The sequence below is a fragment of the Callospermophilus lateralis genome, chromosome 2 (genome assembly GCF_048772815.1).
Source record: "Callospermophilus lateralis isolate mCalLat2 chromosome 2, mCalLat2.hap1, whole genome shotgun sequence".
Classification (NCBI taxonomy): domain Eukaryota; kingdom Metazoa; phylum Chordata; class Mammalia; order Rodentia; family Sciuridae; genus Callospermophilus; species Callospermophilus lateralis.
This window is the reverse complement of record NC_135306.1, coordinates 92308800-92380888: the sequence shown is the minus strand read 5'-3', so window position 1 is coordinate 92380888 and position 72089 is coordinate 92308800.

Sequence of the window (72089 nt, the reverse complement as noted above, 5' to 3'; positions counted from 1 at the left end):
TGGGTGTCCCTGACTCAGTCAGGCTAGGTGAGGACCCATAGAAACCCCCTAGCAACCACCAAACAGCATGAGACAGGGAAAATACCTGGGAAGCAGTTGACCCTCCCGGTAGTTTATGGTGGTTGATAACATGTTGGGAAACCATGTAGTTCAGCACATACTCCCCTTGTGGCTTAAACCAATCAGTTCAAATGAATCTCCCTCTTGTACTAACCAATCACCCTTACCCAACTTGTTAACACCAGTGAATTTGCTAAACATGTTTTAGAGTTGTTTTAAGATTTTCCCGCAGTGTGTGTTGATTTGGTAAGAGATGCTATGATGTATGTAAAGTCCCTGCCTTCCTCAAAGAGTGTATAAAACTGCTGTTTTCTTGGGGCCTCTCAGCATCACCAGTTGCTATGTGCGTGGAGGACCAAGCTAGTTCACAATAAACGCCTCTTTGCTGCTTACATCCATCTTGGTCTCTGGTGGTCTCTTGGGGGTCCCAAACTTGAGCATAACACTAACAATCTACTCCTTTCCATTTCACCTCATTGCCTTCCCATTTCATTATACATTGATTTATTAAAACACTAGTTTAGTATCAAATATCATGGTAAACTCTGTGGACACCAAGAAAACAATTATAAAATTATTATATATCACTATATGACACATATGTAAGTACATATTATTTTCAAATAAGCTATCTAAATTTTTAATTTCTTTAACATTTAATTAATTAAAATCCCTACCCCAATAGTACTTACCCATTGGGACAGTGATTTCTTTGTACTTCATTTCCCTTCATTCAGTTTTTTCAATATTTCACAGATCTATATTGGGGTGGTACCACATGCTGGATTCAGACACTATACAACAGTGAACATTTCAGGCCCAGTCATGACCTCATTCACCAAGTTCACAGTCTAGTGAGAAAAATGAATATTTTATGAAAGAACCACAAACAAATAATGTTTATTTATTATTTATTTTTAATAAATATATTTTGAGGTAATCATAGATTCATATATTATTAAAAGAAATAAATACAGAGAGATGCATTGTGGTTTACCCAGTGTAACCCAGTACTGACATTGTATAGACGTGCAGGACATTGATAACTGATAAAGTAAAATGCAGCACATTTCATTGCCATAAAAATTCTTTTATAGTGATACCTTTCTTTTTCATCTAAATCTCTTCTTAACCTCCAGTTACTGCTAATCCATTCTCTTCTTCTTTAATATCATTTTCAGATTTTTAATAAATACAATCACACTTTATATAATCTGTTGTGATTAGCTTTTTTTTTTTTCCTCCAGTCTGCATGATTCTTTGGTCATTCATGTGGTTGCTGTGTGTTTTAACAAATTGTTCCTTTTATTGCTGAGTAGTATTGTATAGTATATATGAACTACCATCTGTTTAACCATTTGCCTTTTTTGAAGAATGTCTTATTCCTGTTTCTAAATTTTGTTATTGAGATGCAATTTACATAATATAATTTGCCATTTTATTTTATTTTAAATTGAACCATTTTAAAGTAAATAATGTAGTATTATTTAGTACCTTCATAATGTTGTGTAACAACTGCCTCTATATAGTTCCAAAATATTTGCATCATCCTGAAAGAAACTCCATATCTGGCAATCATTTTTTTTCCTATTTTCCTTACCCTACATCCCTAACATCCTCTAATCTGCATTTTTTCTCTACACATTTTCCTATTCTGGACTGTTCATATAAATGGAGTTAAGCAATAATAAATTCTTGTGTCTTGGCTTTTTTATTTATTGTTTTTAAGGTCCTACATATCACAGCATGTATCATTACTTTATCTTTTTATGGCAGAATAATATTCTCCAGCATATGCATACCATTAATTTTTATACTCTCATTTACTGATGGGCATTTAAGCTATTTTTACCTCTAAATGTGTTTGATAAAGTAATAATGGACCTTTATGTAAAATATCAAGAATTTCTACAACTTAATGGTAAGAAGACAGATGACCTAATTGAAAAATTGAAAAGGTCTTAGATATTTCTCTAAATAAATGGTATACAAATGGCTAACAAGTATCTGATAAATGATCAATTTCTAAGAGAGATTCTGAAGAATATGAGAAAACTTTGCCAGCTACTTTTCTTACTAAGGATTAGTATCCAGAATATATAAAGAATTCAAAAAACTTAACACACACACACACACACACACACACACATACACATACACAAACACACATGCCCAATCAATAAATGCTCAAAGTAACTAAAGACATTCTTCAAAAGAAGAAATTCAAATGACCAACAAATATATTTTAAAAATATTCAATGTCTTTAACAATCAGGGAAATTTTAAATCAACATTATACTGAAATCTTATCTCAATTCAGTTAGAATGGCAGTAATCAAGAATAATAGGGGCTGGGATTTTGGCTCAGCAGTGGAGAATTTGCTTAGTTAGCATGTGTGAGGCACTGGTTTCAAAACTTAGCACCTCATAAAAATAAACAAATAAAATAGAGGAATTGTGTCTATTTACAACTTAAAAAATGCAAGTAATAATAAGTGCTGCTGAGGATGTGGAGAAAAAAGCAAAACTTCTACACTGTTGGTGGGGTTATAAATTAATACAATCAGTTTGGAGTTTCCTCAAAAGACTAGAAACAGAACTTCCATATGACTCATTAATTTATCTTAAAGAATTAAAGTGAACATACTATATTGATACATGAAGATCTATGTTTATAGCAGCACAATACACAATAGCCAAATTATGGAGTTAACCTAAGGATATATCAACAGATAACTGTATAAAGAAAATGTGGCATATATACACAATTAAGTTTTATTCAGCCATAAAGAACAAAATTTATGTTGTTTGAGGAAAATGTATACAACTGGAGAAAATTAAGCCAAGTGAGATTAGCCAGACTCAAAAATTCAAGAGACATAAGTTTTCTCTCATATGTGGAAGCTAGAAAGAAAAGGCACCTTATAAAAATAGAAGAGAGACTACCAGACTAGAGAAGGAGGGAAGTGAAAAGGGCTACTAAAGAAATGAAAGAGAACAAACTGAGTTGTACACATATAAATATATTGCAATGAATTCTATTATATAAAACTATAAAGCACCAATAAATGTTATAAAAATTAAAATAATAAAAGAAGAATGTTTAATATCAGTCATTAGGAAAATGACAAATCAAAAGTAGAATGAGGTACTACTTCACAAGATGTGTCGGAAAGTATGTAGAGAAATTGAAACATTGCTTGTGCTACTTCAGATTGGTTCAGATACTGCTGAAAGTAGGTTGGGAGTTCCTCAAAAAGTGAAACACAGAGTTACCGTGTGACCCAGAAATTGTACCCCTATGTATACATTCCACGAAGTTGATAAGAGGTACCAAAAAATAAAATAAAATAAATCATGTACATGCATGGGCTTAGCAGCACCATTCACTTGACAGCTTTATAACACTGGATATAATTTTCTCAAACTGTACATATCTCATTCTACTTCTCTTACCCACTTCTTCAAGAGTGGTCGGCTTTCCCCGCTTTATTTTGGAAATTGAGGCTATGACTCTGGACTTATATGATGCTGATTTTGCCCAGTCCTCCTATTTCCCAAGCACTCACTCCTTTTGCTGGCCTTACCTCACCTCCCACCAATCTAGCATTATCCCCCTCTTGGTCTTTTCAATCATTCTTAAGATTGGAGTAACTTCCCTAGTGTCTCCATATTGAAACTGAAAAATAAAATCACAACACCCCAAATGATTTATTTGATTCCAAATTCATTTACATCTACAGGCCCTCCCTTAGTCCATTTGGGCTTCTGTAACAAAATATCACAAAGTAGGTTACAAACAATGGGAATTTATCTATCACATTCCCAGAAACTAGAAGTCTAAGATCAAGGCACCAGCTTATTCAATATCTGGCAAGAACTTACTTTCTGGTTCACAAATGTTCTCTTCTCACTGTCCTCACATGGCATGGCAGAAGGATGAGGTTCTCCCTTAGATCCTTTTGTTCAGATTCCATTAGAGAAGATTTTGTCCCCTGGCCTAATCACCTCTTTAATCACATTCCCATCTCTTAACTCTATGGCTTTGGGTGTTAGGATGATAACTTATTTATTTTAATTTATAGCAGGCACATTTCTCTTATCTTTTTTATAATAAATTGCTTCCCAAACTAACAACAAATGTTACCTTGACTTCTTTGCCTTCCATTAAACTCCTTGATCTGTCCTCTTCTTTATAAAGTGACTAATAACTCTTTCTTACTAAAGTAACTTTTTGATTTCTGTCAAAGTTCAGAGACCACACACAGCAACACCACATGGGCTGCCCAAAGAGACATTTCATGCCTGGGGAAGGTCAGAGTGAATCCCATACCTCTTATGTTACGTGTCTGGGATCTTTCAGGAAATTGAGGCAATACAAAGACCTCCCCAACAACCCTGATTCTTGAAATCAACTCAGAAAGATTTCAGACATGTCACTCAGAGTAATAGGCATGAGTTTATTGAAAAGATGGAAAAAGGAAAGGGGACATTCTCAAGGTAGAGAGTGGGTCCTTTCAGAAAGAAGAGGGCAACATGACATTCCTGCACTCCAGTTTTATTGGGATCCCAGAGAATTTTCCAGAGAGTCCTCCTCAGGTCCACCTCTTAACATTTGACCAAGCTTTCTGTATCAATTGCTATAAAAATAAAAGCAGGACTTGAGCTCCCAGCAAGTACACCAATATGTAACCTTCCTCACTGCCCTGCTGTGCTCACTCTATAAAGAGGACACCAGGAACACAACTAAGATTAATCTCCAATTTATTAATATCTTTTTTGACTTTTAAAAATAGTATCCTCGATTTTACCTGTAATTGAAGAATTTAAATCTATACTTAACAAAGGAAAATAAGCACACCTAGGTGGCTGCAGACAACCTTGGGCCAGAGTACTCCATCTGGGTACTCTGCTTCTGTCTCAAGGGTCACCTGTTCCTACTCCACGGGAAATTTTAGTTTTCTCTTCAGTATCTTCTGCTGGTTCCTGGTTTGTGGGCCTGTCTGCAAACACTTTCTGTGGGTCTGAAAAGTAACCACAATTCCATCACTGTGGATGTGGAGCTCCAGGCAGGCTGCCCCAAGTGAGACACGTGAGAATAGAAACACTATGACAACGGCCAGGATGCCAGTAAGCCAGGATTAGATGATCTCCTCAATCATAACTGATTACAGTCTGTTCATATTTGTCCATGATATACAGCCCTCTCCCTCCTGGCAAAAAAGCACTTTCCATTTAGGAATTAAATTATTTTAAAAGCACAAATTCAGTTTGTAGATAAATCTCATGGTTCACTATCCTCCCAGAGCTGAGTGTGATGACACTTCTGGGCAGCTCTCGCTGTTTTTAAAAGGCGTATCCAGACCAAGAATGGAAGAACAGTCAGTGTGAGGTTGAGGCCTCTGTAACCCCATGGCTTGAGACTGAGCATAAGAGTGTAGCTGTCAACATCTAGAGGATTTTTTTTTTTTTTTTTTTAATTAGGACTTTATTCTCACTCCATGATTTCCTGACAAAAATCATCCCCTCTACTCTCCAGCTTCCATCCAAACCCAAATTCACCATCATTTTTCCCACTTTAATTTCCCTCTGAAAATTTTCAGATCAACTCGAGCCTGAAATAACTGATCTTGACTCTCTTCCTACATGTACATGGACAGGGGTTGAGCATCAGAGAATCTTCTTGTCCTTGCTGTGTGCCAGGAACTGGTTAGGAATTTAGAAAATTAGCAATATTCAGTGTTTACAACTGCCCTATTAGTCCATTTTGTAGATGAGAAAATGAGACACATAGTGTGTTACTTAGCTTTCTAACACTGTTATCTGAGATAATCTTCTCAAACAAACAAACAAAAAACAACAACAACAAAAAGGTTTACTTTGTTTTTGTTTTACATTTTCAGAGGATTTGGTGCATGGCCACTTTGGCCCTGTTGCTTTGGGCCTATGGCAGCATAGTACAGCATGGCAGAAGTGTGATGGAGGAGAGATGTTTATGTCATGATGACTAGGAAAAAAAATAGGAAGGGTCTGGTGTCTCAATATTCCCTTTAGAGGCACATGCCTAGTAATCTAACTTCTTCCCACTAGGCCTAGTCTCTTAAAGGTTCGACTACTTCTCAACAGTATTATGGAATGAAGACCAAGCCTTTAACACATTGGCCTGTGAGAGCCAAACTGTAACAAAGGTTGATGCAATTCTCCAATTAGCATCTAGGAAATGGTTTAGCCAGGATGTGGACCAGGTGGCCTGACCTCAACCCACTACTGTGTTTGGTTGCCTCTTCCCATAATTAATTCTCAAACTGAGCCCCTCCCACTTGGGGAACACCAAGAATTCTCACTCTGTGTTTATAGTTTATGTGACTCTGATCCAAAAACAACACTGACCTTGGAGTTGAGAACCATAGGTGCCATCCTGATTCTTCTTCCACTGCATCTGCAGCAATGTCTGTTAAACAAGATTCCATTATTTACCCCAGTTGTCTGAAATTTCCTGGCCTGCCATCCCTCCTCATGTGCTTTCCTAGCACTACTGTCTCTTATCTCCCATGTATGGTGGATCTCATGTCTCTCCACTGCAAGAGATTGAAGCACTGAGGATGGGATTCCTGTGGAATTCCACTTTGCAGAGCCTCGCACAGGCAAAATTGCTTATTCTTAAAAAGGTAGTTAAATTAAATGGTTTATGTAAGTATGCCCCATGAATAAAGAATTTTAATAAGTATAATCTACAATAAATTGAAGATATTATTCATTAGCATTGCTAGCTTTATTGCCAGGGAAAAGAACTCTCTGAATCTCTTGGAATCTTAAGTTTCATCATCTGAAAATTGATTGAATTTTATTGTGTTGCCTTACTGACCACAAATACCATGATTATAATACAGCATTGACAAGATGCTTGAAAAAATTAATTTCAAAGCATTTCAGAAGTTTAATTTTTAAAAATATTTTTTAGTTGTAGATGGATACAATGTATTTTATCTATCTATCTATCTATTTATTTATGTGGTGGTAAGGATCTAGTGCCTCATATGTGAGGCAAGCACTCTAACACTGAGCTACAATCCCAGTCCAATAGGTTTAATTTTTCAGATAAGAAATGCTCAATCACTAAATTCTATCTTAATATTTTAAAAATGATTCATAATCTGAACTACTTCTGGTCAAAAACATTTGAGATAAATATATTGAATCTGTATTTAATCGGTTACTACAATTTGGCAAGTTAAGAGAGATTCAGAGAAATTAAGCTGAGCATCAGATGTTACCTGACCAGTTGATGGTAAAGCTTGGTAATAGATCATGTGCTACATTATGATGTCAAGGCAGCTCATTCAGCAAAGCTTAATTTTTAGTTCATTCTCATTTTCCAAACAGTCTGTATTCAATGTGTTTGTGTACCTTTTTTCTCACAAAGATTTCCAGCCAAGTAAGTCCAATGTGTATTTGTCAGTTTTCGGTTAGTGTAACAAAATTTGTGTAACTTATTAAGAAAAAGTGGTTTACTAAAATCACAATAGTGGAGTCTCAAGGGAATGGTAGTAGTTATTGCTTGACTCTTGTGAAGGTTTCATGGCAGATGACATTTCATTTGCTCCTGCTCAACTCCTTCTAATATTATTATCCACTTTATACTTATAAGAAAACAATACCCTGAAAATAGCCAATTGTTCAAGGTCATGTGATAAGAAATCAACAGAGTTATAGGGTCTGGGACCCATTCTAGACACACCAAAATCTCTGAAATACTATCAGGCTACAGTTTGAATTCAGAAAGTTTGTCTTTTATGCCAGAACATACCTGCCCTACTGGTTTTAGAACTCCCTCTTATATGAAGACTGTCTTATTTATTTATAAGTATGCCCCATGAATAAAGAATTTTAATAATTATAATCTACAATAAATTGAAGATATTATTAATTAGCATTGCTAACTTTATTGCCAGTATTTTTTTGCAAATTATTTTCTTTTTACTACATAGAATCTACATTCAAAATGTGTTTGTGTGTGTTTGTGTTTGTGTGTGTGTGTGTGTGTGTGTGTGTGTGTGTATGTGTGTAAGGGAAAAGGGCAAGGCAAAGTAGTGGCTTCACAGTATTTTTGATCATGTTAACATGTTGCCTGGTCCCACAACAGTAGGCAATGGTAGTTATAACCATACTTCGCTATTATCTTGCCTTCTCCATCACTAATGAGCTAAATTAAATGGTTAATTTACTGAAAATGACATCTGATTGCTTCCTCATTACTGGGTCCTACCCTTCTGCCTTCTTATTATGCTTTTCTCAGACAAATCAAGACCTTCATGAAAATAAAATATCTTGTCTGTCCACAGGGCCAGGGATGTTAAGCTTTTTTAAGCAGCAATCAATCAGCATTATAAAATGCTCTAAAAAGAAAGACAAAAAAAGGTGCCTTGTGTGTGTGTGTGTGTGTGTGTGTGTGTGTGAGAGAGAGAGAGAGAGAGAGAGAGAGAGAGAAAGATTGAAAATGTTCACATATAATCTTTCACTACTCCCACTTGGTAACTCATCAGTTTTTTCAAATATTAACACAAAATGATTTCCACTGAAGCATCCATAAGATAGGTGACACTGAAGAAGGACTTTCCATGGCAATGCTATGACAGGCTTTACAAAAACTGATTAAAGAATAGAAGTAGCAATAACAAGTGCTGGCGAGGTTGTGGGGAAAAAGGTACACTTGTACATTGTTGGTGGGACTGCAAATTGATGCAGCCAACTTGGAAAGCAGTATGGAGATTCCTTGAAAAGCTGGGAATGGAGCCACCATTTGACCCAGCTATTCCTCTTCTCGGACTATACCCGAAAGACCTAAAAAGAGCATACTACAGGAACACAGCTACATCAATGTTCATAGCATCACAATTTACAATAGCTAGACTGTGGAACCAACCCAGATGCCCTTCAACAGATGAATGGATAAAAATATGTGGCATTTATACACAATGGAATATTACTCAGCACTAAAAAATAACAAAATCATGGCATTTGCAGGGAAATTGATGGCACTAGAGTAGATTATGCTAGATTAGCCAATCCCTAAAAAACAAATGCCGAATGTCTTCTTTGATATAAGGAGGGCGACTCAAAACAGAGTAGGAAGGAAGAGCATGAGAAGAAGATTACCATGAAACAAGGAAAAGAGGTGGGAGGGAAAGGGAGGGAGAAGGGGAATTGCACAGAAGACGGAAGGAGACCCTCATGGGTTCACAAAATACATATATGATGGTGTGAGGGGGAAGGGAAAAAAAAGAGAGAGAGAGATAAGTGTCACAGTAGAATGGGTAGAGAAAAGTGATGGGAGGGGAGGGGAGGGGAGGGGGGATAGGGAGGGCAGTAGAATACAACTGACACTAGGATTGCTGTATGTATACACATGGATGTATAACCAATGTGATCCTGTAGTCTGTACACGTGGAAAAAATGACAATTCATACCCTATTTGAATCAAATGTATGATATGTCAAGATCACCGTATTGTCTTGAGCAACTAATAAATTAAAAAAAAAAGAAGAAGGGAAGTAGCCTAGATTATAAAAGATCCACTCCACTCCAGAGTTAGCTTGGAAAATGTTTTGAATTGAGGCAGGAGCTTGGGAAATAGGAGCCCTGCCTCTAGATCACTTCCCCAGATAGAGTCTGAGAAACCCAGGGACCCCATACTTCCTCTTCTGTCACTTATTTCTTCCTTTGTGTTATATAATCCCAGAAAGATGGGAGTTCCCCAAGGTAGATGCATGTCTGAGGACTTTAATGCTTTTTGGCATTTATTTACCTATTTTTCTTTCCACCTCCTTCACCTTCTCTTCCTCCTCCTCTTTAATTTTTCATAGTGAAGATTGAACCCAGGGCTGCTCTATCATTGAGCAACATTCCAAATACTTTTTATTTTAGTATTTTTAAAAAAATTTGAACTAGGATCTTGCTACATTGCTGAGAGTCTCATTAAGTTGTTGAGGTTAACCTTGAACCTATGATCTTCCTATCTCAGTTTCCTAGAGAGCTAACATGCATGCACCACTGGGCCTGGCAGTGTATTCATTTTTAGGTGTAATGATATCTTCTTTTTGACACTCATTAACTCAATTAATCCTTCCAATAAACTTTGGTATGGACATAATCAAATATTTTCAGTTTAAGAAAACAGATATGGTGTGATTTTATGACAAAGCCAAGGTCACTCAATAAGTTAGTTATCCAGCAAGGAGTGAAACTTAGTTCTACAAAGTTTCAAGGAACATACTCTAGAGACTTGGAGTCTTATGCAATACCAGGATCCTTCAATATATATATTCATTCATTGATCCTTCATGTATGTAATATATATGTGTGTGTGTGTGTGGTACAGAGGATTGAACTCAGGAGCACTCAACCACTTGAGCCACATCCTCAGTCTTATTTTGTATTGTATTTAGAGATGGGTTCTCACTGATTTGTTTGAGGTCTCACTAAGTTGCTGAGGTTGGCTTTGAACTCATGAATTGTCCTGCCTCATCCTCCTAAGATGCTGGGATTAAAGCATGTGCACGGCACACAGTTGGGGTATATATTTTGTCCATTGTGAGGAGAGTCTATTTTTCTGCGTCCTGGTGTGATGTCCCGAGCTGCTTTCTTCTGCCACACACTTCCACCATGAATGGAGTAAGCCATCTATGGACTAATACCTCTGAAACTGTGAGTCCCCCAAATAAACTTTTCCTCCTTGAAATTGTTCTTATCAAGTCTTTTGGTCACACACACAAAAAAAAAAGGAAAAAGAAAAAGAAAAAAAACTGACTAAAACACACTTATAGTAGTTGAAGCCTGAGGACAGTTCAGATTCCTGTGAGGAATAGTAACTGTTGAGGGCCATATAATCAAGCATTGTTAGCACAGCTCTTGCTAGTCCTGCTCATGGTTCCACTTGGCCCCAGATCCATCTAAGGGAATAGTATTTTTGAACATGTACAATGGTTGGTTTTAAACTGCCTGGCCCTAGCCACAGGGAAAGGCGAGTTGGCCTTCAAAGCAATTAGACCAGCAAAAGGGAAATGAAAGGAAAAGCTTAGGGAAATGAAGGGAAAAGCGTTTTGTAACTGTCGTCTCTTTCTGAGAAATATAAAGCAAAAACCCACCATGTTAGGCATTTTTACCCTTCTTGACTGTACAGTGGACATGCAAATAAGCAAAAACACTCTAGTTCCTTGTGGAACTAGCAATGACAATGTGAATGGGGATGACAGATTAGGGGCTCAGAAGTTGGAACTTAAAGACAAGTTCCCTTTGCTCCCATGGTGAGTCCTCCCTCTTCTTTCCATTCTTGGCTCATACCACAGCTCACAGTTTTTGCCTAGGGTGTTACAGGGAGGATGATTGCAGCCAATGAGCAGGGGTAGCTTCAGGGCCAGTCCCTTCTTGTGGAAAGGGAAGAATCAAAGTGAAGGGGGCCACAGCTGGGCCCTGGGTTGGTCTGCTCCTTCACCTCCAGGATGCTGCTTATCTCCAGGACCCACGCAGTCTGCAATAGCAGTGAGAAGCCAATTGGAATAGAGACATAATGGTTGATATTTTAAGATACAAATTCAGGAAACATTTTGGACTCCATTATGTGTTTGAGAAATATCATTAAGTTCTTTCCCTATATTTATTACAATAGAGGAAGAACAAAAAGTATATGACTGACATAATTTCATGATGAGATAGGTAACAGGTCATTTTATTTAGTCAGATTTTTTTATCTCTGTGATCTAAGAGCCTGACAAGAACAATGTAAAAGAAGGAAAGTTTATTTGGGACTCAGAGGTCTCAGTCCATAGATGGCTGATACCATGGCTCTGGGCCAAAGATGAGGCAGACATCAAGGCAGAAAGGCATGACAGAAGAAAGAAGTTCTGGACATGGCAATGGGAAGCAGCGAGTTCCACTCACATGGGTCAAAATATAAACTTTAAAGGCACAAGTCACTAATGACCTACCTCCTCCAGCCATACCCTACCTGCTTATAGTTACCACCCACTTCCCTATCAGTGAATTAAAACACTAATTAGATTAAAGCTCTTACAACCCAATCATTTCATCTCTGAAAGTTCTTGCATGATCTCACACATGAATTTTGGGGGACATGTCAGATTTAATCCATAACACAGGCTGATTTGCTTCAAAATATTCTGAGGCCATAGTTTATACTACAAGGAAAAATCATAGTTCTAGACTTCTGTATTTGGACAGTGTCTTTTTGATGAGGTCCTGTTGTGCCCTTCACTATTTCTCTGTGCCTCCATCTGATGTAATTTCCTTTGGCCTCAGGAAGAAGGGTCCTGGAGATAAGGCCATATGCCTGGAGCCTAGATCTCTGGAGTGCAGAAGGACAGGCCAGTCTCTGGATTGGACATATTCTCATGAGTAGTTCCTGTTGAGACAGAAGAAAAATCTCTTCATGTCAAAGAAGACATTAATTAGCTCCTACATTAATTCTATCTCTAGTAATGCTATTTCTGACAGATTAATGATTTTGAGATGAACTAGAAATGTAAATAGATGTATTCTTTACATCTAAATCCCAACAGTAGCAGCAGCACAATACAACCTGAAAAAGTAAGAGTACAAATAGTTTGTCACTGGAGAATTGTAGAATATTTAAGGACCAGTAAGGAAAACAAAACAAAAACAAAAACAAAATACTGAGTCTTCCAGACAACAATGAACAAATTCTGGAGAAAAAAGTAAAAGTAAATGCAGGCTTATATTTTAGTTGTGGTTTTGTTTTCATGAGGTTGATCACTGGAGTCCTTCTCCATGGCCTCACTCACATAAAATGGCCTTTTGTACCTGCTGGGCTCTTCTCATAGGTGCCAGGACATTAAAGTCCTTTTGTTTATACAAAATAAATAAACAAACAAACAAACAAACAAATAAGTGCCTTTAATTCTCACCCCATTTCTTAGAAAATTTTCTGGAAAATTTAGAAAAAGAAGAAAAACTGGCTTGCTTCTTGTAGGAGCACATGGCTCATTATCAAGAGTAAGAAGATGATCATATAATGGATCCAAATTAACATTAATAAATATGAGCTCAGATGGCCCAGGAGCCCCTGAAAAAAATTAGCTTTCCCTTTGTTTGCAAGTATCCTGGCAAGAACCTGTGCAGGAACCACATAGAGCAGCCCTAAGCACATTCACACCTTTGTCTGATCTCTTCCTTGGGAACAGTAGTTAAAAGGGTCCAGAATTATACATTTGTTGCTTACTTGAGTGAAGCAGACCTAGTACTGAGGGATTCTTGTGAATGAAACTGTACTACTTTGACTCTGAAGGAATCTCTCACCTCTTTGTTGTACTCAATTCCTTGGGCAGAACAGTTTAGAAACTCCTTGAGAACTTGAGCTAATTTCTGAAGAAACTGCTGGCCAGATTAACAAATCTGCAGGCAGCAAAAGATGAGGGCCTGAAGAAAGAAGAGTGCAGAGTTAGCACACCAAAGATGAGAGTACAGAAAATTGGTAACCAGGAGCATACTTTGGGGCTCAATTTCAATCAGAACCCTCTTTCTCCTTTTTCTCCTATTTCCTGAAGGTAGACTATCATCTCTCAGACAATGCTTACATGATATTGTCTCATACTGGGTCCCCAAGAGTGGTGGATAAGGGTTCACATAGAACCCATGCTTTAGAAAATAAAACCTTGTCAGTGTCCTTTACTAGTCTGATTTGTATCAAGGGCTTGGAAACAGGCTGTAGAAGAGTACAACTATTCTTGTTCTTGGAACCTTGTCAGCTGGTAGGAGAAGAACCATTTCACAGCAGCAGGCACTTGGATGCAGTGCACTTCTCTGAATAGATAAAACAGCAAACATCCGTAGCATAGCTTAGTGACCTTCAAGCACAAATCCAGCAAGGCTTCTTCTCATGTCAGGACATATTATCTGGTGCTGTTTGCTCTGTTCCTTGCCGTATTCCAATTGCAGAGTCCCAGACCTGGTGTGTCTGCTCAGAGTTGTTCTTTGTAGAGACAAGGGAAGAGAGAAGATAGAAATGGCTGTTTCCCTTTAGGGCTTATTTCCTCTACCTGTCCACTGTATGTTGGTATCCTTCAAACCTGTATCCTAAATCCACTTCTCTGAGAATGTCTGGATCCTACTTTCACCATATATAGATGGCACACAGATATCTTCCTCCAGTCCAGATCTCTCTTCTGATCTTCAGATACCCAGGTTCCATGGTCTCCTTGGCTTCTTTGCTTATATGTCTCAAAAATCCTAAAACAAAAAGCTCCCAAGAAATTTTTTGTCTTCCATTTTTTTCATTCTGAAGTTAGTCATGTTCCTGTACTATTATTCCCCAACAAATAAAAATAAACTTTAATATGGTAATACATTCTAGTTCTCCCCAATGCTTCAACATTCTCCTTCATCAGTAACTTTTGAGTTCTTAAACATCAGATTTATGCATTTTCTCCTCATCTCCACTACAGTTATTGTTCACTTTTCATATTTTGCCAGAATTTCTGAAATAATTATCTATTTGGTCTAATAGTCAACATTTACACAATAGTAAGAGTGATATTTTTAAACTCAAATTAGATCATTTTACATTCAGTATTTTAATGAAAATGTTAATTCTTCATATTGCTTTGATACAGGTGGAGGTGAAGGTGAAGGTGCTAAAAGTGTTCGATGAAGATCCAGAAGTAACCAACATATGAAGGACCCCTGGCATCAGTTTTAGCACCAAGACTAGCAGAAAAAGCTTATGATATGGAACATCTCCATTTTCCCTGTATAGAACAAGGATTCTGTGCTCAAAGGACAACAGAGGTCTTCGGATTTTGAGGAATCTGACTCTCAGATCAATAGAACTTAATACTTAGTAATACTTAATAAATCAGGCTCTATATTTGTTAACAGGGAAAATGTATTTTAGTGTAAGTTAAAAAGGCCCTAATCCTTAAACCAACAAATCTTCCAGAGAAAATTTGTAACTCTGTGATTCAAATATCTGTACCTGTATGTAAAATTTGTTAGGTCAGAGAAGAAGTTTATTAATGTTAATAATCATCACATGAGCTTCCAGACAAACTTGTTTTTGTTTTTACTGGGTTCAATTCCCAGTACCAAAAACAAAACCACTGAACTGAACCACTGAACCACATCCCCAGTCCATTTTTTGTATTTTCTTTAGAGACAGGGTCTCACTGAATTGCTTAGCACCTTGCTAAATTGCTGAGGCTGGCTTTGAACCTGGGATCCTCCTGCCTCTACCTCCCAAGCTGCTGGGATTACAAAAGTGTGCCACAGCACCCAGTCAGACCAACTTGTTTTTGATGCTAAAATGTCAGCCTCACAAATATGTCTTTAACAAGTTATCCCAGCTGGGAGGTTATAAGATTGGCATATACTGCCAGTTTTCCTGGTTCAAATTCTGTTTTTGTCATTTACTGGTACCAGACTTTAGACAACATTACCCCATTTATGCCTTGATTTTTCTTATCTCTAAAGGGGGAATGAAAATAATATCACTTTCCTCATTAAGAACTTTGTGAAAATTAATTCAGCTAACTTATGCAAAAACTCAGAGCAGCACCAAATTCATAGAATGTTTTGTATAGAGAGTTCATTTCTAGTTTTATCTGAAAAAGTGTGTCCCATGGAATTTGGAAATAAACAGCCATGGGCAAAGCTCATACCATCTGGGTGAGCTCAGACAGGCCATTTTCTTCCCCTTGGGCCATTGTTGAAATTTATAAAATGCTGATAAGACGATTTTAGAGTTTAGAGTAGGAAAATATAATATACATATGAAGTATATTATAAGGGATTGACACAGAGTGAACCCCTAACAGATGCTAATTATTCCTCCTGGGTTCCAAAGACTTTTCCCATATAAAGATTGCATTCTGGAAGGTAGAGTTTGAATTATATAGTACAAAGTTGCAATAAAATATCTTGACTAATATATTTGAGCACCCAGAAAAATAATTTTCTGAATTTGCACACTGGGTTCAGGAATCCATCAAATCCCTTCTTATAGACATGCTTCTCTTCTGAACAAGGCACTTTTTGAGTGACTTGTCCCACTCCTCTGCCCTTTGGTGCACAGATGGCCTTGCAGAACAGAGGACTATGAATGACTCTCAGCATGGTACTCCGGCAGCTATTCTTAATTTAATAGCTCACCCTGGGTAACTAACAGACTGGAGGTTGCCAAAACTGGCCTGCTGAATGCTTTTAATTGGTACTTAATCTCACCAGTTCATTAAAAGGCTACAGCTTCCACATGGATGTACAGGAAGTTTGACCTTTCAAAAGAGTCTGCATAATGGCCAAGCAAATGCCCTAATTAAATGGGATCTGCTCTGTCCTGCCTGCCTCACCCTAGACCTGTGACAGGTGGGAAGTCTATGAGCTCAGAAATTTGTACTCAAGAGTTATTTGACAACAAACATCTGGGCAGAAGAAAATAAAATAACCCTTATACACAGATCTAAGCTCTCTGGTCAGTAACTTGCTTTTCATTAATACATCACATAAGCATTCTATTTTAGGCTAAGATTTATGTGTTTTCACATGGGTATTTTTGTGTCAGTTATATACAACTGACATCCTCTGTTTACTTTTACTGACCCAGGATACCTGCCCTCCATATAATTTGAATCCATTACTGGGGTCCATCTTCCCAAATACTAGAATTAAAGAAAGGCTAAGTAAGTTCCAAGTGCTCTCAGACACTCTCAGGTGCTCTCAGGTACTCTCAGGTGCTTGCACTTGACCTCAGGTGCTCAAAGATGTCCTCAAATGTTCTTATCTGCTCCTAGGCACTCTCAGCTGCCATCAGATACTCTCGGGTTCTCTCAAAATTTCTAAGGCACTCTCTGGCACTTTCATGTGCTCTCAGGGACTCTCAGGAATTCTCAGGGACTTTCAGGCACTCTCTGTGGCTTTCAGGTGATCTATAAGCTATGTGGCTTTTTCAGCCACTCCCAGAATCTCCCAGGAACTCTCATATATTCTCAAGGACACGGAGGCTGTCAGTTGTTCTCAGGTACCCTCAGGTGTTCTCAGATGCTGTTGGTGCAGCTTAAAGTAGGGATTAGTAACATATAACTATGCCATCTGACAGGTCTGAAATACAAGTCCTACCCAACTATCACTTCTAGAAATATAATTTGGAATAATAATAAAGAGGAGGAGGATGAGGAGGAGGAGGATGAGGAGGAGGAGGAGGAGGAGGAGGAGGAAGAGGAGGAAGAGGAATAGAAGAAGCTTGGTCTCACCCAGGACCCACACAGACAAGATAAAATGGGTTTAAAAGAGCTGGCTGCAACATTAAACTAAGAAAGAGGTGAAAAATCATGCAACACAGATATAAGTGTTTCAGACTGGGGGCAGTACAGTTCTGAAACATTAAGGGTCAGTTTCCATGTTGGAAAAAGCACTAGAAAAGAAAGCATGAGCCCAGAATCCCTTTATTTTATAGCAGTGGCATCTGAGGGGGATAAAATTTTATGTGTGGAGTATTGCTTTGTGATATCCGGTGATCAGCAGATTGATTGACATTTTGGCAAGTCACACCCATCTCAGGTGCTGTGTGGGATCTTAGGCAGAGTTAGAAGCACATCTGCATCATGTGATCAATCCCTTGACAGGGAGTTTGCAGTGCTAGGCCCATCCATTCAAGAGGCTACTATGTGCAACACAATCTACATGCAGCCCCCAGACAGCTTGTGACAACCTGAAATATATGTAAAATGGTGACAAAATTCACACCTACCTCATCATATTTCAAGGAATATTAAATGATATTAACTGCTTAGAATATTGTCTGACATAATACAAAGTCTGACAAATGTTATTTTGACCTGTAGGTGCCTTCACATAGTGGAGTTGTGCCTTCCACTATGGAGAAAAGAAGTTTTGTGCATGAAAACCTTCACCAAACACTGACTCCAACCTGCTAGTTTATAGACATGGAGCCCAGAAGGAGCTGGTCAAGCTGCCCTGAAACTCAGGCCAGGACTTCTGTGGTCCAACATGACCTTTGACAGTGAGTGTCAGAAGTAGGTGTGTGCCTTCTCATTATTTGACTTAACCTGGGGACAAAAGCTGTCTCTAAGGACAGAGAAGGAACAGCCTTGGATGGGTGGCCAAGTCTCCAAAGAAGCCCAACCAAACTTGATTGTTTATTCCTAGGTAATAGAACTGGTAGCAGTGAGCCCTGGCAATAAGCTGGAAAGCCTTTTCCCAGGACAGAGGGATATTTCATTTATAGAGAATGTATGCACCAGCTACATATCCTCCAACAATCCCTGGAAGCTGTGTATTCAAATACTTGGTATTTAGCAATTCTCATCCAGCATTCATTTCTCCAGAATTCTTCATTCATTCATTCACTCATCCACTCAATTAGGAAGTATCAGAACATCTTCTTTGAGCTGGGCTTTTAGAAGTTGCTAAGGACTTAGGTACTAAAGAACATAGTCCTTGTCCTCAAAGACACTGCAGACTTTATAAAGTGAAATAGATGAGTGGATAGCATTGAGGTTAGAGTAAGGGGTTAGGGAATAGGAATAGACAGGTCCAATGAGACACAAAGTGAAACTTGGGAGTCTTCACAAGAGGATGATCTCCAAGAATAAAAGTATTTTCCAGCACAAGAAAGGAGAGTAAGGATTCTAGGCAAAGTTTTCATATGCAGAAAGGGAAGGAATAAAACAAGGTTGCAGAGAGTTTAAAGCTTGGTGGATGGCAGGATGGCAGTTTGGGAGGATGAAAAGTGTTCAGTGTTTCTGGTAGGGAGAAGTCTGACCTGGTAGAGCACATGGAATAAATGTCCTGCCAATGCCTTTGGAAAAAATGAATGGGGATCATGGTCTCCTTTTTGATTAAGTAGCCATGTCTAGTGCATGCCGACCCAACAACTCTATCTCTAAGATACACATAAGGACTTTGATTGTTTCAGTGCACCTTTGTCTAGTACTGGCCCAGAGGAGGCTGTGTCTGCATGCCCCAGAACAGAGACTGGGCCATCTTCTACTGAGGACTTCATAGATCCCTTCTATACCACCTTTTGGTCTGCTCAGCTGTCCTTAGGCTGAGGTGAGGGGTTGCCGCCCATCTTCTGACACTCACACTGTCAAAAGCAATCTGAGATCCACTTTCTCATTTCACAGGTACAGTGAAGAAGTGCCAAAAGAAATGAGACCTACTCAGTATAATTGCAATGGCTTTATAGGTTAATTTCCTTTTAAGTATAACTGTGCACTAAACAGAACTGAAGTATAAGAATTGGCAAAGGAAGTTAAATGTGCATGTGCAAAGAAGAGGGATGGTGGTGCAAAACATTTTAACTTGACTGAACTTCCCTTAAGTACACAAAGGATGGAAACCATAGATATAATTCAATATGTTCTGGTCTGTTCCACTCTTAGATTAAATATTGGTTAAAAATGATTATGCTAATCACAACCCTCTATGTGTCTTTTCATAACTGATTTAATTAAATAATACTTTAAAATTATGTGCATTACATTCTTTTATAACAAATATAATGAGATTGGCAGAGAGTTACTCATGTAACACAGGAGATAAATTTTTTATCATAGAATTTTGATGCTATTTCAGAAAAAAAAAAACGGGCAAAGATGGACAAAGAAAACATCAGGAAGCAGAGAAGGAAAGACAAGAAACAATCAGGGCATAGGGTGAAGGAGAGGGCCAGAGATTAGTGGGTTCATGAAAGAAAGAGAGAAATGATTCAAAAAGAGGCAAGGAAGTGGACAGGTTGCCAGGGCCGCTTCATGCAAGGCATACTATCTGTTCTCTATGCCACTTTGAATAGTTTCTGGCACATTTTTACTAAAAACACAGTCAATTGCCAGATTCACATTTCATTCAAATGCCAGATCACATATACAAAGGTGATGCATAAAATTATACTGCCTAGTGATGTTGTAGATGCCTTAATTTAAATACACTCTATGGCATTTGCATAATGAAAAAAAATCACCTAATGCTGGATTTCTCAAAACATACCTTCCTTGTTTAGTGATGCATGATTATAAAGCTAGACACAGAAATAGAGACATAAGACATGGGGGAGAAGTGGGAAGCCAAAGTAGAAAATGGCAAACGGATTGAGAGGCTGAGAAAGATTAGACAAAAACATAATATGAAAGTGAGTCAAAAGAAGATGAATTAGGTGAGGGAAAAGGAATGTGAGGAAGGGAAAATGGAGAAAAAATTCAGACAGAGCCCATGTGCTTGGTAAAAGTGTTTTAGTCAGCTTTGCATCAATTGACCAAAATATTCAACAAGAATAATTTAAGGGAGGAAAATTTATTTTGAGTTCATGTTTGAGAGGTTCAGTTCATGGTCTCCCAATTCCATAGCTCTGGCCTGAGGTGAGTCAGAACATCATGTTAGAAGAGTGTGGCAGAGGAAAGCAGCTCTGGATATGGCAACCAGGAAGCAAAAAAAGAGCTCCGCTCACTAGGGATAAAATATAAGAGCCAAAAGCATGCCCCAGTGATTGACTTCCTCTAGCCACACCCTGCCTACATCTACTACCCAGTTAATTCATCCAGTTAATCTAATCATTTCACTTCTGAATGTGAGCTTTTGGGGGACACTTCATATCTAAACCATAACACAAAATCACTAGCAAAATAGAACAGTACCACCAATTATGGTTACTGTTAGGGCTGCAGAAAACTTGTTCAATATTATGTCATATAAGGAGCCAGGGCTTCCACTGAAGTTCAAAATAATCTGAAATAAGGCTTCTACAGCACAGAGGCAGAACTCTAGACCAGACCACAAGAAGAGAATCAATCAAGTACAGACCAAACAGCTGCCTAAAGACCTGGGGTAGCAGGGACTGGTTGTTACCTGGTTAGTAACATAGTTTCCAAAATATGACATCTGGGATCAATCTTTTATAATTATAATTATTACAATTATAATTATAATTATTATTATTATATGTGTGATCTCAGGAAAATTGCTTAAATTATCCAATCTCAATTTTTTTGATTATAATTTTTCTTCCCATTATTCTGAAGATAATGTGATGTATTGTATATAAAGAACAAGAATATGTGTGTGTGGTGGTTAGCCTCTGTAATCCCAGCAGCTCCAGAGGCTGAGGCAGGAGAATTGCGAGTTCAAAAGCCAGCCTCAGCAATGGTGAGGCACTAAGCAACTCAGTGAAACCCTGTCTCTAAATAAAATACAAAAAAGGGACTGGGGATGTGGCTCAGTGGTCAAGAGCCCCTGAGTTCAACCCCTGGTACCCCACTCCCCACCCCCCAAAAAGAAGAACAGTGGCAGGCCCATAACATTTGCATAATAGATAGTTGTTGCTTATTTCTATTACCGTAATTGTAATTATTATTACTTGCAAAAGCCTCTTTTTGGTTTTCCAATTAATAGGAAGATGGGAAGGTCATTGAGGACTTACTCAAGTCAGCAGGTCCTCTACTGCTAGAATTGCTGCTGGTGAATTACTTTTGTCAATAATTCTAATTCAAGTTATTTGTTTCTCTGCAGTAACTAATCCACTGAAATCCTACATAACCACAGCAATTCAAATATGAAAATGGCCATGCAAGAAACCTTTCTGGGAAACAACATGGGTCTTTTTCTTTGTCTAAACACTTTTTGGAATTAGAATGAAAGCTTTAGGAAATTTCTTAGACTGTTGCACTTATATTATTTCACCAAAAAGTTTATAGATGAGATAGAACATTTATTAATGAGGAAATCAAGGCTCACAGGGGCTAATGAACTGTAAGAATTTAATCATATCCATCTGTTAGATGACTTTAAAATCACTTAGTCATGGATACTGTTTTCCCTCTCTGAACATTCAAGGACCCAGGACTGATTTTTTTTTCTCACTGATCCAGTGTAATTACTTGGATAGCATTTTGTGTTTTGCAGAGGGTGACAGGAATTTTCTATACAACAGTCACCTGAAATTCAAAAAAAAAAATATATATATATATATATTGAAATTTTTGTCTCAACTTTGAGACATTACCATTACATTCCTGACAGATGGTATGAGCTTATAGCTGAAGTCCAGCAGTTCAGGGAGCAGAAAATCAGACTCTAGAACACTTGCTGGGCAGACACATTCTCCTCCAGGTACTCCTCTCTGCTTTCTCTCCTCTTTCTCCCCAACTTTCAAAGCCCTATCAAGGCTCTGGCTTGCTTTGCTGCTCACACTGTCTGAAGTTAAAGACTGAAAAGGGCTTAGACTCTATGCAGGGTCAGCCACCTCTCAGGTAGAAGCATCAATGAGGACACCACCAATCCACTTAACAAAGGCTTCCTACACATATGAAGCTTTAATGAAGCTTCCTGCAGAGGTGACTGACACCTGCAATGGGAGAGAGAGAATGGTTAGAGTTTTCTTTCACAGGGACAGAGAGGAATGATGTACATGGCCCAAGAGACAGCCTATTCAACTCAGCAGAATCAAGCCCTTCCTGGGGACAACAGGATAAAGAGCTGAGTGGGGGAGAGGATGTGCAGAGAAGGGAACTCCATGAACTTCTGAGTCAACCGAAGGTCATGTTGTGCATGCAGCAACTATTTCAAGAAGGCTCACTGGTTATGCTGTCAAAAGAGTGGCTTTAGCCTCTTGAGTTTCCAGGGACAGAAAATTCTCCACCTATTGCAGAATCTATTATTCTGCCTCCAACATACATATTCTCTTGGTAACAGTGGATGATGTTGAGTAGATACTCAGTCTCGGTAATGACTCTGGAGAAGAAAATTCTTCCATTTCACCTAAAAATCTATCCAAATGATATTGTTAAAGTTAGAAATCCATACCAGGATTTTTTACACAGGTGAGGAGCTGTCTAAGGAAAATGAAAGGAGACAGAAGCAAAGTGCAGAGGCAAAAGCAAAAGTACTCGTCTGAACTGCTAACTTTATTTGTATCAATAGGTTACTTAAGGTCATTGGCATCATTAGTATATAATGCTCATTGTATTACTAGGCAGGTTACAGATTTAGCAAAATTGTCCAGCTTATTCCTCAGTTACATACTAACTTGCATTATGCAATGTTAGGAGTTTTGTGTAGCTCCCAAGAAAGTCCATTGTATAAAGTCACTGTTATGTTGGCAGGTTTAGGCACAGTGAAACATCGTGGTTATCTAACAAGAGAGTTCCTTTATTCTTAGGAGCTGTGTGCCAGAGATCAACGTCAAGGCTGATAAGATTCTAACACAGAGCCTCCCCATGATGTACATTACTATAGCAGCTAGGCTGTGTCTTTGCACAAAAATTTCCTAGCCGCCAAGCATTCTACAGTCATGAAGCTGTCAGAGATCTCAATTCCAAACACAGAAGAATCCTTGCAGAGTTGTGGGGTCATAGCATATTTCCTTCCCTCAAGCCCCATCTCCATGGCTGAGCAACTTTGGATAACTATTTAGCATGTGTGTGCTTTGATTTCCTCATCTTTAAATCATGGATTTAATATGTTTATATTTTGGAAGGATAAAAGACAAGAGTCAAATGTTGCGTACAATACCTAATACACCCTCAAAAATGTGTAACTATTTACTTAATACAAAAAGAATACTCCCACTATCATTTTTGAGTGGAAAAATGAGATAAATAATTCATAAAAAATTATTCCAAATTGATATGCTAAAATACTTTCTATCTAACTCATAGGGTTCAGAGAGATGCAAATGGTTGGAACATAGGCTTAAGGAAAAAATTCTATGAAGTGGACCCACTGTGCTGACCCCTATATGCTTTCATTTCCATTAAGCAATTTCTCTGCAGCCCTGCCTGGCCTAGTGGACAGGATATATTACATTTCTCAGCAAACTACCTGTTATCTGCAAGAATACTTCAGGCCCAAAATAATGTTGGTAAGAGGAACCCAAGTTACTCTGAAAGGGGAGACTTTTATGACCCTTTTCACAGACCAGATCCTGGAAACTCAGGAGATGAGGATAATTTCTTCTAAGCATAAAACCTATATGAATTTAAGGGGAATGAAGAAAAGGGAGGGGGAATTGTAATAGGAAAGACAGTAAAATGAATCAGTTATAACTTTCCTAAGTTCATTTAAATTCACTAGTGAAACTCTACATCATGTACAATCACAAGAATGGGATCCTAAGTTATACTCCATGTATGTGTAATACGTCAAGATACATTCTACCCAGGGCTGCAGTTATAGCTCAGTGGTAGAGTGCTTGCCTAGCATGTGAGGCACTGGGTTTGATCCTTAGCACCACATTAAAAATAAATAAAATAAAGGTATAAAAATATAGTGATTTAAAAAAAAACATTCTACAGTTATGTACATATAAAAAGAACAAAATTTTTTAAAAAAATAAAGAAAAAAGAAAACAAACACAACAAACAAACAAACAAAAAGAATCCAATTAGAATCAGTCAGCATGGACCAAAGTGAATGATCTAGTGTATTCATGGCAGTAAGGATTTGAAAGTCCGATGTCATCCTACCATCAGTTAAAAATCAAGTCTGAAGTCATCTTACCATCAGTTGAAAATCAGGAGGTGGATCTGAGTGGGACTCTCTGGAAATTTTTTTGGGATCTCTAATAAAAGTGGAATGCAGGAGAGGCATGCTATCATTTTCTAATGAAGTATGACCTCAGTTCTTCTGCTGACACTGTAGATGGGTTGGAGACAAAGTGTTGGAAAAAGAGAAGAATACATGAAATAGATATTTAGGGACATGGTAGGAAAGCTAAACTGTGTTTGGAAGACTATAAATACATGGTGATACCAAAAATGTAGGCAGTAGTTTCTTTCAAGATCAATGTTTAGAAAAATAACTCTAATGGGAATAAGAACTGGGTAATAAAGATAAATAAATACATAAATACAAGAGATTTAAGGTATTTAATTAAAAAATGGCCTCCAGAAGTGATGGATGGATGGATGGATGGATGAATGGATGATCAGACATTTACAAATACATTTTCATGAGCAAGAAATAAATGATTTTAAGAGAGTGAATGGTTATTTCAGGTAGACTACTTAAGTTCATGGCCTGGAAGAAAAGAATGTACTCTGAATGTACTACCTGGGTTCATGATGGAGATGCAAAAGAGCTTGATGATGGTAAAGTCTAGGTCATGTCCATGGATGTGTTTGTATGGTTGAAAAAGTCTCTAGAGATGAGAAAATTAGGATGAGAGACCTAATATATGTGGATCATCTGGACAGTTTGGGATTCAAGAAGATGGCAGAAGTAAGGGAAAAAGGATGACTGTGAATAGATGCTAAAGTCTTCAAATAATAGTCAAGAATGTCCATAAAGCCAGGGTCAACTGCACTCTTGGTCATTAACCCTTTGAAGGATCCATGGTAGAAGCTTTAGAGGGACAAGGGAAACAACTCTCCCATTAAAAGCAGCTATAATGAACCTTTCTCCCACTGCTTTCAGCCACTACCTTCTATTCAGAGTTGCTATTTTGACTTTTTATTTATTGTGCTTTGGATTCTAGTGTTATGGTAGCATCAGGAAACACTTGCAAAACGAGTCGCTTTGCTGCTTAATTTACAAATATAATTTCCCATTAAATCAACTTTGTCTTAATGTTTTTACAAGTATAAAAATAAACCATCATTCAAACATTCATTACTAATTTTTAATTAATTTAATTCTACTAGATTTTAGAAGATTTGGACTTTGTATTTCTTTTAAATTGATTGTCAGGAAGCAAACTTGTGATTGCCAGTGGAAGAGATTTTTTCCAAATCAAAATCCCTCTCAGAGTCTCATGTGAGAAGAAATATCTCCCCAAAAGTGTCCTGAGCAGTTCCCAAAGATTGGGGGATTTTAACTCAGCACCAATGGGGTCCTTGACATATATGACAGAAAATAATTTCAGTATGCATTAACAGATGGGCAGAGATTTATTTAGGAAAGCAAAGAATACATATTCAGGTAAAATATGGGCCATTTCAAGAGAGAGAGAGATGTGGTTTGGTGCTTCCAGTTCCTCTTTTAAAGAAAACATGGTGAGGTGTGAGTATGGAAAGTTAAGTAAGGATATAACTTTAGTTATCAGTCTGATCTAAAAACAGTTTATGGTGTTCTCACCATTCTGAGGCTGATATAGTAGTCTCCATCCTCTGCTCAATAGTGCTGGATAGTGCCGTAAATTATAGGTTTTTTAAAGTCATATGTACCTTTATTTAAACTATTTGTTGGAAGGCTAATTTTAAAAGCACACAAGGTAGATTTGTAGATTTTCCAGGAACTTAGGAATATGACAAGCCTGGGAAAGAGACAAGGTTAGCAGGTGACAGGCCTGGGAAAGTATATGGAAATTATGAATTAAATTTTTATTTCCTTGTTCTTCCTTTATGTTTCTTATTACAAAAGAAAAACAAGTTTTTCAATGTTACTTGAAGAATAGCAGGAGGTTCTTGTGATATTTTAAAAATGCTGGGTTCGTTTTTTTTGAACTTCAATGTGAGACTTGAAAGATTAAAGAGAGGGAAATACTTCCCTGCAGGGAAGATTTGTAGCAATTTGTAATTCAATTCTCAGGGCCACTTTGGCAGGACAGAATCTTATTTGCTTATCTTTTAAAGGCCAGCATTCTGATCAGAGTCTATTCTATTTAGGGTTTGAAGGAATCACTTCTGGCAAAGGTTCTACCCTAGGTAATAATGTTGCCTTTGAACAGTGATAATGATAATAGGTATAAAGCACTATGCCTTTCACACACACACACACACACACACAAACTCACACACAACACACACACAACACACTCACACAACACACACACACACACACACACACACACACACACACATGCATCATTCAAATTAAAAGCCTCAAATGGTCCACACCCACAAACTTCCTCCCCCCTCCCCCCCTGCCCTTTTTTCTCTCTGGAATTCCTATTGCTGAGAATGGGAAGTGAGAAACCACACCATGGCTCAGACCAACATGAAGGAAATAAAAATTGTGACATTTTCTATAGCTAGCACAAGCTAACTAAATCTACATATATGCATATTTCCTTGCTTTTGTTTTTATAAATTGCAACCACTTCTGTGGGACCCACTGAGGCAAGCTAGCTGTTTTTCCAGATTTGGACAAAACTATGATTAAATTCATTTTTTCCATTTTACATCATTTGCTTGTTTCTTGCACAGGCAGGCAATAAAAACTAGTCAGCCAGGCTCCCCTGATTTGACCTCTTCTAGCATAAGGACACTGATTAAGTGCTTTGCATGCATTCGTATTTTGTATGTGTGCTTGTGTGTGTATACATGTGTGTGTGTGTTCTAAGAACACCTAACATGAAATTCTCTCTCTTAGTTTTAAGTATATGATATTGTCATGTGTAGTCACTGTGGTGCACAATAGAACTCTAGAAGTCATTCATCTCCCATAAGTGCAATTTATGATGGTTAAATAGAAACTCTCATTTTCCTCTTCCCTTGCCCTGGCAACCTCTACTCTACCCTCTAATTCCAATGAATTTGAGCATTATAGATATCTCTCATAAGTGGAATCATGCAGGGTATGTCTTTCTTTGATTGTTTTATATAATTTAAAATAATGTCATCCATATTCATTCATGTTATAATGTGTGTCAGTTTCCTTCCATTTTTAAGGCAGAAAATAATATTTCATTATATGTTATAATTTCCCTACTCTCTCATCCCCCAGTGGGCATTTAGGGGCTTTCTGTATCCTGATTATACTTGCATTCACCTTAAAATTAAATGCATTCACATTTAACTTTTACTTCAGCCTTGAGACAGGTAACACAGCAACCCTTACTTGGAGATGAGGCAAATAGCACTTCCAGCAAGTGCTTAGATCTCATGGCTTAGGAAATGAGATCTAAGGTCTGAATCTAGGAAGTTTAGACCCAGGTACAAAGACACTGGAGTATGACTCTAGCCTCTGGCTCTAAATGCAGTTTTCTCCATTATTTTACTAAGACTTCTCACCACTGTGAGTAAAAGACTCAACCAGAACAGAGGAGGAAAAGTTTATTTGGGGCTCATAATTTCAGAGGTCTCATTCCATAGACAGCCACCACCATTTCTTAGGGCTCAAAGTGAAGCAGAACAATGTGGCAAAAGAGTATCAGAGGGACAGCTCACATGATGATCAGGAACCAGAGAGACTCCATTTGCCAGATACTTCTCTCTCTCTCTCTCTCTCTCTCTCTCTCTCTCTATATATATATATATATATATATATATATATATATCCCAAAGGCATGACCCAGTAAGCCACTTCCAGCCACACTCTACCATTTCAGCTACCACTCAGTTAATCCCATCAGGGGATTAATTTGTTGATTGGGTTAAGGCTCTTATAACCCAATAATTTCTCCTCTAAACTTTTTTGCTTGTCTCACACATGAGTTTTTAGGGAATAACTCACACCCAAATCATAACATGCACATATTCTACTGGTAAGAAGGATCAGACAACAATATAAGAAACTGACAATCATTTTGAGTATGAGGGGACAGATGAGCCCTTCTCTCTCCTCCCCTCCCTCTACCTTGCCTGCCTCCCTGGGGAAATTTTGCTTAGGAAAACAAGGCTTTTTGCCCAGAACTGAGAATATGATTTTCTCTTTTAGAGAAGACATACCAGGGCCAAAGTATGATTGATTGAGGGGCCTCTCTCTATCCAGGGCCACACAGATGACAAGCTTATTGCTTACTACAGACTGAGGGGTTCTGGAAGTGATAAATGTGCCCACTCTGTTCTTTCTGAGGCAATAAGTAAAGATTGTAAATGGCAAAAGCCCCAGTGTTAAGCCTAAGCTAGCTAGAATTAAAGAAAACCAGAAATGCATCTTCCACAGCTTGAGGGATTCCACATTGCACAGGACCCCAACAATGACCCTCATTTCTTCTGCTCTTTCCTGACAGCCCACCTCCTGCTCAGGCAAGCACAACAGTCCCTCTCTCTTTCTAGTAAGTGTACAAAGCTCCTAAAGATGTATTCTTTGTTCTCAGAATTCATTCCTGACCCCAGAAGCTAAGGAAGATGTTTATCTCTCTTGTTCAACTATACCTGTCTGTAAGTGAAGTCCACTCATGCCTTACTCACCTTCTTCATTCCTCACTGTTTTCCCATAAAGAAATGACCCAGGCCCTTTTCATGTTAGTCTCCTGCTTTTGTCCTGTTCTGCAGACAGTGTCTTCAATGCACATATTTCCTTATACCCACTGGCCCTAGATCATCAGCTCTCAGGTCCTCATGGAAGCAAGCTTCATTACAGAGGCTCAACACATACCATAATCAAAGTTGTTGATGAACAAGCATTCAGCCATATGGGTCTTGCTTCTGAAGAAACTGATGACTTTCCTCTGTTGTCATCCCTATCCCCCTCCACCAACCAGGTACACTTCTGCCAAAGTCATATTTCTGATTTGTCAAGCTACTCTCATGAACAAAAACCTCTCCATAATAACAACTATGAAATATATGGAGTGATTATCATGGGATGTTTGTTTTTCTTGTTCTGGCATTATCTCATTTAATTCTCATGCATTGCTACTATTTAGAGATGAGGCAAGAGAGACTCAGAGAAGCTAAGTGATTTGTACATGATCACATCCTTAGTGAGTAGTTGATGTGGGATATGAACCAGGCAGGATGTTTTGGCCTGCATTGTTAATTAAAAGCTATAGGGCCTTTAGCACATACACTTGCATACACTAACAAGGAAATAAATCAATAATATGTGATTAATTTAAAAGTTGATAGTAAAAATAAAATTTAATATATTATACTCCTAAAAATAAAATATTTGTGACACAATCCTCTATTAGTGTCTGCATGCAGTCATATCTTGATTTTGATACCGCAGACAAGTATTTTCTTTAGCCTCTCATTCATCTGACCATGTGTTCTTTGTTACCATCTGGACTGTAACAAAGAGATCCTGAGTAGTCCTGAAGAGTGGAATTTTGGACTGAGTAAATCTCTTTTGGGTTGAAAAACACAATTTAATGTAATATAAATGGGGGCAATTTATCAGCTGAAAAAAACAAAGTGGCACAATTAAATGAAGACTTTTGATGTTTGGGGTTCCATTTCTACCTTTCCATGATATACTCAGTTTTCTCTGTGTTGATTTCATGTTAGGCAGATTTCTATGCCAAAGAAAATAGACAGACAACAACAACAAAACACACATAAATGACTACTAGAATATTCAGAATTAGGGGGCTTTTGTGGTAAATCTCAGCATGGTAGCAAATGAGGTCAGAAAGATAATGGGGAAGAAAAAATATCATTGGGCCTTGACAGTCATGCTGGGGCTTTAGATGTGAGTTTAAGTGTAATGGGGAGGCATGAAAGGGCTTCAAGCACAGTCGCAATAAAACTGATGCACATTTAAAGATCGTTCTGTCTTCCATGTTAAGATTGGATAGCTGTGTGGAAAGAGTGGATGAAGATTGAGGATTGGGGTGTTTACTGCCATGATCCATTGGAGGTGACCTCTGAGCCAGGGTGGTAACCGTGAAATAGAGGAACATAGAATTGGGAGGTGACATATCCAGGCAGATCCAAGGAGACTCATGGATCATCATAAAATGTGAATCAGAAAGCATGGGGACCCAGGATTTCTCTGAAGACTGTCTTTTGTGACAGGGACAGGAGTGAGGGTGAAGAGTGAAGGGAGGGCCATTTTCTGGGGTATCTTTGGCCAATATAGCTTTCTTCAATATATTTTCCTGTTCCAAAATCCTACAAATCTCAAGGTCTGAAATATTAAACAGCAAGCATCCAGCCTTGGGATGAAAACAGTGGGAGGGGTAAAACAATGAGCTTCCAAGGGGTGGAAATTCCAGGTGGAGAGGTCACAATGATCATTGGAGAGAGGGAAGTGAGTGGATAGCTGCTGATTCTATGTACAGCCTGAGGTCATAATCAAGGAATACTGGTGCAGAGAGAGTGATCTGAGAAAGTTTCATGGAGCTAGAAGGAAATTAGCTGAGCCCAAGGAGATGTGGAAGGCATGGCTAGATAAACACTAGAGATGGGTTACCTCAAGGTTGGAGAAACAGAGTGAACAATGACTGAAAGCAAGATTAAGATTGGTTGATGAGAATAAAGCAAGGAGTTGGGAAAGAATGAAGCAGAATAGCTAGAGTGGACTTTACTCCCAGCTCAGTCTCAGGCTTACTCTGGAATTTTGGGCTAGTTACTGAACATATACAGGCCTGAGGTTTTATTGGCAGATTCAAGATATGAACTACCCTGCAGCATGGTTAGAATTAGAAATTGTATCAGTCATGGGTCTTTGTTCACGAGGCAGAAATGACCTCTGACTGATTTCATAAAAAAAATAAATTTACTGAGTATGTGGACTGGAAAAGTATATTCAAGGTTTTATAGATTTAAGAAAACTGTCAAAAACAGGGAGGAGGAATTTCAAAGTACAGAGACCTCTGTGGCTACTGTCAAGCATCAATCACTCCAGCTCACTCTGCACCTCTTACCTCACAGATACGAGGCTTGGATACTATCACCAACATTTGCCTCCTCCACATACTACCTCCATGTAGACTCTACTTTTTGGTAATGGCCCATAAGGACCCAGGTGATGTGTATACTTGACAGAATAGAGGACATGGGAACTACCCAGACTTCAGGAGGACTGAGAATATCCTCAATGAAGCATGTTCACTTTGGCCCCCATTATCCTCATAAGTAAGAGATACTCCAAGAACAGGGAGGGATCCAGACAAAGAGTGTAAAAATGTTCATTTTCACATATTATATATAATGTTCCTGAAATGATTCTGGAATTTAAGATCTCTGTCAAAGCCAAGTGTTAGTAGTATTAATACAGGGCAGGACAAGAGAAAAAACATGAGTTTTGGTGTAGGAATGCTGGTGGCTGCTAGAGTAAACCACTAATCCACCTGGGAAACTCTGAGTAAGTACACTATTTTAGGAAATAAAAACTCATTAGATTTGGCAAATATTGTAGTAAAATACAATAAATTGGATGAATAGATGTTGGAAGATAAAAAGCAAACACTAAGGAAAGATAGATTTGGAATATAAAAGCTGTTATTCCTTAATAGAAATGGCTTTACAAAACCAGGAGCTCAGAAAGAGGCCACATCTGTCAGGTGTGGAGACCTTTGAGGGTTTTCCCAAAACTGATTCTCAGATCTCCAGGCAGTCAGTTTACTTGTAAACTAGGGTTAGAACTTCTGAAGGAAAATTTGTGCTTGGATCTAAGATGTATCACCTATTGCTAATGTCCTGACCAGTGTCCTGTGCCCAAGACTCAGGAGCCCAAGTAAAGGAGATGTAGTTACACTTAACTTCTGAGAAAGAACAATAGGAAAAAAATTATAGAAAGAGACCATTTCCATCCAGTCATCTTTGGGTACCTCACATTGGCAACCCAGTTGGGCAGTGGTCTAGAATAATAAAGTTTGCAGACATGCAGCCCCAACACTATAGAGTGGAGTATACAAGAATGGCCTGGGTTGAGAGGTACATGGTAAGCACAGCTAGTTTTCTTACTTGCAGCATGAGGATAATACCTTACTTGTAAGGATTGGAGGTAATGCCAATTGCTCATCCAGAACAATACTTGGCCTGTTATATCATCAGTGGCAACTAGTATTGTGATTGTAATTGGTATGCTTATATTTTCATCACTGTTTCCAGTTTTGAAAATGTTCACATATATTTAATTCTCAGAATCCTCCTGGGAAAAGGTAGAAATGAAGACATTAATGCTCATACAGGTTATAATGGTGATATACTCCCTGGAACCCTGGACCCAAACCCTGGGTAGGAGAATTTCTTGATGTGGGTAACAAATATGGTCAGTAGGAAACAGGACCATTTTTGTCCAGGTGAAGTATGTGATTGCCTCAATTTGCTTTGCCTGCTCTCACTGACTCTCTTACCTGTTCGCCAATTAAAATACCTTCCTTTGGAGAAATATATACATATATACATACACACACACACACAGACACACACATATAAAATATATACATGTATATATGTAATATATAATATATGTATGTAATATTTATAATATATAGATATAATATACATATATACATATAGTATACATATAATTTTATATATATTTACACACACATATATTTACACACACATTTATATATATATAAAATAGTCCTAGAACTTGTGACATTATGTGAGAAGGTAAGATTTAGAGTGGGGATGCTAGGCAGGTCTAGTAAAGCATGAGGACAGAGGTATCAGGAGCCTCTGAATGAACCTACTGGTTCCCCAGTGGGAGGAACAGACTCTGAAGATAAGCTCTGCCACTTCTTGATCTATAGCCAATCAGTCAGAGAGAGTCATAGAATCCCAAATTTGGCCTGGTTTTTCTGAAAATGAACCTAAGTGAGGCATAATCTGCAGGGATTGACTGCTTATTAGTTTGTTTATTTTGTCCTGAAACTTTCTAAATGCAACTGCAGTAGAGCAACCCTACAAAGTCAAATGCTTGCCAAAAGCACATCTGTTACCTCTGGGACATCTGGGATGAGAACTAAGTGCATGTGTGTTAGCCAGGAAAGGAGTCAAGAGAGCAGAAGGCATCTGTGAATTTTCCCCTTTCTCCTCTTTTCTCTTAGCTGTGTGCTCATCATTTCTGGGCATAGGTCCAATCAGAAAATGTTGCATGTTATCTCACAGGGGATTCCCAAAGACTTGCCAACTCCAGTTGGTTGCTAAGAGACAGCTCCACAGCAGGGTTTAGTCTTCAATATTTGAATGCAAAAAAATAGAGGACAGATAATCTTGCCAAGTAGCCAGCTCTAAGGAAAGACACCCAGTCCATTTGCTTAGCATGAGCAAGAGAGTGTAAATTTGCTGCTTGTGATTTTCATGAGGGGTCTATTGATTAGTTTGTGGTCTATTGTCCAAAGGCTATGGGAAAAAAATAGCTGACTGTATATATTTGTATTGAGATAAATAAATGCTTTCACCCCTGATATTGAGAGTGTGAAAAAGATCTTATAGAAGTTATATTCAATCTATGCTTCCATTCTGCTGAGTTCTTGGTTTAGGAACTGAGGCTTGACCCTCTTTTTAAAAAACGTTTTTATTTGTTTTAATTAGTTATACATGACAGTAGAATGCATTTATGGACATTGATGTATTATACATAGATGGGATATAATTTCTCTCATTTTTCTGAGTGTACATGTTGCAGAATCATATTGGTCATGCAGTCACATACATAACACAGTAATAATGTCTGTTTCATTTTACTATCTTTCCTATCCCCACATCCCCTCTTCTTTTCTCCCATCACTTCCCTCTACCTAATCTAAGGTAACATTATTCTTCCTTAGTGTGCCCCACCTTATTATGAATTATCATCTGCATATTAGAGAAAACATATGGCCTTTGATTTTGTGGGATTGGCTTGTTTCATTTAGCATGATATTCTCCAACTCCAACCATTTACTGGTAAATGCCATAATTTTATTTTTCTATAAAGCTGAGTAATAGTCCAGTGAGTATATATACCACATTTTTTTATCCATTTATCTATTGAGGGACACCTAGGTTGGTTTCATAGTCTAGCTATTGTGAATTGAGCTGCTATAAACATTGATGTGTCTGTATCACTATAGTATGCTAATTTTAAGTCTTTTGGGTATAAACCAAGGAGCTGGATTAGCTGGGTCAAATAGTGATTCCATTCCAAGTTTTCTGAGGAATCTCCATATGCTTTCCATGGTGTTTGCACCAATTTGCATTTCTACCAGCAATGTATTAGTATACCTTTTTCACCACATCCCCGCCAACATAAATGTTGCCCATGTTCTTGGTGATTGCCATTCTGACAGGAGTGAGATGAAATCTTAGAGTAATTTTGATTTGCATTTCTCTAATTGCTAGAGATGCTGAACACCTTTTCCATATATTTGTTGATCAATTGTATTTCTTCTTCTGTGAAGTGTCTGTTCAGTTCCTTAGTCCATTTATTGATTGGGTTATTTTACTTTATTTTATTTTATTTTTGGTATTAAGATTTTTTAGTTCTTTACACATTGCACAGATTAATGCTTTATTGGAGGTGCATGTGGTAAAGATTTTCTCCCAATCTGTAGGGTTTCTCCTCACTTTATTCTTTCCTTTACTGAGAAAAAGCTTTTATAATTAGAATCCATCCCATTTATTAATTCTTGATTTTACTTCTTACACTTAAAGAGTCTTGTTAAGGAAGTCAGATCCTAGGCCAACTTGGTGAAGATTTGGGCCTACTTATTCTTCTATTAGGTGCAGGGTGACTGTTCTAGTGCCTAAGTTTTGATCCACTTTGAGTTAAAAGTAGGTTTGGCAAAAGATTGCAAACAAGTACATTTTCATCAATAGGGAACTGGATGAATAAGCCATGGGATGTCTATAGAATGAAGTATTATTTGAATATAAGAAGATAGGGGGAAATCATTATGTGGCTTTTTTTCTCCAAAAAAAAAAAATTCTAAATGAAGAAAAGTAGAATAGTAATTATTTGTATAATAGACTACTATTCCTCTAAGAAAACAGTGCAATATAAATATAAACTTTCTTTTTTATTTTTTCAAAAGGTATAAACCATAATTTAAAAAATGAGTTAACTGTGAATCAAGGAATATAATATTTTGGATGACACTTAGAAAAACTGAACTTTTATGGATTGTTTTTAATATTCAAAAATTAAAATTAAACAACTAAATATGTATAAACTGTTGGTGACAATATAACAAAGAGAAAGCCTATTTCAAAAGAGTTTAAAGTAAACTCATTTGATAAATCATTTCTGAATTTTTTTAAGGTATAAATAGAAGCTCTCACCCTTCCTCTGAAAAATATACAAAAACTAAAAGGGTTTCCTATAGTCATAAATTTTGTGACAGTGATGGTATTATTATTTTGAAATAGTTGTGGATTAAAAAAAAAATAAACCTATGCCACCAAAAATTGGAGAAAAACTACTTAAAGATGTAAGACTCATAAGATAAAATAAAACTTCTGCAGACATGAATTTCAATTAGAATTATCAACATGAATTCATGATGTATAATCATCCACTACATGACATTTTGGTTAACATTAGGTCACATAAGTAACATTGTTCCATAAGATTATAATGGAACATATTGCCTAGTTGTGTTCATTATAATATTGTAGCACAATAAAATACTCATATGAAAATATGACACCTATAATTAAGTATAATAACTGTTAATGATAAGAAACCACTATGTAACTGACTTTTATATTTACTATATTTTACTTTTTATCATTTTTTGATTATATTTCTATTTTATTTTTTAAAGTTAGCTGTAAATAGGCTCAGGCCTATTTATAGTCCTTCATGAGGATTCCAGAGGAATGTACTTCTATCACAAGAAATGCTGGCTTGGTGCGTGTTATTTTCCCTGACAACTTTCTATCAGGGAAAGATGTAGAAGAGGAAGACAGTGATTTTGATGATCTTCATCATATGTAGGCCTGGCCTTGACAAATGTATGTTTTGTCTTTGTTTTTAACTAAAAGCCTTAAAATTGTTGAATAACTCTGAAAAGTAAATAGTAATAGGTTAAAAAAAGACCACAGTACAAACTAACACAGTGAGTTTACCTCGTTTTCCCACAATAGCCCCAGTAAGGTCTCCATGTTGACTGAAAGGATGAATTGAACACTGAGTGGATAGAGAGATCTCCCAAGGAGCTCTCTGAAGAACGGGTCTCTAGTGGGAATGGAAGTGGCCCCCAGCATCACATGTGCAAAACTGCAGGAGGGTCCTTTCTTCTCCAGAGAAGCTTTAGAACCAAGATAATGGAAAAAATAAAACATCATGTTATTTTCTTCTCAGTCTTCAATCAGCTGGACTTAAATGCAAGCAAATTCATGCAAAGCCTGTGATGGAATTGGTAAATAAAACCATAGTTTTCTGGCCAGAGGATCACAAAGGCAAATTCTAAAATCTAAACAAAGCAAATAAAAATACTATGAAGTTGCAGAGATGAAAGAACTAGGTAAAGTGCCCCCATAAAATTGTTTATAAACTCTAAATCCACCCCTGAGCTCTACATGTATATCTATAACTGGACAGAATACCATCAACTTTGAGAACTAAACACTAAGATAGACTATTTTGTAGGTCCTAGTCTGCCCTCTGGGTACTGGAACACAGACTATCTAAAGGGAACTAAAAGTGTTTTAACATTGGACCTGAACCACAGTCCATAGAAGACTGGCAGAAATTATGGCCTTAACGAAAACTTGTTGATTGATTGCTTAAAAAAGAATACCCAGATTTTCCACAGGATTTAAGTAAAATCCAGAGTATCATTCAAATGACACTCAGATTGAAATAACCAGGATACAATTCAACAACTCAAGTGGGAAAGACAATCAACAGACTAACACTTGGTAGAAACACATATTGGAACAATCTAATAAATACTTTAAAGGAGTTATTATAAAAATGTCCTGATAGGCAATTATGAATACTCTTGAATTAAATGGAAAATGGAAAATCATTACAAAATTATAGCTTCCAGGTTATTCTAATATATAACAAATTTAAATTTAACTCAAAATAACATTGAATAAATTATCTATGTCACTATAATACATTGTTAATTTGCTACTAATTTATTAAAATTATTTCATGCCCAGTCCATATTCAAAGTTTGCCCTGTTGTTTCCATGATTTCTTCTTACAGATGGTTAGAAGTTATTGATTTCTTAAATAAACTAGGTTATTTGCCCTCTAAAATGTCCCACATTATGAATATGACTGATTACTTCTTTGTGATTTTTTTTTTATTTAAGTGGTTATGCTAGCCTTATAAATGTTCAGTTAGATCTAGACTCCTTGTTAGATTCAAATTTTATCTCTAAGACAAAAATATTTTATAGATGAGGTGGGTTCCTTCCTCCTGCATTACATCATGAGTCATATACAATCTAATTGTTCACATTTAGTGATTTATAATTGGACCGTGGCTCAAGCAGTCCCTATCTAATTTCTCTGTTACAAAATGTTCTATTATTTTTTGATTAATGATTTTTAGCATCCACTGATGAACAGTGCCTAGATGTATTATTATTTCATTAATAGTTGTGAAAATGTTGAATTTTTTTTTTTTTTTTGATACCAGGGATTGAACTAGGGAACACTCAAACACTGAGCCATATCCCCAGCTTTTTCTTTGTATTTTATTTAGAGATAGGTTCTCACTGAGTTGATTAGTGCCTCGCTGTTGTTGAACCTGGCTTTGAACTCATGATAATCCTGCCTCAGTCTCCTGAGCTGCTGGGATTACAGGTGTGTGCCACTGTGCCTGGAAACAAAATGTGGATTTTTAAGTTCTATTATTTCTTCAGCTTTTTTAAAATCTAGAATTATTCCCCTAAAGAAGGGCAGTTTGACTCAATATCTATTTGGAGAATGACAATAAAGCTTATAAAGAAGAGACAATATAAAGTTGCAAAATTGTTGCACTTTTTAAAATCAATATTTAGATTAATAGGTTGGTATGCTGTACTAATTTTATTCAATGAGGTGAAATATTTTAAAAAATCTTATAAACTCATAGATTTATATTTATTTAGATGTTTCAATCTGTGACTATTAATATTTTTGGTTTTCATGCTCATATTGTGCACTTTAGGCTAATGATAATCCTGCTACTTGGACCCTGTGTCTTTCTTATAGAGCATTTTCCTACTTTATGGGACAAAAATGGATTTCCAAAATTCTCTTTCATATTCCCTCACCTGGAATGAGGCATTCCTCCAAAATGCCCTGCCTTCTTTTAGTGTTGAAATAGTATTCAGAAATGAGAATCAAGTACTGAGAAGTGTGTGCTTTTATATAATCTTCATAATGATTCTGAAATCAATTTATTATAATTACTCCATGTTTATTAAAGAGTCTGAGACCTAGAGAAGTTGATAAACATACTCAAGATCATGAAGCCAATTAGTAACATAACTTAAAAACTCTTATAGGGCTCAATTAGAAAAATAAATAAATAGAATGAAGACAGAAAAGGCAGAGAATCAAGGGAGAAGAACAAGGGGGAAAGAGGAAGTACTGAAGATTGAAGTGGAGGAAACTGTGTTATATGCTTTGGTGAATATGTTAAAATGAACCCTATTTATAACTATAATGCACTGATAAAGAAAAACTCTTGTAGGTGCTATGGCAGAGCAAAAAAAAAAAAAAAAAACAAAGAAGTCTGATCTTTGCCATTTATAATCTTCTGAGAAGGAATGAAGTGGTTTAAGTGTGTTATGAAGTCCAATAATTATAGACCTTAAATTTCATGACAACAGAAAGTTGATTACTGGCATGAGTCATAGAGGTAGAGAAGGTTGTGGAGAGTTAAGTCCATGTGCTGTGGGAAAAGTGACTTGTGAAGGTGAGAAGTTTAAAAAAAATAGCAAAAAATAAATAACAACAACAATAACAATAAAAAAACCTCACATACCTTTGATTTATTTTAAAAGAAGAGCCTGAGATAGTGATTTAAGGGACATGGTTTACTTGAGAGTCGTATGAAGGTGCAATGATGGACCAAAGATTGAAGTAAAAGTAAATAAAGGCCTTCTAAGTGTATTAAGGTTATTGCTATGGGATACAGAACTGAACTCTATTGCAACCTCTGAGAAGTGTTCAGAACTGCCCTCAAAGTGTTCTTCTTGATCTTTAACCACTGGTTTCTTCTGTACATATTTTGGGATAGTCCCTTGAACTTCTAGGCTGTATCTGGTTGTGGATTGGACAGAGGAAGCTCTCAGGAGATAAAAAGATCTTCACTTGAGGGGATTCTCATCCTGTGTGTTAGATAGATATGAATTTCTGTGACAGATAACAGAAAAATAACTTAGAGAAGGAAAGATTTATTTTGGTTCATTGTTTCCAAAGTCTTTGACACTCTGCTTTATTGCTTTGGGACTGAGGTGATGCAGAAACATAACAAGGAAGGGTATTGGGTTACAAAGCTATTCATTTCCTGGCAACTGGAAAACTATTTACTTTCCCTGGAGCAACCAGGGAAAAGATATGGTTCCCAAGACCATGATCCCAAAGACTCACTCTCTCAACCAGGTCCCACCTCTCTGTGGTTCATTCAGTCCTCAATGGATTAATCCACTGATTGGGTCAGCACTCTCTTGCTACCATTGTTTCTCAAAAGTTCCATGACTGAACATTACTTTTCTGGGAGTCAAACCCTCAACATATGAGTCCTTGGGAGGAACCTCATCTCCAAAATATAACATGTGGGGATCTATCCCCGACAACTGTGCCAAAATAACTTTGGGGAATGTGAATAATTTAGGGGCCCAATCCAGAATTGTTCTTCATCCAGCTTGTTCTATTTTACTTTTTTTAAGTTGTAGTTGGACACAATACCTTTATTTTTATTTGTTTTCATTTTTATATGGTGCTGAGGATCGAACCCAGCGCCTCGCACTAGGTGAGTGCTCTACCACTGAGCCACAACCTCAGCCCCTTGAATTGTTTTTTGTACTGTTTTCCATGGTTTCTCTTGATAGACAGCTTCAGAAAGAATCATAGTAGGAGGGTTGAATGGCCATGTCATACATCTTCCTTCACCATGAAGGATGTGGTCTTCACAGAGGAGATCCATTCTTATGTACATTTAGAGCTATGGAGAGAAGGGAGCATGGTCTCTTGCCTGTTTTCTGAAGGTCAGAAACTTGTGTCCTGGGTTTTCTTGATGACGGTAAGATTCTGCTGCTATCTTCTTGGGTTTACAGCACTCTGTGTAAAATTGGAAAACATGTAGTATTCTTGGAGAAAGAAAACAAAACCTGGACTGATTTATGCTAGTCACATTTTCACTCCCAACAAGAGTGAAAAGCACAGGCAGAGTCCTGGAGAGGAAGAAAATAAAGAGAGTTGAGCAAAATTCAGCATATCTCCAAAATATCTCTTTCACTCCTTTTCTGGACAAATTTAACCACCATCTGAGCTCTCCTCATGGTACCTTTTCCGCATTGCCCAGAATTCTCCTTCTGTCTTCTTTTATTCACATCAACTTTTCTCAGTCTTTTTCACATGTTAGTGGAGGAAGCAAAAGGAGAAGGAGAAGGAAGAGGAGGACAAGAAGGAAGTAAAGGGAATAATTAAGACCTAAGACCAATGAGAGTGTTCTCTGTCAAACTACCTCTGTGAAAGAAAAAGAGAAAAACATTCTTTTTTTCTCTCTGAAGATTCAATAATTAAGCCTATAAAGTAAACTGGCAGTTGACCAACCAGTTAAAGGAGAAAATACTTACAATTTTTTTTTTTACAGGCATGAAAGAATCACGTGAAAGAAAAATGACTACTCAAAAACTTGATGAAAACTAAAGGCTTATATTCCTTTTTCATAAGGGAAGTAGAAGAGAGATGCAGGGAAAATAAATTACTTTGGAAAAAGATGAAAGAATTGTCAAAAGAATAGTAAGTGATCTTCAGCAAAGTTCTCCCAGGCATGGTGTCCTAATGCAGTGTCCTGTGTCCTGTGACACACGTTGATTTTCCCTGGTTAATGAGAGTCCCCAAAGGGAGAGCCAAGCCAATTGAATTTCTGCCTTTAGTCATGCAATGGAACTTCAGAGAAAACTATTTTCCTTGCATTTGCTATTCCCCAATTTCTCTCCTTTGGAAGTAATCAGCATACCAAAGTGACACCCTTGGAAGTATCATTTTCTAAGCACAAACATACGTGTATATGTGGATGTGCATGGTCACTTGTACTTGCTGTCAGATTTTTTTTAATAAAAATTATAAATCTTATGTATTCTATCTCCAGACTTTTTTATACCCAAAGCAGTATATAGTGGCTATTTAATAATGACAATAGTAGCAATAACAGCAACAATATAATGATGGGTGCTACTGATTAATCCAGATATGTCTAGGGGAATAAAAGTGGTTGCTGTTTTTATGTGAACAAAGGTGAAAAACTACAAGAATGTTTTGCATTTCTAATTAAGTTATTGATTTTCCATTTATGACTTTCTTGAGATGAGACAATAATTAAATGTATTTTCTGAAAGAACACTAACAAATGAGAAAATTCATTTAAACATATTTAACATCACTAAGCAAAAGTTTCTGTTGTTTTTCAGTGTGAACTAATAACATTATGAATGTTTGAGAAATGTTTTCTGCATAGATAAGCAATCAGGGCAACATTGATTTGACCATTTAATCTTTTTTTTAATTTCGTCTGATTAATGTACTACATTTGTAGTGCCAGCATCCATATGAACCTTGGCGTTATTTTGATGGCCTTCTTTACCTTGCCTTTGGGAGATCCTGTAATCACTATTCTTACTTAACTCAAATTGCTTCAAGGTTTCATATAAATCTATTATTATTACAAATATAGAAAGCAACTCCTGGTGGTTCTTCCTGGCCAATTTTTTCAGATCCTTGTGAGGCAGGCTCATTCTGCCTCAGCAACTCCCCACCTGAGACCAGCAAACAGCTTTGTACTTTCCTTCTCATTCTGAGGCCTCTGTTCCCTCAGACATCTGGCAGGATAGGCTGCTTCTGTAATGCACACATTCTCTACCAAAGAACTCCGATTGGTTCCTGAAAGGAGGAGAGAAACTATATTTCAACTGGAAGTTCAATGATGGGGCCCTGGGGGATGTGGGAATTTAGAGCTAATCTGTTCAGAAATTTTTTTCTTCTGTAAGAAAATTTCCCACCAGGAAATGTTATTGTTTTAATTCTTCATTCTTTTGTGTATTCATCTTCTAGGTATTTAAAAAGATTTCTCAGACATTGATCTAGGTGCTATTATATGAGCAATAATATAATTACCATTATTTGAAAAAATTGATGTCAAAACCAGTATTCATCAAAGAAATAAATTAAAAATTAGAGTTCAGTAAAATTAAATTGTTTACTCTGTAAATATATATATGTATATATATACACACACACATATATATATATATATATATGTATGTGTGTGCGTATATATATGTGTGTGTATACACACACACACACACACACACACACAAACATACACACACACATACTCCTAGGGGCTGGGGTTGTGGATCAGTGGTAGAGCACTCATCTATTATGCATGAGGCATTGGGTTTGATCCTCAGCACCACATAAAAACAACTTAAAAAAATAAAATAAGAGATTAAAAATTAAAATATTTTACAAAAATGCTGCTAAAAGAATGAAAAAAAATCACACACCAAGGAAAACTAAAATATTTGTAAGGCATATATCAGATAAGGGATTTTTATTTAAATTATAAAAGTCAGTCTTAAAATTCAGAAATAAAAACCTTTTTTAAAAAAATAGGTATAAGAGCTGACTAGTCATTTTACCAAAGAAAATATATGGATAGGAAATAACCACTAAAATGATGTTCAACATCATTTGTTTTAAGAGAAATGAAGTTAAAATTACAATGAGATGCACTGAACACCTATTAGAATTGCTCTAAATCACAATATTTCATTTGTTACTGCTGAAAATTCAGATATGTGGGGAAATAATTTGGAAATGTTTTATAAAATCAAATATATATGATCTAATAATTTCTAAATGAATTTAAAATGTTTTTTTTAACATAGAAACCAGTATGTTAATGTTTATATTTACTTTATTTGTAAATGCTCAAAATAGAAAACAACCAAAATATCCTTCTCAAAGTGAGTGGATAAGCTAATTTTCATATATTCACAATAAGGAACACTACTCATGAAATAAAAAAGGAATGAATGAATGATTTATGTGGCCAGATAGAAGAATAATATATTCATTTTGTTAACTGAAGTAAGCAAGTCTCCCCCACCCCCTTCCAGAGCTACAGACACTAATGATTTTATTTAGATGATATTGTGGAAAAGATATAATTATAGTAATGAAAAATAGACAAGTGGTTGCTGGAGGTTGAGGGAATGAGAAATTGGATCACAAAAGGGATTTTTAGATTATGGACAGTGTATTTTATCAATGGGTCCATTGTTAAGTGAGCATATAAGGGTCAATAGACATACATAAATCTCCTAGCTCTGTCCACTGAGGGGATCTAGAAGCAGTAAAACTCCAGTAATACTGAGGATGCCATAACCAAAATCTTCATTTCTAATCATCAGTGTCCAACATAAGGAAAAGAGGATTTTTTTTTTTGAGAAAGGGTTTATTCTAGGAATAGGACATGGGAATTATAACCTAAGGCAAGTATCTTGAAGTGATAGTAAAATCATACTAAAAACAATATTAGTAACAACATGGGTAAGATATGATCCAAGTGTGTATTTTAATAATATTGTATCACTGTTAATACCTCATTTTTAACAAGTGTACAGAAGTATTATAAGATATTTACATTAAGGAAACTAAATACAGGGTATACAGACATTCTCTTTACCATCTTTACAACTTTATATATATGTCTGTGGGTATGTATATGTGTATATATATATATAAATCTGGTTTGTGTGTGTGTGTATATATATATACACATTTATATATATATACATATATAAATTAAATATATATATATAAATTATATATATATATAAATTTGGGTCTATATATATATATATATATATATAAAATTGTTTTTTTGTGTATATATATATATACATGTATATATATATATATATATATATATATATATATATATATAAATTTGGGTTTAATTTCTGGTTTAACTTTTAATATAATATATAATTATATACATATAATTATATATATACATATATAATTATATATATATATATATTATATATACATATATATATAAATCCTCTCTGCCTATTCCATCCTTGCTTCCACTTGGTTTTCTCATTAACTCAGATATTCAAAAAACCTTAAGGGATAGAGAGAAAATGGGACGAGGCAGCCGTTTCTATAACTGTGGCCACATCCACCTGCACTATCTAGGTCCAAGTTTTGCCTCCTTCCACCTCCCCAGGGATAAGTCACTTCTCCCTAATTCTCAGATATATCCTTCACACTGTTTCCCAAATCAAACCTGACCTGAAGCAAGAACATTTTGCATTTCATTTAAGCACTCTTTTTTTTCCCTTTCACTACAAAGCAATATACATTCATTGTAGGAAAATGTTAAAATTCAGAAAAAACGGCAAAAAATGCAAAGCATGAATAATTTCATCACCCAGAAATGATCATCCTTAATTCTCCTTGCTTTTTAGCTTTTCTAATAGATGCTTTGGTGAATAAGATAGGATAGGCTTTTTAAAATGTAAAGGTCACTCCATGAGGTTAAAGGGTGGAAATATTCCAAGCATTCCATTCAACTGTTTTGCCCAAGGGTGTTCGGAAGAGGGAGGTGGAACAGACCTAAAGAAGGCTATAGATTCAGGGGCTAACCAGTGACCTTTTTTTCCAATACCTGTTTAGCATAGATTTTGAACAATAACTTTAGCACTTGTTCAATACCAGATGAGCATAGACATTGGCCATTGTTCCTGTCAGTAACTATATAAGCCCCTATACTAGTACACTTAAGTGGCAACTGTTGGGTGTGTGGGAGACCTTGCTTTTTGGTTTTATTTCCCCCATCGTTTTTCTCCCCGCTGAAGTAAAGTTTCCATCTCTCTAGAAGAACATCACATAATCCCTTACTCCTCTCCCTCTTCTCCAAAGGGTGCCAAGCAGAAGGGCACCAAAGTCAAAAGTTTTCTCCACCAATCCCTGCAGGACACAGTGTCTACTCATTGGGTCCTGAGTCATCCTGCCAATCAGCATGTGCCACATCGCCCAAGCAACCCTTCTTCAGCTGAAGCTTGCAGGCTCATGCTGCTGCTCTCTTCCTCTCCTTTCTTCCTCTTAGAGCCGATAAAATCTCTTGGTTGAATTTTTGTCTTGGGTGAATCACTCACCTTTCATTTGTGCTGTGAATTGTATGGGGCTCCCCTGCCTTTAAGCAGGACCCCCATCCTGTCAGAGATCACCACCTGAGTAGAGACCAACCTGTGCTCATCTTCTTGATCGCCTCCTTCTCATGAGCCTGTAAGTAAGTGAGTCTCCCTCTCTGGACTCCTAAACCCACTGAGGTATGATAATAGGAAACTGGTCTTCTATTGTCCAGCAGCCCCTGTGGTGCCTCATGGGGAGGAATACACCCCACCCAGAGCTTCATGGTCGCAGTTGTCCTCTTGGAGTCTTTCCCCTTCCTTATGAGTCTCGGCCAGCTTGAGAGCTGGCAAACACCATTCCCTCCTACCCCCTCTCATTTTGAAAAGGCTGGTGGCAGGTGACCATAGCTCCCACATCCCTTGAGGATCCCTGGCAGATATTGGTGAAGACCAAATCCTTGGCCTGAGGCCTTTTTTTGATATTCGGCTTGAGTGGGACGCCTCTCCAGTCAACATATCATACCCTTCCTCATAGCATCTTGAGGGGCACCTCCTCCCTGCCAGCCAACTCCCCTCTCAATGCCTCCTCAACAATTTGGACACCCTCAGCCTAACCCCAGAGATCAAACCCAAAACATTGATAAAATTCTGTATTCAGGATTGACCTAATTATCCCTTAGAAAACCAAAAGACCCACCATCTTGCAGGACCTCTACAACTATTGAGAGCGATTGAAAAACTGGACATAGATTTATCACCGGACGCCCCCCCCCCCCACACCACCACCACTCCTATACCCTTGCCTGTGCAGGTCCCTGCCCCTTCAGCTCCTTCATGTCCTCCTTCCACCACTTCCTCCTTTAGCCCTCCAGCCACTTTGGGCCCTTCCACCACTTCCTCCTTTAGCCCTCCAGCCACTTGCTCTCTCCCCTCTTCCCCACAAACAGTCTGTCCGGCCACACCCTACTTCAATTATGGTTCCTTTGAGAGAGGTTGCTGGGGTGGAAGGGATTGTTAAATTCCATGTGCCCTTTTCCATAGCAGACCTTTCTTTTTTTCAATTTATTTATTTATTTATTTTTGAATTATAATTCTTAATACACCATTATACCATAATTTATCATATCTCTGATTATATATAAGGTATGTTGACATCAAATTCACATCTTCATACATGTATTTTGTATAATGATGAGAGTCTCCTTTCACCATCCATGCTATCACCTTCTCCCTCCCTTTCCCTCCCACCCCTATTCCCTATCTAGAGGTAATCTTCCTCCCTTGCTTTCCCTCCCAACCCCATTTTGAGTCACCCCCCCATATATAAGAGAAGACATTCAGCATTTGTTTTTTGGCGATTGGCAACTTCACTTAGCATAATCTTCTCTAATGCCATCCATTTCCCTGCAAATAATCTTCTTTTTTCATTGCTGAGTAATATTCCATCATGTATAAATGCCACATTTTTTAATGCATTCATCCACTGAAGGACATCTAGATTGGCTCCACAGTTTGACTATTGTGTATGGTGCTGCTATAAACATTGATGTGGCTGTGTCCCTGTAATATGCTCTCTTTAGGTCCTTTGGGTATAGTCTGAGAAGAGGAATAGCTGGGTCAAATGGTGGTTCCATTACCAGTTTTCCAAGGAATCTCCTTCCTAGTTGCCAAATAGGCTGCACCAATTTGCAGTCCCACCAGCAATGTATGAGTGTACCTTTTTCCCCGCATCCTCACCAGCAATTGTTTTTCTTCATAATGGCTGCCATTCTTAATGGAGGGAGGTGGTATCTTAGAGTAGTTTTAATTTACATTTCTCTGATTGCTAGAGATGATGAGCATTTTTTCATATATTTGTTGATTGAATGTATATCCTCTTCTGAGAAGTGTCTGTTCAGTTCCTTGGCCCATTTATTGATTGGATTATTTGGTTTTTTGGTGCTTATCTTGTTGAGTTCTTTATATACCCTAGAGTTTAGAGCTCTATCTGACGTGTGAGGGGTAAAAAATTGTTACCAGAATGTAGGCTCCTATTCACCTTACATATTATTTTTTGCTCAGAAAAATATTTTTAGTTTGAATCCATCCCATTTGTTGATTCTTGGTTGTTAATTCTTGTGCTATAGGCATCTTATTAAGGAAGGTAGGGCCTAGCCCCACATGATGGAAAGTCGGGCCTAATTTTTCTTCTATTAGTCGCAGAGTCTCTGGTTTAATCCCTAGATCCTTGATCCATTTTGAGTTAACTTTTGTGCATGGTGAGAGATAGAGATTCAATTTCATCTTGTTGCATATGGATTTCCAGCTTTCCCAGCACCATTTATTGAAGATGCTATCCTTTCTCCAGTGCATGCTTTTGGCACCTTTGTCTAATATAAGGTAGTTGTAGTTTTGTGGGTTCCTCTCTGTGTTCTCTATTTTGTATCATTGGTCTACCAACCTGTAACATTGGTCTACCAACCTGTACCATTGGTCTACCATATGCCAGTACCATGCTGTTTTTGTTGCTATTGCTCTGCATTATAGTTTAAGATCTAGTACAGTGATACCACTTGTTTCACTCTTCCCGCTTAGAATTGCTTTAGCTATTCTGGGTCACTTATTTTTCTAGATGAATTTTATGGTTGCTTTTTCTATTTCTATGAGGAATGACATTGGGATTTTGATTGGAATTGCATTGAACCTGTATAGTACTTTTGGTAGTATGGTCATTTTAATAATTTTAATTCTGTCTATCCATGAACAAGGTAGATCTTTTCATCTTCTGAGGTCTTCTCCTATTTCCCTCTTTAGGGTTCTATAGTTTTCATTGTAAAGATCTTTCACCTCTTTTGTTAGGTTGATTCCCAAGGTTTTTTTTTCTTTTTAGGATTTTCTGAATGGGGTAGTTTTTCTCATTTCCTTTTCAGAGGATTTGTTACTGATATACAGAAATGCCTTTGATTTATGGGTGTTGATTTTATATCCTGCCACTTTGCTGAATTCATTTACTAGTTCTAGAAGTTTCTTAGTAGAATTTTTTTTTTTTTGGTCTTCTAGGTATAGAATTATATCATCAGCAAATAGTGCTAGTTTAAGTTCTTCTCTTCCTATATAAAGGAATATATATATTCCTTTAATTTCTTTTCATCTGTCGAAATTCTTCTGGCCAGTATTTCAAGAACTATGTTGAATAGAAGTGGTGAGAGAGGGCATCCCTGTCTTATTCCAGACTTTAGAGGAAATGCCATCAGTTTTTCTCCATTTAGAATGATTCTGGCCTGAGGTTTAGCGTATATAGCTTTTATAATGTTGAGGTAAGTTCCTATTATCCCTAGTTTTGTAGTGCTTTGAACATAAAGGGGTGCTATGTTTTGTCAAATGCTTTTTCTGCATCTATCGAGATGATCATATGCTTTTTATCATTTCCATATGTTGAACCACTCTTGCATCCCAGCAATGAATCCTACTTGATCATGGTGCATGATCTTTTTGATATGTTTTTGTATCTGATTTGCCAGAATTTTATTGAGGACTTTTGCACCTATATTCATTAGAGATATTGGTCTGAAGTTTTCTTTCTTTGAAAGAAAAAAAAAAGAAAGAAAAAAAACTTTCTTTGGCCTTGTAGAATAAATTTGGAAGTAGTACCTCTTTTTCTATTTCCTGAAATGGATTGTAGAGTATTGGAATTAGTTCTTCTTTAAAAGTCTTGTAAAACTTGGCTGTATATCCCTCCTGTCCTGGGCTTTTGTTGGTTGGTAATCTTTAGATGGCTTCTTCTATTCCCTCATTTGATATTGGTCTGTTTAAGTTGCGTATATCTTCCTGACTCAATCTGAGCAGATCATATGACTTAAGGAATTTGTCAATGCCTTCAATATCTTTTATTTTATAAGAGTATAAGGTTTCAAAATAATTTCCAATTATCTTCTGTATTTATGTAGTGCCTGTTGTCTTTTTCATCCCCTATACTAGTAATTTGGGTTCTCTCTCTTCTTCTCTTCATTAGCATGTTAATCTTATTATTTATTTTTTCAAAGAACCAGCTTTTAGTTTCGTCAATTTTTTTCAATTGTTTCTTTTGTTTCAATTTCATTGACTTCAGCTCTGATTTTAATTATTTCTTGCCTTCTATTACATTTGCTGCTGATTTGTTCTTCTTTTTCTAGGGCTTTAACATGTAGTGTGAGGTATTTATTTGTTGGCTTTTTCTTCTTTTAAGAAATGAACTCCATGCAATGAGTTTTCCTATTAGTACTGCTTTCATAGTGTCCCAGAGATTTTGATATGTTGTGTCTGAGTCTTCATTTACATCTAAGAATTTTTTAATTTCCCCCTTGATGTCTTCTGTAACCCATTATTCATTCAGTAGCATATTATTCATTCTGCATGTGATGTAGAAATTTTTCTTCCTTATTGTATCATTGATTTCCAATTTCATTCCATTATGATCAGATAAAATGCATGGTAGTATCTCTACTCCTTTGTATTTGCTAAGAGTTTCCCAGTAACATAATATGTGGTCTATTTTTGAGAAGGATCCACGTGCTACTTAGAAAAAAGTGTATCCACTTGATGTTGGTTTATATATTCTATATATGTCAATTAAGTCTAAGTTATTAATCGTGTTATTGAGTTCTATAGTTTATTTATTCAACTTTTGTTTGGAAGATCTGTCCAGTGGTGGGAGAGGCGTGTTAAAATCACCCATGATTATTGTGTTGTCATCTATTTGAATCTTGAACTTGAGAAGTTTGTTTGATGAACATAGAAGCACCATTGTTTGGGATATATATATATATTAATGATTGTTATGTCTTGTTGGTTTATGATTCACTTGAGCAGTATGTAGTGTCTTTCTTTATGCCTTTTGATTAACTTTGGCTTGAAGTCTATTTTATTTGATATGATGATGGACATCCCTGCTTGCTTCTGAGGTCCATGTGGGTGGTATAATTTCTCCCAATCTTTCACTTTCAGTCTGTGTATGTCCTTTCCTATCAGATGAGTCTCCTGTTGGCAGCATATTGTTGGATCATTTTTTTTAATCCAGTCTACTAGCCTATGTCTTTTTATTGGTGAGTTTAAGCCATTAACATTTAGGGTTACTATTGAGATACGGTTTGTATTTCCAGCCAAATTTTTCATTTTTCTTATTTATGTTGATTAGTTTTTCATCTTTGATTAGTTTTTCTTTTCCTGTACTACATCCCACTGTTGGTTTTCATTGTTCTCTTTCATTTCCTCTTTATGTAATGTTTTGCCAAAAATGTTTGAAAGCACTGGTTTTCTAGCTGCAAAGTTTTTTAACATTTGTTTATTGTGGAAGGTTTTTATTTCATCTTCAAACCTGAAGCTTAATTTTGCTGGATCCAAGATTCTTGGTTGGAACCCATTATCTTTCAGCATTTTAAATATGTCGTTCCATCATCTTTTAACTTTCAAAGTCTGTATTGAAAGATCAGACATTAACCTAATTGGTTTACCCCTAAATGTAATCTGCTTTCTTTCTCTTGTGGCTTTTAAAATTATCTCCTAGTTCTGTATGTTGAGCATCTTCATTTTACTATTTCTTGGTGTGAATCTCTTGTGATTTTGCACATTTGGCATCCTATAGGCCTCTAGGATTTGGATTTCTGTTTCATTCTTTATGTCTGAGAAGTTTTCAAATATTATTTCATTGAACAGATTGCTCATTCCTTTGGTTTGGACCTCTATACCTTCCTGTATCCCCAAAACTCTTAAATTTGGTCTCTTTATGTTATCCCATATTTCTTGGATGTTCTGCTCATGGTTTGTTATCAGTCTCACTGTGCTGTCTACACTCTTTTTGAGATGATATACTTTATCTTTGTTGTCTGATGTTCTGTCTTCTAAATGTTCTACTCTTCTGGTGGTACTCTCACTTGAGATTTTAATTTAATTTATTATTTCATTCATTTCCAAGATATCTGTTTTTTTTTCATAACCTCTATCTCCCTGTAGAGTTGATCTTTTCTTCTTGTATTTTTTTCTGTAATTTATTTTCCTTGTCTGCATTTGTCTATGTAATTCGTTGTCAAAGTGATCTTCCATTGTCTGCATTTGTCGTCTAAAGTCTTCCTTGAGACTCCAGATCATCTAACCATGTATATCCTGAAATCTTTATCAGACATTTATTTTGCTGCAGATATTACCTCTTCTAATGTTGAATTATCCTGCATTTCTTGTGATCCTGGTTTTTCTTGTCTTTTCATACTGCTCACGTTTCTTTCCAGCTCTGTGTGACAGTTGTGTTAATGTTTTCTCCTATATATTTATATTTCTCTTGTATAGTTCCAGAATCTTTCTTTTGTGGAGAAAGATGATGCTAACAGTTCTCAATGTCAATATTGCATCATCTATGAGCAAGTTTCCATTATTAATATATTTATAGTTTGATTCTATGTCTACAGATGTTGGCTTCAATTATTGTTTAGAATATAGTCATTAGTTTCACAAAAGGCATGCCATTTCTGGTGGTGTATAGAGAACTGAGAGTCAGTCATAAGACGTTATGTTAAGGGGGAAAAGAGTGAGTGTATGAGGTTAATCTAACTTAGCACCTTTGAGGAGATCTCTAATGAATAGACAGGGGTAATTTATGGAAGAATGTTTAAATTCAAACTCCTATCTGTATTTAGAAAATTACCCTATATATAAATAGTAAAAGTTAGGATGTTGAAAGTGGGATAGAGGGAGGAAGATAAAAGAAAAAAAAATAACAAGGAAAGAAAGAACAAAAAGAGCCAGTGAGAAAGAAAATAAAAAAGGAGGGTAGGTGGGGCATATGCAATTCCTCTATATTATATTATTCTGGTTATTCAGTTCAAAACATCCTATTTAATTTATCACAGTTCTTGGTTTCACATATGTTGAGGTTGTGAGGACCAGAAAGGGAAGAGTAGAGGAGAATGGATGAGAAGAGAGAAAAAAGAAAAGAAAGAAAAAAGAAGTCTCTCAGAACTCTGTTTTCTTTTTTTCCAGTAGGTGGAGTTGTGTATTCCTAGTTTGAGTTTCTGTGTTCAGGATGTTGAAGGTAGCCAGTGTTAGAGGGCTTAAGCTTCTACCTGGAGCCTCCCTACTCTTAGTCTCTGAGTTGGTAACCAGGTGCCTGTACAGTTGCTGCTCCGCATTAATAGCTACACCCCCAAAAAGCTTGTGAGAAAAATTTTGAGTTATCACAGCTAGGGGTGTGGGAGTTGGAAACTGGGTACCTGATCAGCTGCACAACTGCGCTGGTAGCCACACCCACCGATAGATGGTGAGTAAGGTTTTCCAAGATGGATTCCTTCTGTTTCCCTTGTAAGGTATTTGGTGAGGTAGGGGGTGCTGGGGTGACCTTGTGCTGTGTCCAGAACTCTGTCTAGTGACCCACAAGCAAAGCCTCTGCTTTCTGTGCTGCCTTTTGTCAGCACCAAGCACCATGCAGGACCGCCTTCCATATCTCCCTAGTGGACCTTTCACAGATTGAAAAATGCTTGAGTTTCTATACCGCCAACTCTGCCTCATGTATAAAAGAGTTCCAATAGTTACTGCAAGCCTATAGCCTTACTTTTCATGACATTTATATGATCCTGGCCAATACCCTTCTCCTAGAGAAACACAGGTGGGTCTGGGAATGCTGAGAGCCATAGCCGAGTCCGAGTGATGCATGGCATTTTTGCAAGAATGGAGTGGTTGAGAGGTGATGCCAGCAAGCCATTGAGATGATAATGGTTATGTTAAGCTCTGTATATTAGATTCCTCCTGTCGGCCTCGGCCTGCTACTTTGGAGTTCTTGCACGACTTTGGGGTTCTCTCGGGGATTCCTGGAGAGTTCCCATTGGTTGGGGAAGTGCCGGAGGAGGAATTTCCGGTTGTTGGTTCCTGGAGGAGCCACGTGGAGTTCGGGAGAATTCCCGGGGAGCATGTGTGGAGTGTGCTGGTGGAGTTCAGAAATAAAGTTTGTTCCTGCTTCAGTGGCTTGTGATTTGTGCCCAGCCAGACTGTGGCATTGGAACAAGCCTGTAATTATGCTGATGAGGTCCATCAAGCCTCCCTGGCTCACCCGCTCGGGACCCAGGCAGTTCCTGACCAGAACTCTAATTGTACTACAGCTGCAGGATTGGCCCTGAGGAACAAATTTTCCATGTGCCTAGTTGCAGGACTCACATGGGTGGCTCATAATATGGTAAACTTTGAAAAACTCCAAGATATCATTCAGGACAAAATGAGAACCCTTCCACCTTCCTAGATAGACTTATTAAGGCTCTCTAGCAATATACTAATTTAGACCCTGAAACCTTTGATGGGAGAGAGCTCCTTATAACCTACTTCTTCTCCCAGAGCTACCCCAACTTTGGGGTGAAACTTAAAATCAGGAATGGGGACTCTTGACCCAACAGACTGAAGTCCTGGCTATAGCCTTTAAGGTGCACCATAACCGAGATGAGAAGACCAGAAAGCAAAAAACCCAGATGCTGGCACAGGCTTTACAGGGACCTACCCCATGGACCCCTTCATTTTTGGCCAAATGCCCACAAGCCAAGATGCCCCCTGGGCCCTGAGGGGTTTTAAACATAACTAATCTATCTACTTGAGCATTACCATATGTTAAAAATCTTGGTAATTTAGAGTGTGATCTAATATGATCTATAAATATGTGAGCATTACGAGCTTGTAAAAGTTTTTGTAAGGTAAGAAAAAGGTTTTGTAGAGCAGGTTTATTAGAATAGGCTACTGCAGTAAATATATTTTTAACTACTCCCATCGTGTATGCAGAGTCAGTAAGAATGTTAATGTCTTGATTATCAAAGTCATTTAAAACTTGAATGACTGCAAAGTATGCCATGTAGAGGCCATGGTTTTAGCAAATAATTGTATCTTTTTCGATTTTGATGTTATATCTTTGTACACCTTTAAGTATGTATGAATATCTCCTGAATCTTTAATTGGTAAAATGGCTCGTTTACAAACTTCATTAGCATTTTCATAAGCCAGCAAATGTAGTAATTGTTGCCTGGCAGCCTCTCCTACCACGGTTTGTTTAATTGTCAATTTTAATCTAGACAAAGATTTTACATAAGGTTTATTGGGTTTTTGTGAAACTTTTGTTCATGAGCCATAATGTTCTCCAGTAGGTCTAATTTTGTCCCAAGCTTCTAAAGATATTTCCTTCAACTGCTCATGAATCTCAGGAGGAATATTAATTTGATGTTGAATGTCATCATACATACCAGTGCCAGATAACATAGGGTATCCTATGGCACGAATAACAGGGTTTTGACTGTTACCATTTTGTTTAGCCTTAGTGGCACATCCTTCTAAAAACCACATGTGCCATTGAAGATATTTAGGTTCCCGTAGAAGAGCACGGCCCACAATCTTTCAGTCCTCAGAAGCAAAATTATTGTAATGAGTAGCAAAAGCATTAAGCAATTTCTTTACATAATGGGATTGAGGTCCGTACATTGTCACTGCCTTTTTTAATCTGTCAATATGATCAATATCAATCCCCTCATACCAAGGTGGCTGTGTGTCACGACCCCTTGCCCGCAAGGAAGACGCAACTCAGGAATCTTCTTTCAGCAGTTTATTCAGGCCTTGATTAAAGTATCTTCTAGTGACCCCCCCTTACTCCCGAGCGCCCAAGCACAGCCTAATAAAGCCTCCCACGTACCAATCTTAAGCCGCCACGTGGATCTTTCTTATAGGGTGGCAAGGGATAGTGTGCCAACTCTCCATAAAAGGATTTGTTTACCACAGGCCACAGTGGAAGCCGGCGCCATCTTCTAATGGCGGCCACAATCTACAACAATGGCTTACCACAGCTGTGCCATTCCATTAGCTGAATCAGGCCTGATTATAGGAAAAGCAAAGAAGGGAGTTTCGTCCTCATCGTCAGAGTGTTCTGAGTCCATTTCCTGGACAGCCTTTAAAGAAGCTGCCAAAAAAGGATTAGTGGCCAGAGGGGCCTGGTTCCCGATAAAGGCCTAGGGTCCATTTTAGCTTCTAATTTATTAAGACATCCCAAAACCTCCTCCATAACAAGCTTGAATTGCTCCGAAACGGAGCGATAGTCAATCATCGTTTTTACTTTCGTTTTCTTTTCCTTATCATTACCCATTAAATCAGCAGAATTTTGTGAAGATTTATGAGTCAATTGTTGCGTATCTTTTACTACCTCTTCTTTTTCACTAATATCCAGAGGGAGATCTAGAATAGAGGGAGCTAGCTCCTTTTGTAAATTGCCAATCAACCTTTCTTCCTCCATAGCTTTAAACATTGTATATAAAATAGACCAGATAGACCAAAACCGAATCGGAATTTTTTCACCTTGTCTCATAGCCTTTTTAACATTGTGACAGACCTGTTTCCAATTATCTACATCCATAGATCCTTCCTCCAGGAACCAGGGATTCCATTCCCTGACCACCTTAAGACACATCTCTATATCAGAATGGGAAATGTTAATACCATAGACGGCAAGTGAATGTCTAAGAATACGTAAAAAAGGAGAAGATGAAGATTGTCCCATCACCCTGTAAAATAAAGAAAAAGAACTTACCCTTTCTGTCAATGCAGCAGGGTCCCTGTTCAGGTGCCAATTGTGAACGTCTAGAGTGTTCAGGTCCCTGGGTAAGGGTCGCGAAATAACCAGGACACAGGGGATGCAGAGCAAAGGCAGCAATTGCAACTGCATGCTGAGGTTTATTTGTAAGTTTCTTTTATATTCTTCTTCTAACAAAGCAAGCAATTTTTTAATAACACTTTACCCACATTGCCCAGATAACATGTCTCAGCGGATACACAGAGCTAACTTCAGATCATTCCTGTTTATTTGATAAGTACCCTCTTAAAGTTCTTTGCAGACATTATCTAATCCCCTGAGGATGCATTTGTTTCTTTAGAATGTACTGTTCCCAGGATAAGTATGTAGGAATCTTCTTCCTCTTGGCCAAACCATGCAGAACTTGTGACTTGTGATAAGGGGAAGAGAACTTTTCCTCCTCCTAACTGAGGTTTGCCTCAGCTGACCTAAATCACAGCCACAGCTCTTACAAAGTGTCAGGCCTGAGGGAGCTAAACTCTGCACACTCAAACCCCAACAAAATTCATGACACAAACCTGGAAGTAATGCACTGGCAGATGGCTGGGTTCTGCTGCACCACTACAGAAGCAGATGCTGAAATCCAGTTTCATTCAGAGTAAACTCTAATAGTTAAATACATCTGAGATATGTAGTACATATTAGGGTCTCTGATTAGGATTTATTTATTTAAATACATCTGAGACATGTGGTACATATTAGGGTCTCCAATTAGGACATTAGATAGAGAGCCCCCTGGGCTGCATCTACATTTCCAAAATTCATCCACATATGACCGTCCCTCCTCATATTTATTTTCTGGTGATACTTTTTAATAACATTTTTGTTCTGCTTTGAGAAATACTGAAACAGCTCTACATATGTACACATGTGTATGTAAATAGACATGTGCACATGCAGATTAATTATTTTAACAAAACAAATGTACCTGCATATATATACATATGTGTACAGAAATTTTAATCAATTGTGTGTATATAACACACTATATATTAGTTGTTTATTGAAACAGCAACTATACAAGTTCTACAGCCCTTATCCAGAACCTGTCCCATCCCAGTGTACCCACCTTGAGGTTTAACTTTAGCCCATCTCTGCTGCCCCTTCTTGATCCTGGTATACTAAGGGCTGACTATTGATGCACTATGTTCTTCATTATTGCCCAGGGGAGGATTTTGGCAGTGGAGGCCCTGAGTGAGCTACCTTTATTGGGGAAGCCTGTTCTGTTGGTGTCTGGCTCCTGCTGAAGAAGTCCCTACAGGCATATGTTTCTTTCCAGGAGGGCCATGGGTTGACTCAGCATGTCCTCAGATTTACAGGTTTATTGGAGTTTACTCCCAACAGTAGAGCATTCCCAGGTTATAATAATATTGGGTTGCTGTAAGGAATATACCTTAATAAAACCAAACCTAGTTCTCTTGATCATGGGCTCTGGAGGGGAACCTTCCCATAGGAACAGACTTTTAGGTAGGCCCTTTTCTGTTCTTTTCTTCTAAAATTCTCCCTCCATGAAGGATGAATTAATTGTTGTTTAATTAACCCCGTTAATTGTTGTTTCTGAACCAATTAGTCTTTAGTGAAGGATATTTTCTATCACTTCTGTCACCCTAAATAGCAATCAGAGACATTATCCAAAGAATAACAATACTTATTTGGGAATAACAGAATATAATAATGAGAATACACATGCCACAGTAAAGTATGGGCACACTGAAAAAAAATCAAGAAAAGAAAGGATATTAAAGGCAAAAAGGGATAAGTTTAAGTAAGCTACCTCAATACAAAATTAATTGTTCCTGGAGGATGGAGAAATAAGTTGTGATTAACTCATGCTTGGAAAGTGTTATGTTGCATCTTCTCTGAATTGTTTCAGTCTGAAAGAAGATTAAAGATAAACTTTAGAAGAAATCTCTTTAGAAAGTCTTTCAGAAAGTGGGGCATACCTTCTCCCCATTTGTTACTTCTGGCTTTATTTGGTCTGAGTAGGAAAAGAACAATTTCATTTTTATATCATTATCTTTCACAACTGTTCTGGTCTTGATCAAAAGTAAGTGGCCTTGATTGATGGTTTTAAAAAGACTTCTCTCATCAGTTTTTTGTTGCAGTGACAAATATCTGGGAAGCACAATTTAAGAAAATATTTATTTTGGCTTATAACTTCAGAGATTTTGGCTCATGGTCTGGTAGCCCCATTGCTTTGGGCCTGATAATAGGCAGAACATCATGGTGAAAGGGCATGGCAGAGGAAAGTTATTCATCTCATGGAGGCTGGAAAGCATGGGGAGTGCAAGGACAAGAAATACTCTTCCAGGTAACCTGAATCTTCCAAAAAGGCCCCACATCTTAAACTTTCTACCACTTGTCACTAATGCCATCAAATTATTAAGACTTCACTGATTTAATCCACCAATGTGGTCAGAATCCTAATGATCCAAGCATTTACCCAAGTCTCCATCTCTGAACATTGTTTCTTTATTGCCCAAGTCTTCAACACATGAGCCTCTGGGGGACATTTCATATCCAAACCCTAACAAAACTTCAATAAATTTAAGAGAAAGTAAAATGGAAAGGAGCACATGTGATTGAGTCAAAATGTGTAAAGACCCTTTCCAGGCAGGACTTACTCATCATCTCTTTTGCCTCTCTCGGGCTGGTTCTGAGTGAAAAAGACCTTCTGTAATCTGTGTTTCACAGAAGTATCCTCTAGAGTCCAGGCTTGAGGGAATATGTCCTGAAAATGCAAACATTCCCAACCCCATTGCCTACCAGAGGCTTTCCTTTCCAGTCAGTTTGCATTGCATATTTCTGACTTTTTTCTATGGAAATGTCTATCCCTTTCATGGTAAATAGGATCTTTCTACTTATGGGACAAAAATATTAGGATAAAACAACATAGGACTAGAATCTGAGGATACACAGAGACACAGCAGGGATATCTTTGTTATGGAGCTGAGTGAAAGGCAGCCCAGAATTGGTGGGCAACATCACCCCACATTCATATGTTAATGTGTCTCAGGTCTCCTGCATTTTAGAAGTGGTCTACAGAGTATCACCATATAGCTGAGCAGAAAACTAGTGAAATTGGCTATGTAAAACAAACATGAATTATTTACCATCTCAGTTTCCTTGATTGGCAATTTACATAGCTCTGTTCACTAGAATATGCTCAACTATGTCTGAAAAACAACCAGCCTTGGATTCACAAAACTGCATGCTCACTTTAAACTCAGAAGCCCTTAGGCCCAAAACTCTGTTGACCTTGAGCTGACATGATGTCATCTCTTTATAAGCAGCTTCTTACCATATTAACAACTTCAGCTTATTTCCAATCCTTCCAACCCATCTTTTATTTTGCTCTTTTAAATCTCTCATCTGATCTTTCTCATTTTCTCCCTATTTTATTACTTATAAAATGTGGATATTATATTGGGTGACTTCCACATTCATCTTTAGCTCTGGTGAAGACTGTGTGTGGTGTAGAACATGTCAATAAATATACAGATATGTGATTTATAGCCAAAGTTTGGCCACATAATCATTTAACTTCTGTTGGCTATGGTTTTCCTCATTGAAAAAAAAACAAGAAACAAGGGGTCTGAACCAGATGATCTCTAAGACCTATTTGTGGTTTAAACAAGGTTGATTTTATCCCAACACAACCTTAATGGAGAGTGTTCTTGTGTGTGCACTTGTTGTTGGAGTATTTGCTATTTTAAAGCTTCTACCTTAAATACTTGTATACCTGGAAGATATGAACACATTTAATATACAAAGAAGAGTAATAGGGAAGTCAGAATTAGACAGGCAGTCAGTGTAGATAGATAAATCAAGTCAGGTAGGATCAAGAAGACCAATTCTTAGTGTGTCTGGAAAGTTGGACACTGTCAACTAAGGAATTGAAATGTTATTTCCTTCAGAGCCCTTCCTCCACCCTTATCAAAAACCTGCCCCTGCTTCAACCTGTTGCCAAGGTAACCTGTCCCAGGAATTTCCCTTTTCTACAGGGTTGTAATGTATTCTTGGCTACTCCATCTTGCCCTTCCCACTTCAACCCACCAGTTTCTCACCTTTGGGCCCATCAAGCATTCCTGGGCTTAGTTATGTATACAGGAAGGAGAAAGATAAGGGGGAAACACAAGAGAACCAAGGAAGCCTAGGACATATAAAAAGGGCAGAACACCTCACTTCTTGGGATTCCAGGATACCAACTATGCCACCCTTCTTGCTCCCAGGAGAAGTCTATGTTACCCCTTTTTAAATAAACCCTGCTTTATATGCCTGCCTCAGTGTGCTTCTCTAATGTTCAAACTTCAACATGTGGGGAAGCAGGACTTATCATGATAACTAGTGGTATTATTCCTATGATAAAAGCAAGGAATATAAGGGATTCTCACACTCAGAAAAGGCTATGTAAGGACACAGTGAAGAGGCACCATTTGCAATCCAGAGACAGATAATCAACCCTGCTGAAACCTTAATCTAAGACTTGATCCTCCAGTACTTGATCCTACCTGCTAATTTGGAGAGCAAAGATTGAGTAAGAGTCCACATTGTTGGGGGTATTGAGACCACCCCCAGCATAGAATTTACTACAGAGCAAGAGCTGTGAAAACTGGAAATAGAGATCATAGAAGTTAGCAAAGAAGTGAGAGAAGAGGATAGTAAGAAGATGCTCTTAATATTCTGCCTGCTTCAAACTATGACTTTGGTAGCTTAAATAGACTAAACTAAACTCTAGTGTTAAGTTATATATTACTTACAAAAATATTAGTTAAGATGAAATGGTTGTAGGTGTTAAAAAATACTTTGACTAATAAGCCAAAATTAATAAAAATAAGAAGATGACAAAGGAAAATAAGGACAATTAGCTTCAGAAAGGAAAAGAACCTTGCTGTCTCCAGGTATCAGAGTTTCAGGAACAGTTGATAGTCCTTTAGGATGACACTGGTTGACCGTACCTTAACCAATCTTAATGTCTCTGAACTCATAATTTGAATTCCAGGGAAACAGTATATGATTGGCCACCATAGGTCACACAAAAATTAATAGGCCAGAGCAAAGTATTGGGAGATTGTGGAATGATAGCAACACCAAAGCCTTATCAAACAAGGGAAGAACATTAAAAACCATAACAAGGAATTATTAATATAGGATGATGATTTCTTGGCCAAACAAACACAAAAATATATTAATGATACATTGTTTGGGGTAGCCCAGACTCCCTCATCATTAGATGCAAACTGTGAATATAAAGTTTCTGCTTCCTATGCATTTGAAAGTCTGTCTACATTGTTTTGCTTGTTTTCTGGGATTTTATCAGTTATGTTATAGTAATAGCATTAGAAAGATAATGTGGTTCCTAGATCATCATACTAACAGATTATCATATTAGGAACACCTGACTACCTGAATAAATAGGTTCCCAGAGGCTGGTGTGCTCAAGAGGGCAGGAAACTCTCTGTTCTTTGCCCCATACATCTGTTAACTGGTGTCCATCAGTATCCTTTGTACACTGAAGTTATGAAACTATAATACTATAGCTATACCACAATTTTCACAGCCAACACAATGTCATGTGCACTATTGGCATACATTCAGAGAAAACCATCCAGAGAGGATAGATTCCCAAAAAGTTTATCCAAAAGAGATTCAGATATGCTGAAAATGTGCACTATTTCTATTCCCCAAAATTCTGTTAATTCTGATATAGGTCTTGCACCACAACTGAAGTTTTCTATAATTAAGAAGAAACAAGCCAGGTGTGATAGTGCAAATCTGTAGTCCCAACAAGTAGGAAGACTAAGGCGAGCCTGGATAAATTAGTGAGCCCAATATCAAAGGAAAAAATAAAAATAAAAATAAAGAGCTGGGGATGTAGCTCAGTGGCAGAGTACGATGGGATTGTTCAACATCAGAGCTGAAAAAAGTCCAAACATACTGCAAATCAATTCCAAAGAGAGAACACTGAGGATGTAATGGAGAGATTTAGGGCAATTTACTAGTTATTCACTCATGGTGATGTTGGCAGACTATATAATAAAGGGGCAGATACAATGGAGGCCAATTCATGTGTGTGTATATATATATATATATATATATATATATATCTTTATATATCTTTATATATATATATGTGTGTGTGTGTGTGTGTGTGTATATATATATATATATTTCATGCCCACTGTCTGCTCAGGTGGCTTTCTTCAGATATTTCATGAGTACAAGTCTTTACTTTATAACCAAACCAAGGTCACTCTCTTTAGATCATCTCCTAAAGATTGGAGATAGAAGTCATTAATTCCCCCTCTGTTTTCCTCCTAATCATATTCTTTTAGAGACCTTATCTCACTGCAAGTTTTCCTAGGCACCAATTAGTGTTTAAGCCAATGGGGATTAATTCCCAGTCACACACACACACACACACACACACACACACACACACACAATAAGCAGAAGCAGAAAGAAAAAGAAGGAGAAGTAGAAGGAGAAGGAAAGAGAGAAGAGGAGGGAGAGGAAGAGGAAGAGGAGGAGGAGGAGAAGAAGAAAATGAAACAAAATTACTTATATACTAATTCTAGTACTTCAGGAAACACATCATCTCCTTTACTAGATTTTAGTCTTCTTATCAAACTTAAGTACTTTAGTCATAAATATGGAACTCCTAGACTTATAAATACCACTTTTTATAATCATAATTCAGTTGTGGTATTAAAGTTTCTCTTTGCCCTTTTTTCTGGCATTTTCAAAAATATGCATAATGTGTGTTAATTACTTTTACAATTACGAAACATAATGAATACTAAAAAACATACATGTATAGATATAATAGGATTGATAAAACTAGATTGTTAGAGATTAGAAATAAAAATAGACTAAAATCAATCTAGATTTTTTTTAAAATAAGTGAATCTAAAGTTTAAAAGATTAGTTCACTCTTTGAGATTATTAAAGCTACTATAAATTTCTCAAAAAATAAGTGATTCTGACACCTGAAAATAAAGGAAAAAAATACCCTTTCTTTTAAAATTTTTCAATCGTATATCTGATTTTTAGCACCAAATCATTTATTAAAAAAACCTTATATCTCTACCATTTTTTAACTATTGTAATCAATTCTAGTCAGAACTATACTCTTTTAAAAGGTGTTTAAATTATTGATATATCGTGGTATGTTCATAGTGGTCATTTTAAATCTGTAACAGAGTTTTCTACACTTGGGATAGACAATAAATGAATAAGTTCTTCTTTAATTGAAAACAAACCTGATCATTTTTGGCAATTTACTAGTCATTATGTACTCACTGTGTGGGGATAGAGAGCCCTGCAAGCTAAGTCCACACAGAGTAAGTCTCAGGAGCTGTGAGAGACAGGCTTTCAGGATCAAGAATGCCCCTGGTTCCTGGGTGAGAATGTGATGAACAAATTTGAATAATTCTGTGGACTGATTGAAAACAGAAGCCTTACCTGCATGAGGAGAGTGGGAAAGAAAACTTGAGCTGAAGCCATGCAAGGCCTTCCTAATTTAAATATCAGAGCAGCAGGTAATATTGAAACTCTCTTTAAATGACCATATATTACAATTGACTCTATGACACTGACATCTTTTAAACATTGGTACTCAGAGGAACTTTGACAAACTAGAAGTAGGGGTGGGGTGAGTGGGTACCGGATCAAGAAGGAGAGGGCCACAATTTGGGGCAGTTCTAAAACTTTAGGGGTATTTCCCTTTGTGACCACTAAAAACAATGAAAGGATAATGTGTCATTCATTGTCTAGGGATACATACCTTGGGAAGTGTAAATTTGACTCAGGCCAGTCAATGCCCTTGGCAATAGTGACACTCAACAAAAGGACCATTTAATAATTTATTACTCATGTGGGAGTCTTTGGAGGGGCCTTTTATGTCTCAAGACAATTGAACTGGAAAGTGAAATGGAAATTCCATTGAATAGCTTTCTGTAGAGCTCATAATTGTATTTTTAGAGATATGAAATGAATGTCCTCGTCACTATCAGTAATGTGTAGAACTCTAACACATATTTAAAGTATTCTACTGATGCCTTGAGTTGTGACCTAATGTGTACATTAACTTAATTTATATTTCAGCAATCTATAATGCAAAGAGATTCCAGAATTCTTTACCCCAGTGGAAGCAATGAATCAAGAGTTCCTAACTACTGGTGCTGGAGAGATAGCTCAGTTGGTAAAGTGCCTGTCTTGCATGCACAGGCCCTGGGTTCAAACCAATCCCCAGCACCACCAAAAAGAAAAGAAAAAGAAATTTCTGACTACACAGGAATGGGGTGTACTGCCAAAGATTGTGGAAGGTGGATTCTGTCACTTCAAGAGGGAGGCATTGGACCATATGGAATAATGTGATTGGCTTATGCAGGGGCTCCTTGACAAGGATAGTTGTTTAGCTAAGAGGCCCTACCCACAGAAATAGTGTAGGAAGGGAATCTGCCCTTAGACTACTCAAGGCAGATTCAGTTTTACCAGATGTTGATACTGCCAATTATAAAATTTGGTTCTGCTCCTCACATGTTGAAGTATAATATTAGAGAAGCATGCCAAGGCAAGCATATAAATGAGGGATTATTTAAAAAAAGGTAACATAGACTTCTTCCAGGAGGGAGAAGGGGACCATAGTGGTATCCTGGTATCCCAAGAAGCAAGGTGTTCTGCCATTTTTATATGTCCTAGGCTTCCTTTGTTCTCCTGCTCTCTTCCCCTTATTTCTCTCCTTCCTGCATACATAACTAGGCCCAGGAGATGCTTGGTGGAATGGCCAAAAGGTGAGAAGCAGATAGATAGCAAAGGGCTGGATGGAGCAGCCCAGGACACATTAATTAACAACTTTATAACTTTTGTAGGGAGGGGCAATTCCTGGGATAGGTTACCTTAGCAACAGGTTGGAGCAGGGGCAGGTTATCTTGCTGGGGTGGAGGAAGGGCTCTGAAGCCATTTCAGTTCCTCAGGAGACAGTCTTCAACTTCCCAGACTCATTCAAATTGGCCTTCTTGAGTATATAACCTGACTTAATTTACCTATCTATATGGACTGCCTAATTCTGGCCTCAATGTCAAGGTACAAATTGAAGAGCCTTAATTTTAGGCCTCTCACCATACCAATGACTTGCAAAGTCCTACATATTATTAGTGATCAAGGTGTTTACAGTTACATATTATATTATTTTTCCACTATATATCTTCTAGTTATTGAGATTGAAATTTAGAAGAGACATTCAAAAAAAATTTGGAGAAGAAAGTAGAAGATATATTGTATTTAGCAGTAAAATTTGGTTCATTATGTCAGGTGAGTGTTAGATGTTGATACTGCCAATTATAAAATTTGGTTCTGCTCCCTCATATGTTATCCCTGTTAATAAAAGCTGATAACAGCTTTTATTAACAGGGATAAATTAAACTAATGATTTTCCCCATGGGGGTGAAATTCCCATAAACAACGTCAAGATGCAAAATTCAGTGACATTTTGTACATTTGCAATGCTGTACAAGCATCACTTCTACCTTGTTATGAAATAAATTCCTTACTCTTAACAACCATTTTCTATTCCCTACTCTCTTCAGACACTGTCAATCACTAGTTTGTTTTCTGTCTCTATATATTTCCCAATTCTAAATATTTTACATGAATAAAATCATACAATTTGTGATGTTTTGTAATTTTTTTTACTTAGCAAAATGTTTTTTTGTGGTTCATTCATGTCGTAGTATTATAAAGCAAGGGCCTGCTACATAGAGCTGAGGCAAGCACAGCAGTCCTTTTTTTTTTTTTTTGTGATAACACCAGAAAGATTTGAGATATATTGTTCAGAGTATCATGCATGAGTTCATTGAAAAATTAGGGAAAGGGAAAGGGGCACACTCTCAAGGGAGAAAGTGGGTCCTCTCAGGAGAGGGACAGTGTACCCCTCCTCCTCTCCAGCTTTATTTGGGGTCACAGGGAAGCTTCCAGAGAGTCCCTTCCAGGTCCCTCCCTTGACTTTTGACTAATAGCAGGATAAAATCAGCAGCCACTATGCATAGTCCAGGGAAACTCTGCGTTACTCTGGCTCATGCTGATGGCTTGTAATTGGACATTATTCTTACAGATTTTATGGTTGGGGTATTAGTCTTTCCTTTGTAAGTTATGGAACCTGGTTTGTGTAAGAGTCACAAATTTTCTCCCTTCAGGGTAACTTGTATTCTTTTTACTAGTATGTCAGGCTTGTGTTTCTCCTGAGGATAACAGGTCAAATGCTGAGAAATGTAACATACCCTACTCACATAAACCAGACAGGGATGCAGGTATTTTTTTTTTAATAAAGCATATAGGCATAAGCACAGTGGGCCTAGTTTATAATACTATTACCTTAACTGCATATTCCTACCACTCATGTCTGTTACTCTCAGTAGCATGTAACAATACCTCATTCCTTTTGATAGAAAAATAAAATTCCATCATATGAATATACCACACTTGTTTATCCTTTTCATTACACGTCAAGAAAAATTTGTGAGTATGCTATGTACGTATGTGAATATACCACAATGAATTTCAACTTTATGTATGTCTATAAGGCACCAATTAAAAATAAATAAATAAATAGAAGAAATTCCAGAAGAGCAAGGAAGAGGAACTGGGGGAGGAAGAAGGGCAGGGAAAGAGAAAATACTGGGGACTGAAATGGAGCAAATTGTATTTCATGCATTTATGATTAGATCAAAATTAACTCTCAAATTATGTATAACTCTAAAAACCTAATAAAAACAATAAAAAGGAAGAAAATTTGTGAATGAGTGAGTGCCCTTTCTAAGTGGCTAAAACTGAAAATGTTCAGAAAACTTTTCAGACATTTTCATTCATAATAATCCACAGGAAATTCATATTATGTAATGATAGCATTTTAGGTATCAATAAATACATTTTCAAAAATGTTTTTTAGTGATAGATTACATTTTAAAAACATTTAAAATTCACATATTTGGTAAGGAACTTGTATTAATAATATTTATAAAAAATCTAAAAACTCAACATAAAATTATAAATTTTGTCTCCCCAAAATGGGCAAAAGATTTGAGGAAAAAAATAAAAATGATAATTGAATCTCAAATAAAATATATGTAACATCATTAGTCATTAAGTAAGTACAATTTTAAAACACTCTGAAATACCACCATACATCTAGTAGAATGGTTAAAATAGATAGCACAGGATAGGATAGAATAGGATAGGACAGGATAAATGTGTGAGAGAGAGAGAAAGAGAGAAGCAAAGCTCTTTATTCTAAAATTACCAAACTGTTCCAAGAATGTGGACCAATTTAAACTCTGCTACTTTGCTGTTAGAAGTGAAAAATTGTATAGCCACTTTCGAAAAAAGTCTGACAATTTCTTATATATGCCTAAGTATATAGTTGAGTCCTAAGTATATAGTTGAGTCAATTAAAGTTTTGTTCATGTAAAAAATTTGTTCAATAAAAAATTCTCCGAAAAGAGAAATAAAAATATTCTTTAACTGATAAGTGAATAATGTAATGCTGGTATGTATGTACAGTGAACTGTTACTCAGAACAAAAAAGAATGTACTACTGAAACACATAGGTCAGAAATGCATTACACTTGGTGGAAAAAGATAGAATTCAAAGACTGAAATCTGTATCATATATTATGAAACATGATATATATGAAATCATATATTATGAAATATGATATTCTAGAGAAGACAAAACTCTGGAGACTGAAAAAAATATCAGTGGATACCAGGGCTGGGAGTACAGGAATGAGTTAATATTAAAGGGACATGGCAACTTTTGAGTCTGTTGTACCTGTTCTATGTCATTTTTGTTTTTAGTTGTAGTCAGACACAATACCTTTGTTTTATTTATTTGTTTATTTTTATGTGGTGCTGGGGATTGAACCCAACACTTTTCACATGCTTGGCGAATGCCCTACTGCTGACTGTTTTACATTTTGCTTGCTTGTTGTGGTCCGTGGTTGTGTGACTGAACATAATAGGCAAAACTTAAAGAATTTTATAATCAAAAGTGTGATTTTGCTGTATATAAATTATAAATTTTAAAATCTGTATAAGAGCAGGGGATGTAACTTAGTGGCAGAGTGCTTGCCTCACACAGGTGAGGCACTGGGTTCAATCCTCAGCATCACATCACATGTGTAAAAAGTAAAAGTAAAAGTAAAAAGTAAAAAGCTGTACAGTGTATATGCTCTCACTACAATGCAAATAAGCTAGAAATCAGTAAACACAAGATAAGAAAATATCCTTATATTTAGAATCTAGAAAATATTTTTTTATGGTGGGATCACACTGTCATCATTTTGCTAACCCTAATAAGAACATTGCTCCAGATGACTATTATGTCATTAAATATAATGTTAAATGCCAACTTAGTAAAGAATAATGACACCTGAACTTACTAATCCATCTTAACTTTTGTAAAAAAGGAACAACTGGATATGCTGTTCCTCCTGAGAGGGGTAAGCATGTTCTATGTAAATTGTTCTTGCCAAAAAGCCAGACCTGTATATTATCAAGCTTCTAAATCTAATAATTTACTAGAAAATTACGGAAAAGTCAATGGAAAGAGAAAAGTGTTAGATCAAACTTTGGCTATTAACAATATATAAAATGTGGGGAGTGTAATAGGATTAACTGACTCAGTTTCTTAAATAAATAAAACACAATAAAAAAGAGAACAAAAAGAACTAACAATGTTAAAAGATACAAAAGAGGAAAAGAGACACAATAAACCAAAATAATGAATGTGGACTTTTGATATACTGATTTGAACAAAGTTCAAAAAAATTAGCTAATAATAACATTTAAGTGCTAAGTGATTATTTTAGTATTCATGAATGAAAAATATGAAATATAAAATAATAGTATGTTTAGAGTTTGCTTCAAAATCATCAAAAAAAGGGAAAGTTAGGTGGTAAAGAGACTGTATCTATACAGACAGAGGAGATATATATATATATATATATATATATATATATATATATATTTTTTTTTTTTTTTTTTTTTTCTAAAGATGATATATCAGGAACTTCAGATTGGGCAGAGGGGAGGGGATCAGGTATGGGGATGGGAAGGACTGGAATTTGACAGATATTATTACCCTGTATGCATGTATGCCTATACTACCAGTGTGACTCTGCATCATGTACAGCCAGAGGAGTGAGAACTTGTGCTCCACTTGTGTACAATATGCACTCTACTGTTATGCAAAACTAATTAGAACAAATTAAATTTTTTAAAACAATAAAATTATGGCTTTCAGCTTGTAAAAAAAAAAAAAGAATTAGAAGAAGTATTAAGTGGGCTGGGGATGTGGCTCAAGCAGTAGCACGCTCTCCTGGCATGTGTGTGGCCCGGGTTCGATCCTCAGCACAACATAGAAACAAAGATGTTGTGTCCGCCGAAAACTAAAAATAAATATTAAAATTCTCTCTCTCTCTCTCTCTCTCTCTCTCTCTCTCTCTCTCACTCTTCTCTCTCTTAAAAAAAAAAGGAAGTATTATGTGTACAGTCTAATAGTAGAAAGTTTTGCAGGTTAGCTCTGAGAAACCCCCAAAAAGTTTATTTTGACTCATTAGTGGTACAGAATAGAGGGATATATCTGGGAATGGTAGAATGTGGAACCTGTAGGTTCTCAGACATTTATTGACTACACTGAGAGAGTCTCCAGAGAGTATAATTCATTGATTTAACCAGAGCAAGAAGCATGAAATGCTTTGAAGATATGAAGCAATCACACACACACACACACACACACACACACACACACACACACATATATATATATATATATATAAGTTACCTAAGTGTGTAATTATTCAGACAGCTTTCATATCATAAATATTGATTACTATGAATTGGCAAATTTAAATGATTTAAAAAAGAACACCAGATGCAAATGCATTTAAGACCTTTAGGTTCTTATTTGGTTTAGAAATACATATGTTTTTGTATTTGTGTGTGTGTGTGTGTGTGTGTGTGTATGTTGTATGCAGCAACTTATAGTTATAAAGTTTTATGCATAGACAGATATATATGTAGGCAGTCAGATAAGGATAATTAGCATTGTAAATAATATTTTCTTTGTATTTTTGTAATTCCTTTTTTTCTGTAGATTAAAAGGCTAAGAAAGTCAGTAATTGCTCATCCTATATCAGTTCTCTACAATGAAAAGTAAGAAAAATAACAATGTAAAATTGGTGTATAATACCAATACTTGGTATTGTGTTTGAGACTTATTGTCACTACTAATTTGTTTAGGAAAATGTTTTAAGTTTGGCACGACATTCTCTAGAGTTTAGCTACTGTATCCATATTCCAATCCCTAATTTCTTCCAAAGTACTGTCATATACTGCTGACTCCTAAATTTATACTGCCTATTCAGATATCTATTACAAATAATTCTGTCTGTCTCATTGGCAGGTGAGGTAGAATATATTGATGACTTAATGGGTTCCAATTTAACTCTTGGATTTGGCAAACCACTGTCCCTTCCTCTATCCTGGAGTCCTCATCTCTACATAAAGTTTGACTTGGGTGAAATTTCTAATTCTGAATTCTTAGAGAAGAAAGAAAAAAGAACCCTTCCTATTTCCTAAACCTCTGAGTTGCCCACTACTATGTGCACCTCTTGTGGTACATTCATGCTGGTTTGTCATTTTGTTTAACTTATGGATCCTTGGAATTTACATATCAAAGGAGGTAAGGTAGATTAGTTTCAAACCTGATATATGTTTGAAGAAGCCTAATTTCTGATTCTTCTACTTCCCTATAGTCCATATCCTATAAAGACCAGGAGCTTCTTTAGATTAAAATTAAAAGGACATGATTTGTGTAGGCATAAGTTTCTCCACCTTAACTTACCTGTTTATAGATGGAACAATATTGTCTTCAATAAAGTGAACAAAAAGATTGTTAATAATTTGTGATCCTGGGCTGGACATGGTGCTACATGCCTGAAGTCCCAGCAACTCCGGAGGCTGATACAAGAGGATCACAAGTGTGAGGTCAGTCTGGGTAAAACCCATGTCAATAAATAAATAAGTAAATAAATAGTGGTAGAAAGCCTCTGGGTTAAATTAACAGTATTACTAGTAATAAATAACCGGGATCTCTTTGATTTGGTAGAACAGGTGCACCAATGAATTCAGTAAATAAACATAATGTGTTTAAAATAATGACCTAAGGAAGAAGTTGAATGCTGAGAAATAATCAGTTCAAGACTAAGAATAATCATTTTTGACTGGAATATACTGATTCCAGTTCAACAAGGATTCAGTAGACTTTGAGATTCAAAGTGAAGTGGTAGCATCTATAGAAGTTGTTATAGATAGGATCTGGAATGTTCCCCAAAGACTCATAAGTAAAAGTTTTGATTCTGACCTTGGTACCATTGGGATGTGATGCAAACCTTAATTCATGAGGCCTAATAGGAGTTTTTAGGTCATTAATGGTTTACCCTTGAAAGAAAAGGTAGCGCCCCAGGCCTTAT